Here is a 70,951-nt window from a genome sequence, read left to right on the forward strand (position 1 = left end):
TGTGGCTGCGGCTCTTTGTCGGCCGTGTGCAGCCACCAGGTCAAGGTGCTCTTGCCTGCTGTATGGGTACGACCAGACATGGAAATTGCAAACTCATGACAAAAGAAGACAAAACAAACAAATCAAATGTTTTACTCTCTTTTTGGTTAACTTTATTGAAAATATCCAATTATAATCCAAGATTTAAACTAGGGGCCAAACATCAAAATGTCAATTTCGGGCTGTTCCTGTGCCTTCATGGGCAGCCACAGCCAATTATGTTGGATGAGTTCTTCATGTCCTCTATCCCTTCATCCATAACTGCTTTTTCTTTAGACCTCAGCGTCCCTCCGCCAAACCATCTCCGGCTGGCCTCTCTGGCTTCATCTCCCGAAACACCCACCCGGCCGTGTGCCTCTGGTGAACTCCTTTACTGATCAATGTCCGTCCTGGTCACTCCCAAAAAGAACGTTGACGTCCCAGTGTCTGCAAGCCCCTGTCTCTCCCTCAGCGTGCCACTGCTCCCACTGCTGCTCTTTACCCACCTTTAGATCCCCCTCTGCTTGCTCCCACCACAGATGACAACGTCGTCTGCAAACATCATCAGTCCACGGGGATTCCTGCCTGACCTCATCCGACAGCCTGTCCATCACAAGAGCCGACGGCATTCAGAAAAAAAAGGACGCTTTTAGAAAATTCTACAAACAGACAAACTTGAATTTAGGAAATGACAGACATAAAACAACTTCAGTGCTTCTTTGGTGCGAGTCTGCCCATCACAATGTTGTGCGTCAAGCCGGTGGTTTTCAGAGGCGGCACCTTTAAATAGAACACGGGGAACATTAAAGGGCCTGTGACTCTCTCTGGAGGAATGCGCTTTGCATATATCGACGTTCAATTACAATCCTTAAAGCCCTTCTTTTTGCAGGCAGGTTGAGGGCGGAGGGGGGGAGGGGGTAGGTGAAAATTACACACGCACCCGCAAAGGCGTACACGCCATAGGCACATCGGGAGAGGATTTAGCGAGCCGCTGAAGGGTGTGACAACAGCAAAGCCGGCAGCTTCCTGCGCAGAGCGGAGCAGAGCCGCTTCCACCGACAGTCGGAGCGGCGCAAAGAACATGTTCCGCATCGATCAATATGCAAAGAACGAATGATCCCAACAAATGCAAAGTGCACGGCGAGACTCTGTTCTGTGCATACTTTCATTTCCTCGGCCTTTTGTAGGCTCCCGACCTTTCCCCAACACGCATAAACACACACAAATACGCACAGACCAAGAGCAAATGAAATCCCAGCCCGCCTGCTTTGACTGTCCAGTAATATATTCGGCCACACACCTCTTGTATTTATCAGGCTCCGTGTCTGGCGTCTCCCTAAAGGTAAAAACGCCTCAAAGCGTCCCTGAAGAGGATCAACTGGCCCAGGCATGATGCTCATGGTCTGACTATAGACTCCCGGTTTAACAAGGCAATCCTGTGAGCAACATTGCACAGCATGTGGGGAATGAGAATACTGTTGTTCAAACTGCAGGGGTACTAAAAAGAAAAGTGCAGTGAAACGAAACTGGCAGCCAAACACACAAAGAAGGAAACATTTTTTTGAAAGATATAAAATATATAAACGTTAAAGGTCCCACAATATGCAAAATTAATACATATGCCTCCCCAGTAAGAAGAAACGTCTGTCCTTTACTGATTTTCCTTACTGCAGCATCTCAGAAAGCGATTCTGGATTTCATGCACTTCATGATGCCACAAAGGGAACTGTTACCAAACTGTTAGCTTTTCCAAGTATTTAGACCCGAAGACTGTGAACTGTGCAGTGTTCACCTGGAACAGAGTCTTTGATAAATTAATAAAGATCCAAAAAGCGGGTATAAAACCTCTAAGATGTGAATATTTACTTTCCTACACAAAATGGAATGTATTGTCATTTGTCTGAAGAGAACAGACATCCTCCTCCTCCCCCCCCCTCCTCTCTGTTGGACACACACTCTGGATACTGTTTCTTCTCCAACAGTAGCAGCAGTCAACAGAAGAAAATGTGATATCATTTATTCATTAATTCGGTCTGAAATGGCAGCAGGTAGAAATGGAGCGGCCGTCCGTCCTTAACATCCCAGGAGATTTCAAGCTTGAGCAATCGTGACGGAGATCCAGCCATGGCTGTGTCATTGTCCTGACGTTAGTGGAGGCATTTGTTGGCGGTGGTGGGTATTGTTTGAAGCATGCACAAGTCCACAGGCAGGGTTCTTCATTGCCAGCAGACTCAACATATATCACCCGGTGGATCTTTGCAAAGCGGCCACAATTTTAGCAGGTTTAGCCAGTGCACATCCTCTCTCTTTTTCCACCAGGACTCTCTTCACACAAACACACTCGCGCACACACACACACATACACACAACAACACTCCTCTCTGTCTGCTCTGTAAACTTTCTTCGGGCGGCTTTATAAAAGATGCCAAAAAAAAAAACCAGAACCTGCGTTTTGGGATTTCCTTTATCTTTTTCTCTCCGTGGCACATTTCCTGTTTAACAACAGCTGGGACCAGGCTGCATACAGAAGAGCCTGGTCCTGAACGGCAGAGATCATTAAGTAAACTGAATCCAGCCTGGTTTGTTGAGTTCGGAGGGCCAGAGAGAGACAAAAAATTGTTTTGAAGATTCATTTTATAGCTTCAGGTCGGATGGACAGTGATCTTCACTTTATTTTATTTTGAAGAACAGCACAAAAGCAAAAGTGAAGACCTTCTCACACTGAGACCACGCAGAGGTCTGATTTTAATTATCCTGAATGTTTCCTTGAATACATCAGTGTTACGTGTACGTGTCTTGCAAGAGTGATGTGTTGTCAGAGTGTGCCGTGTGTGAGTGGGTGTGTCCATGTGTCTGTGTGGAGTGTGCTGCGTGTGCTGTGTCTAATTGCAGGATCAACATCACCTGGAGAGAGCTTGGAGTATAAAAGGAGGCAGGCTCTGCAACTCACTCTCTGTCTCCAACCCGGCCCAGCAACAGCTTGAGCAGCCAGCAGTGGTTTGCTTAGCGTGCTTTGTTTTGGTGTTTACTTTAGCATTTAGTTTGTCTTGTGAATGCCCAGTGGTGAGCTGCTTAGTTTACTTTTGGACTTGTGTTTGTTATGAGCAGCCGTCCTTACAGGTGAAGCATTGTTTTGCTTTCATTAAGGTATTTACCTTGTTCTTGGTTTTTGCCAGAATCACCTTGTGTTGTTTTAGCCTTATTAAAAAAATATACTTTATTTGTATATACCTGCCACGCTCTATTTCTTTCTATAACCCGTTCTTAATTTACTGTCAGTCCTGGTTACCCTTAGCCAGTCCAGGACATAACAATCAGTGAAACTAAATAAGTTACCACAAATTAGATTAATCAGTAAATTGGAATAAGCTCAAAGCTTTGTTGCGGCACACTCTTGGCAAATGACTTGATTTACTAGTTTATTTCTTATAATGTTGTTCTGTTTGTGTATTCTGATGAAGTCCAACAGAAACATGGGGCCAGGTGTTGATCCAGGTGCTGTTTCTGAGCAAACAGTGTGTGTCCTTAAGGAACCTCTCTGGGTTCGCTGTGATTGGTCGCATCCCCCAACAGATGAAAAGGCATCAAGTCGGCGTGGCCGGGGGAAAGTGGGGCAAGTGGTTAGGTAAGTGTCCAACCAAAAGTTATGCAAGCGTCATCGATCGAGTAGGGCAAACAGACAGCGAAAACCACTTAGGCGGCCTGAAGTGTGTTCTGTTGACTTGATGTTCCCATCTGGGGAACCTTGTCTCCCGTCCAGACTCTAATGATTTAGAGAGCAAATGATCTGCGATGGAGAGCGGAGACACACGTCTTCGCTCGGCCTTGGCTGCACAATAGGTTGAAAAAAAAAAATGAAGGAGGGACCAGACTCTTTTTTTTTTTTTTTTTTTTTACGAATACTCAAACAAAGTTCAATTCAAATGCATATGTAATTACAAAAAAAAAAAAAAAAAAAAGAATTTGCATGTGGGTCAACCCGCAAAACGTGGAGACTTTCCTCTCCGTCCCAGTCGTTCTGAAAGCACTCCAGATGATGTCATGGGCTGGAGCACCCCAGGCATTATTTAGTCTGCTGTGGAACCCACTGCACTGGGTCATCTGTCTCAAAAGAAAATACTCTCGCACTTGGACAAAAGCTGTGCCATCATTTGCTTTAAAACAAGACATATTTACAGATCAAAACCGAAAAGCATTCGCAGTTCAGCCGACACTTCAAAGAACTGCACAATGCTTTACGGGAAGTACACACACACACGTACACACACACACACACACCAAAAAAAACAAAAAAACACCAGAGGAAAGGTTTTCCTGAGTAAACCGCACTGGAAAACCAAAGTGATCCGCAGACAGGACAGACAAGCAGAACCTGACCTAATCTGGGAAAAATGCTGCTTACGTCCCAGAGGAGGAATGGCAAGGTTACACAATTTCAGGTCATCTTGAAGGAAATTACTGCAATAAATTACAGCACGGTAATCTCACTCTGTCTAATTGTTTCGCTTTGGTTTTGTTTTTCCTAGAGGGGGAAGAAGAAGAAGAAGAAGGAGGAGGAAAAAAAAAAATCGTTCCCACTTTTGCGGACGTACCCTCCACCGTTCCGCTCAGAGTACACGCATTAATCAAAGCCATCCTCCAACTTTAAGTGGATGCCTTCTCAGCATTAAACTTCCTGGAATCTACACGTGGCTCCGATACAGAGGGAGAGGTGGAAAAACAGAGTCACGAAGTGTTCTCAGTGTAACGTTGTGCTATAGGGGGCGACGTCTACGGCTCGAGACGCAATTGTGAATCGCGGTGGTTTCGTAGTTGCTGCGTAAGCGGCTCTGTTCAGAAGTGGCTCGGCCTGATCTTCAGTCAATCACGTGACGTGCGTAGCACAAACACCAGCTCCGGCCGGGACACTGGGGTGGCACTCGGCGGTGTGAGCACTTCTCACACCTGCCGTGTTGCACTTTACATTCCTAGATTTCATCTGGCAAGGATTCACTTGTTAAACAAAACATTGCCATTTTCTCAGGAGCTGTACATGTCTCGTCTTCCAGGCGAATGCAGCTTTTCCGGTCATATTTGCTGCAATTCTGACCACAAGGAGCAACAATTATTTGCTACTGCGATGCTGCACAATGACATTTCTCAACGTAACTTCTTTGTGGCTCACCAGCAGCAGAATAAAGAAACCTTTAGCACCGCAACCCCAAGAACCGGGGTGCACATTTAGCCAGCACCATGACACTCCTCCTGTGTATACAAGCAAAAGGCCTCGCAGACAGCATCTTATTCCATCCCTCTCTTACAGAGACACATATTGTCAGTAGCACCAGACTTACAGATGTTGCACTTTTGAGCACAGCGATGCAAAAGACAGCAACGTGATTGTCCTCAGAAAGCGCAGCAGGCACGAGAGGTCCCTTCCTGCAAGCGTCTCCACATAAACACAACATACTGTACGTCAGGGTGACATTAAACAGCTCAGCTCTGCTCGGCGGAGGGAAACATACACTTGTGCAGACTGCGGAAGCTTAACGGTCCAGATTGTCATGTGTGATATTTGGCACTGTGGACAGAATCTTACTTGATGTGTTTGTTTTGGCTCTACAAAGAGAAAGGAAAAAATAAAAAAAAACGGTAAACAAGTTGCCTCCGTGCGCTGCATTTGCATGAGACATATGCTCAGGCAGACGCCGTCGCGCACCTGAAGCGACGGCGATGCGACGACGCGCCGAGGCCTGGGGCCTCTTTCTCATGCAGGTCCAAGCGAGGGTCTTTGGGTTATTGGAATGTCATTTCTTTTTTCTTTTTTCCTTTTTTTTGGGAGGAGGATCAGATTTCCAATAGCTCCTGCCCTTGACCCCCTCCCTTCCCCTGCACCACCTCATCCCCCCCTAGTAAATGAAAAGGGTCGCCATGGTGAAAGAGAGCCTTCCGCTGCAGGCAGGAGGGCTGGAGGCTCGGCTGCGTCCAATCCAGCCAAAAATACTAAACAATGCGTCGCACCGTGATCAGCTTTTTGACATAGAACAGCAGCGGTGGCGGCGGGATTCATCATCTTTCTGTGCGTGCGTGCCGGGAAGGCTGTCGGCAACAGCCAGCAAGCTTGTTGCTTCATTTTTCAGTTTGGAGCGAGAGCGAAATGAGAGCTGGAGTCGGTAAATGGAGAGTCTCTCGCCTTTCATACGTTGTGATTTTTTTTTTTTTCCCTTGGCTGCTTTTTTCTTAAAAAAAAAAGAAGAAAAAAAGAAAATACACATAAAACACACATAAAACACTCTCATAGCACCTCTATTCTCCCGCTGACCCTGCGTGTTTTTCAAAACCAAGCCTGTTGTGGAGTGCGGCGGGGACAATTTGGAGGCACGGCTGTCGGGGGATTCCTCCCCTCGGAAATTCATCCAATGTATGTTTCCTATTCGGAGAGGTCACCGTCTCTGTTGTGCTTGTTTTCAGTTGAGAGCGAGAGAGAGAGAGAGAGAGAGAGAGAGAGAGAGAGAGAGAGAGAGAGAGATGGGATTTGCAGACAGAGGGAATGAATGACATAACCCGATCAATCAGGGTCAGCAGGTTCAACCTGCTCGGGGCTGTTGTCATTTAGATCTTGTTTAAAAAATGCTCCTCTGTTATTTTTTTTATTTTTTATTTTTTTCAGTACTACTCCCTACTCATGTCTGCAAACTGATGGTACGCACATATTTAATCTTCATCATGCCAAACGATACAGGGATAAAGGCAGATTGAGAGGGTTGAATGATTTCAGGCCGGTGGTTTCTGACTCAGAAGTTGCAGCTGCGTCTGTGGGCTCGGCGCAGCACTGCGGGCGATGCTGCTCAGCTTGATGAATTGCTTCCTTTTAGCCTCTGATGTCGGTCCTTGGCCAGTGGTTCCGCTTCACCCTGACCTTGGCGCGCCATTCAACACTGGCGAACTGGGATGTCCGCTTCTTGAAGACGAGCGCTGGTTGGTCGGACTCGGCAGGATCCTGAGGCTCTTCCAACTCGAGCACATTTCTCTCGAGAACTATTTCTTTGTCTTTTCGCTCGGGCCGCATTCCAAAAAACCAGAGAACACCGACTAAAATTACAGCCGTGAAACAGCACTTCTGTCAGCAGCGAGCCATGTGGCTCCGCTCATACATCCCCAATAAGACCGATGGGGTCAAGTGTACCAAAACAATCGAATGAGGCTTTGGATTTCCAGGCACGTTAAAGTGGGAGGAGGCCCTGCTGTAGGCCCAGCGCTCACTGCACGGATTATATGTCCCATCTGGTCTGAGAACGCCGCTGGGTCCGTCAGGAGGGGCTGGAAAGTGTTCCTGAGTGTGGAAGAACCAGGACTGGCCTCTCGCCAGCGCACTTCCTTTCCCAAAAATTCAAAGAAAACACAGAATTTTGTTCGCTTTCAAAACGAAATTCGAGCAGAATATTTCCTTTTCAAAAAGCATTCAAACAGTTTCACCAATTAAGAGACGTGTATACAGTACGAACTCTGTGTACTACCAGTCTCAATTGTTGCTAGTATTTCTTTCCATTTTGAGATGTGTAATTTTGGCATCCTACCTCATGCCTTTATGTAAAAACCAACCTATGGTGCATTTTAATATTGTACTTTAAATAATATGTTCTTCCTCTAATCTTCTTGGCCCTCGTTGATCCCTTTTTAACCCAATATGGACAAAGTGGTTCATTCAGACTGATGACACAATAAATTGTGGGCTCTTTTTTTTCCCTCAAACTGAGGATTTTTTTGCTTTTGTTTTGGTAAATAGAAATTAGCGCAACAGGATCAACGTCTACCCACGGCAAACGCGCACGCACACACACACACACACACACACACACACACACACACACACACACACACACACACACACACACACACACACACACACACACACACACACACACACACACACTATTTCCCCGGCTCTCTTTGGAACATTTCATTGCGGTTCATCGACCTCTGGCCTGCTAAGAGGATGACGGGAGGTATTAGAGGGGAGGAGAGAAATACCTGGACGGAGCAGATGACTGGAACAACACCAATCACATTGGAGAAAGTAAAACCTCGGCCAAATGAATTAGGATGGATTTGTATAAAGCAATCTGGCAAGGGGTGAGGAGGGTCAGGGGGTCGGTCGGTCGCACGCGCATACACACGCACATGCATGCACGGGTTGGAGTAGGTTTGTGAAAACACTCAGCGCTCAAAGCAACACCCTGCACCGCTGCTGAGCTCTTTCCAGCGAGCGTCAGTCTCGAGGATTTTCAGAGAGAAGATTTGGACTCTTCTTGTCTCTCAGCCAGAGCAGCTGGACTGCAGCTGGATCGCTCCGTCCCTTTGATTTTACCCGTTCTGTCTCTCCGTGTGATTTCATGCAGTACTTTTATAGACATATTTATTGGTAAGGAGCCTCTGTTTTGCTGTGCACAGGGTCCCCTGTAGCAGCTCACAGGCCGCTACTGAACAGCAAACTGTTCCATCCCGGGGCCAGGTCGGTGGTGTGGAGTCTGGCTTCTCTCCAGGTTATTCCGGCTTCCGGGCCACTGTCTGGAAACGTGCACGTTAGGCTAACTGGAAACTCTAAATCGTCAGTTGGTGTGAGTTCAACTGGTTGAAAGCATGGATGTATTGTAAGAACTGGATACCGGACTGGCAATATGGTGGTGCGACGATTTTTCCCAGTGGCCACTCAAGGTACTGCAGCACAAAAAGTCGTATGGGCCAAAAAAGCATTGTTTCCATAGACCGCAATGCTAAAATAAACGCTTTTACAATGGCTGACAGGATGACAATTCACAGCAAATCTTTCTATTGTAAATTTTTAGTTATGGTCTTTTACTCATTCAAAAAAAATGATAAAGGCCAGGAAATCCCCAGAAAAGCATTTATTCCCAGTGTGATGTCACAACGTCGTACATGCTTCTGTGTCTCGGCTCGTTCCTATTGGCTGTATCCTGACGCGTCTGTAAGTGACGTTCTCCAGTATCGTTCTTATTGGCCAAATAGATCGTGTTAGTTACAAAGGCATGATGGGAAGAGACACTACTGCGCGTGCTCTATGGGCACATTAATGCGGAAGTCATCTTTGAAGAACATTTTTTCACCGTATGGCTGTTTGTCTCTATAAGACAGGGGTCCCCAAACTACGGCCCACGGGCCACATCCGGCCCGCTGCGTGTCTCTATCCGGGCCGCGTGAAGGCAGTGGAAACCCCAAATGCCAGGACGTTAGCGCTATTTCCAACCAGCACCAGAGAAGTGACGATTGAAAATAGATGGATGAATATTCCAATGTCACCCACTCTTAAAAGGCAACATACTAAGAAAAACATCACTTCAGAATAATGCTGATACGCTTTCTAGAAGTACTGTAAATACATTCAGTCAGTAAATTCCTGGCTCAGAAAGTGCGTGCTAAAACGTACAAAGTTGAAAGTATCTCCCAGGTAACCGACAACACCCCCAGTCAGGAGCGGATATCAATGAGAACTGAATGATACAGAAGCAGGATGATTAAATACAACTCTCACACAGCTGTACAGCAGAAAATAAGGAAACCTCGAGGAAAACTTAAACATCTAAAAATAACTTTAAAAGGCAATTTGATCAATATAGCCGGATTCAGACCTGCAAATTAACAATGTGGCAATATCGCAACGCTGACCTTTTCAAAATGCTGGTTGCAGAAACTCATGAATGAGGCTGAGCTCATTAATCTCACAATGCACAGCAGCGTAAAGAACCGCAGAGAAGCCGCTCAGCCTTTTTTCTTTTTTCCCAGCTGCTTCCGCAGCACAACGGGAAGGTTGCCTGAACAAAACAAAATCCTTCAACAGCTGAAACCAGGCAGATCTGAGGAGAGCTTGTGTGAGACAGCCTGACTCCAGCCAGTGTTTTTCTCCTGCTTCTCCTCTCCCCGCATGTTTGGGCATCGCAGTGTGGATTTGATGTATGTGAGCAGCCTGACATCCGGGGCGCAGATGTCACATTCATCGCCGCAGCTGTAAATTTTTCTCTGCCTTTAACGAAAATCTCATTTCAAAGCGTCAAAGTCGACATGTATGACAAATGAGATTTCTGACAGACAGGAAGTCGTACGGGAGCAAAATCCCGAGGACATAAATTTACAGTCCAGAAAACCGCACATTTGCTCCCCGACACATTCTCCTCCCAAACATTGACAACAAACCAGGCTCTAAATAACCAGACTTGTTGGTTAAACTGCTGGTTAGATTCTCATTCATATATTTGAACCTACCCCCTGGCAAAAACTCTTCTTTTTCAAGTGGAACCTAATGACTTAAAAAAACTAAACTCCTCTGAGACGATTGCACTGGAATGTGACAATCCTGTAATTTACAGGTATTCTTTTCCCCCACTTTGATCAACATTTATCTTTAGAACTATACAGTGAGATAAGAAGATAAGAAGGTATTCTGCTCCTTTGCTCCACACAGTTCCCACCAGTGGACATCACATCACAGCTCACCTCTTGCCAAGTGAGCTTGAGCTCCACATTCCTTTCATCATTCCCAAACTTAAAGGGTCCTCGCCTTCCACCCCCCCATCCCCCTCCCCCCTCCTCAGGATTCCTGATACTGCTCCCCTGGCTACTACCAAATGCATTAACTGGCTCATAAAGACATACTTTTGCTTTCTGACTGCCAGCTTTATAGAATTTAGGAACTGCAGTAAAAGACAAAGTTTGAGTGTTTTAGCAGAGAGGATCCCCATCAGTCATTATAGACAAGTGACTGCGTGAGTGAGTTTGGGGCCAGAGAAGAAAATCCTCAGTGGAATAAAATAAAATCTGAGTCTGACACCTGAGATGTGCTAAAATAAATACTATGAATAATATTGCTCACTAGGGTGATTATAAAGAAACTCACAACACAAACACCTAATGACGCATCAACTACTCTGTTAAAATGAATATATTCTTTATGCAAACAGACACCTAGCAAATGCGCATGTACAAACAATTGGCTGCTAAGTTAAATCTAAAAAAATGAATGAAAAATTGCCTTCAAACAGTGCAATTATTGATACTGCTGAAAAGCTGTAAGAACAGTGAATCCTGGTGCATAGCTGAAGAAATGGAAATTGAGCTAAAAACACAATTTTTAGCAATTTCTTTACTAAAACACACACACACACAGGCTATATACAGTTACAGACACGCCCAGACTGTACGAAAAAAAAAAAAAAAAAAAAAAAAAAAAACTTCAAGCAAAGAGTGGTGAGGTCTGGTCACTGGCCGACACCAAGCACACTTGTTGAATTAAAGAGGGGGAGCGGTGAGAACGTTTCTCCCCCTCTAATTAATAACTGTCTCTGTTATTATCAAAGCCACACTCGTCTTTTACGGGGAGGAGACAGGAAGTCCACCCACTCCACCTCATAAAAGTGAAACAAAAAAAAAAAAACCTAAGAGGGTGGCAAAGGAGAGGTACGGCATTTTCAGAGAAAAGTAAAAGGCTTTTAAGTGAAAGAACTGGAATAAGTTTCAGTGCCGCGTTGCTGTTCTGACACTTGCTTTTTATCAGTTTCACGAGGCATCAAAGCGACTGCGGCCGCCGCTCGCGTTATTCCACGACACTTGTACGCGCGTGTGCGTCGCAGGGATTACCGGGGGACTGGGGGTCGAATGAGAACACTGATGCTGCTCTCACAGAGGGCCTCTGAAGTCGCCTTCCACTCCATCAAGTCAGTGTGTGGTTGCCCGGCAACCGAGGGTCCGGTGTTCCAGAGCGGCGCTGTCTGTTCCCGGCCAACGATTCGCCAGGCGAGAGGGAAGACGGGCGGAGGTGAGGATGAGAGGAGGAAGTGCACAAATTGGCAAAATGGGAGAGGCGGCCTCGAGGGGTCCGGATCGATGGCTGAGGAAACAGCCAGTCAGTCAGTCAGTCAGTCAGTCTGTCTGTCTGTCTGTCCGTCTCCACCACCATCCTCCTCCCTGAACTATCTCGTCCTCCTTCGTCTCCCTGACCTTGGTCCTTCAACATCGACATCGCGTCCATCTTGTAAGGACCGTGCATGAATTCCTTTCATTGTCTTGCGTCACGCTGTTGTCGTTTTGCCGGCAATCGTTAAGTTCTTCCTGGTAGCTGTTCTGTTCTGAAGAGGATGACTTCATGAGGTGTACAAATATTGGGAAGGGGGATTAATCATTTTAGAATTTCTCAAACAAAAAAAACATTTATTTTTTTTTCTATACTATCTCTCAAGTCTTGGCCTGTGAGGGAATTTGGCCCCTCACACGGGCCGTGGATTTATTATTATTATTAGTTTTTAATTTCTCCGCCTGGACTTCACTGGCGCCCCTCACACAATATATTACAGGAAATAAAATTGAGATAGCTTCAGGGGGAAAAAAAGCCTCCTCCAAAAACTTTGCATCTATCTGGAAAGGAACAAAAACAAGGTGGACTTTGAAACATGTGGTGTTGTCACAATCTGTGATAACAATACATTGAAGTTATATTAGTGATTATAATAAGGGCTTATTCCCAGAACTGCACACATTTGCTGAGAAAAGAAGCAAGGGTAACACTTTATAAGTACACACTATTAAGCATTAGTTAATCTATAGATTAAATCCTGTTTCTGGCATGGATACTCATTGGTATGTAGTTTATAAACACAGTTAGATGTTTTATAAAAACTCACAAATTTATTTTCCAATAAATGTTCTGTTCTTCGTTTATAAACTAAATGCTAATGAGTATTCATGTCAGAAACATGATTTATAAATGATGCATTCAAGGTTTATTATTGCTTAACTAATGCTTAATAGAGAGTACTTATTATAAAGTCTTATCAAAGCAAGCTAAAGAAGTTGAAAAAAGATTTTCATTACTTCTGTGACGCTCACTCACATGCGACAGACCCTACTGATCGGGAGGGGGGGGCGGGGACACGAGACATCTGGCAACCCAGTTACGACCGCAGAATGACGAGTGATTATTATTATTTAAGACGTTTATTTGGACGTATAATTTTCCCCAATCCAAGCAAGGGTTCAATAGTTCTCTCCAATAGTTACGGCAATGAAAAGCTTTGGACAGCATCAGGCTGCCTTCTCGATCGCAGCCACAGATGTCATGACAAAGTCACTCAAAATTCCAAAGCAAAGGGCCACAGTGAACATACGAGCGCCGAGCTCTCTGATGCACTTTTACTACGTTTGTATCGGGTCAGCTCGTCGGGTCAGCCTCCGCTTGGTTCTTTTAAGACGCTCCATGCCTCCTTTTACCTGGGAAGCCCGGCCTGGCTGGGGCCCGACTGAGGAGGCTCGCTGCTGCCGCTTCTACCCGCATTGTATTCCCATCAGCAACCAGGCACCGTTAATGGCTTTCAGCCAGTCCTCCTACATTTCACCACAACAGTCTGTTGCAACAAGTGCATTTATTCCAGTGCTACAGGAAACAGTGTTTCCGTCTCCCAATCACAAGACAAAGACTACGAATGAAAAGTGGAAAACTACAGAAAATATGCATACGCACAATCAAATTAACTCATCTAAATGATTCAAGTCAGTAAGGAGTCAACTGCTGTGTACTGAAATTCAATCATAGTTCGTAGTAATCGTAGTTGTGATGTCACGCTGTGTTTTTTAAACGGCTAAAAGAACATAACTGAAAAATCTACAATAAAAAGATTTGATATGAAGTCGTCCTGTCAGCCGTTTTAAAGGTGTTTATTTTTGTATTGCGCTCTATGGGGGAAATGCTTTTTGGGCAAATGGGATTTTTTTTTTTGCTGCAGTGCCTCGATTGGCCACTGGGGAAGAATCGGCGCGCCACCATATTGCCAGTCCGGTATCTAGTTCTTATAATACATCCATGCTTTGTACCGGTTTAGTATGTCACGTATGAATGCGCACCACTACAGTTGGGCGTCTTTGACCATCATAAGCCAATCAAAGTGACTCTGGAGGAGACCGAGTCCACGCGGCGCCGGCGTCTGCACATCTGCGGCACTCGGCGAAACGCCGGCTTTCCTGTTTGGTAAGCATTAAAACAAACATTATGAATGGATCGTATTAACTTAAAGGGCTGCTTAGTTTTGTTGTGTGTTTTTTCGCCTCCCCTCTGGAGCCTGAAGTTAATGGATCCTGACAGAACAAATTGTGTTGTTAAAGTGAGTGCGCCTGGAGTCCAGTTCAAAGCAAACACTGAACGCACAGTGAAGCGGCGCCTGGAGTGTACCTGGTCTTTGTGCCAAATTCAGCCAGGGATCACGACACACACACACACACACACACACACACACACACACACGCACACACACGCACACACACGCACGCACACGCACGCACACGCGCAGATCCACAAAGCACACAGTGTACTGAGCACTGGCTTTTGTTCGGAGCCCCCACCCCCTCACCGCCGCACCCCCTCCCCCTTCCCCTGGCCTTTCTCTTATCCTTAACTTAATTATATCCGTCTTCATCCATATTTCTCCTCCCTTTCACTGCAGTGCTGGCGTTCTCGCCGCCACTAATGACAAGGTGTGAGCTCCGCAGAGTCCCCCGGCCAGCGAGCTCGCCTCACATATGTTCTATATCATCTCCTGAGCACTTCCATATGGAAACGTGCCACCATGCCAGGACCCGACACAAGCGCAGTTCCTCTAGCTGCAGCGGGAGGTGGAGAAGGACCACAAGGAGGAGAAGAGAGGCGAGAGAACAAACAGCGAGAGAGGATCCGAGGGCGAGCGGAGAGGAGGAAAACAGGAAGGGGTGAAGATCTATGGAGAGGAATGCAGAGAGAGAGAGAGAGAGAGGGAGAGAGAGAGAGAGAGAGAGAGAGAAAGAAGGGCCAATTAAAACCCAAACAGGGAGCCTGGAGGTGGAAAAAGAATTCATACTGGACCAGGTCTGCTGAGACTCAGACGGTCACAAGACAACAGGATCATTTGTTCCACCGATATTGATTGATACTGTATCAAGCTGTAACATCTTTATGGTTTACAAATTGCAAATAAAGAAAGATTTTTTTTTTTTTTCTAAATTCTGACGTTCACAAAAATAAGCATCTTAATTTGGACAGTTAACGCCAGGAATATAGAATATGCGGCATTATATTGTTTTATTGATTTAAATAAATTCATTCAAATTTAATTTATTTGTCTGTTTTTTCTCCAGCAAAGCAGGACTTTTTCAGAACACGCAGGCATCATTTAACAGACTGAGCTTCCACAGGTCTAGTTGACGTGCACGCGTGCTTGTGAAGGTCGTGAGAATGCCGCCACGCCACCAATCAGCTCGTCATTGCCCTGACAACGTAGAGCATTTAACGGAGCATGTTACCTGGATGATGCGTGGAGGAGGAGAGAAAAAAAAACGCGACACATAAGTGAAGCAACATCTAGCGACGCAGCCGGGTTAACAGAGGGAGACGAGAGAGAGAGAGAAAAAACACACACACACACACACACACCGCGGCCGAGAACAGCCAGTAAGTGTTTGTACGGATAAGTGTGATGTTCAGAGCGCGGCTCTGGGGGATACCAACTTAATATAGCTTTAGCCTGAGTTAGCATTTTCTCCACGGGGTGACATATGGTATGGAGTGCCGAGGAGGGCGAGCTCTTCAGAACTGTGTTCACTGGAGGCATGTATTTCAGTGCAGACAAACCGCGCGTAGAAAGAATCTACAGGAAGAATTGAAACGACATGAAACCGGTTCCCTTTGTATGTCAAAGGAATAGTTTACCCAAAAACGATACCCAATTTCTGTGGACACTTTTTGCGATATACTTCTATATCGATGCGTCTGAAAAAAACACCTCGTGAGAGTGTAAAAACCTTTTAGTGACATTTGAGAGGTTTTTCCAAGTTCACGGTGTTTCCATTACTAGTTTTTTTTTATTGCGAGATTTAGGTTTTCGCAATTTTAGGGGTCATGGAAACGCAGCTAATGAGACCATTCTGGAGTTTTTCTATCAATGAATACAGCGGGGCCCTGCGATGAACTGGCGACTTGTCCAGGGTGTCACCTGCCTTCGCCCTAAGACTGCTGGGATAGGCTCCAGCCGACCCCCGTGACCCTGAATAGGAATAAGCGGGTATCGAAGATGAATGAATGAATGAATGAATACAGTGGCGATACCAACAATAGATAAATAAAAGACAACAAGTCTCTTTTACTCTTTACTGTCGCACCAGTGACTGGAAAATGCAGCGGTCCAATTTGATTGTGAAACAATGATATCAACACCAAGTTTTTACACAAAATACCCATGGAGCTGCAGGCGCAAGATCAGTGAGATCGTCAAACAAGCACATTTCCTTTATTTCTTCCTTCTTATTGTAGCATTTAAATTACTTTACATAACTGTTATTTTCCAAGGAAGCCTGTACACTGCAAATTCCTGGAGCATGTGAGCATAAACAGCTGTGCTGCTTCGCGTCGTTCTGTCCGGCAAGAGTGGATACTTTGACTAAAAACAGGGTATTAGCATCACGGTTTGGAGGGCAGGGGATTAGACGGCAAAGTTTTTCACTCACTTGACGCCAGGCGAGCAGTGAGGGAGCTTGTTTCTTGCCTCAGGTTGCAATTTGCAAAAACCCCTGATCATGAAAATCCAGCTTGACGACATGGAGTAGGAAACATCAACAGTGCCCGAATGGGAATATAGGCTGCAATATAATTTTTGGTGAACTATATATAAAAAAAAAAAAAAAAACATTATCATTCAGTTCAATAGCAGCTACAAAGAGAAAAGTAAGCCACTTGAGTTTCATGACCTGTCAATTCCTGCAGACACAGCTGTGTTGTGTTGTGGTGCAAACCAACATTGTTTCATCATGTCATGTGACCGTCTTCCACATTTAGAAGCTGCCTGGCCTGCTGGTTTGCACCGTTGATCTATTTATGTTGTTTATGAGGTTACTGGGGAAGTGAATCAGTGGACCGCATCGGTGATATCAACATACATGATGTTTCAATTCGTCTCTCCCTCCAAGTTCTTCAATCATTATCCAAAACAGGTCCAATTAGTGACTTGCACAGTTTCCAAAACTCTGGGGAAGAATGAGAAGTGCACTGCAGGAGCAAAGAAATCTGTTCCACACGTCTTCAATGATGAAGAAGATGTTATCGCTGAAATATGAACAAAATTACACAACAGCTTTTTATGGGGGAGGGAAATGTCTCTTTTTTTTCATACACTGTAAATCCTGGGCAACAAAGGCAGCATTCCCTCTTCCTGGACAGCAGAACAGTTACACAACAGCAGCCAACGTTTCCGAGGTGTTTTCGGCTGCTCTGGCCCGTGGCCACAGGTGACGTCTACTCTCCTGCTATGGCTGATGAAATGTCATTAAACTACAACAGGAAATATGTTATTACAGAGGAATTCGTAAACTTCCACATGCTCTGCGTGGGAGAAATCTCCACCTGTCTGAGCTCCTTTGGCAGGAGCTCGGCGGTATTGTGAGCTCGCCTTTCGCTCCGTGTTTGAAAGTTCTCACCCACGGGGATCTTTAACGATCCGGAATATGAATTTGGTTCCAAGGACAGCGTCGTCGGCAACCAGAAACAAACAACAGCTGTAAACATTTATGTAATGACTTGAAATGCCTCGGATGCGGCCAAACTCTGCGACTAAAAATAAACCCGGCAGGCAGTCAGTGTGGGTAGTCCCTTTTGCTTAAGGTACTGATTTCTGTCTCGATGCAGGAGCCGACGAGCTTTAATGGGATTCTGGACGTTACCTACCAAAGCCCGACACCCACACGTCTGCGAGGGACAGTCGGCGAGCCGACGCCAGAGATGTGATCCTCCCCGCGCTCCCCGAGATGAAAACAGCGCAGCCGCCAAACGCTCGCAGAGAGAGAGAGGGGGAGAGCGAGAGATGCTGTGTTTTCATTATCCACTCACAAAACTGATGAAAACACACTTTGAAGACACCCTCTTTTCCCCTGTCTTACATGAGCTGATGCCCGCTTCCACTCTAAAATGCCACATGTCATCAAACGCCGTCTGCAACGCTCGTGTCGTTTACGGAGGTTCGTTAATGATTCGTGGCTGGAGTGAAGTCAGGATGGTCTGCCCTCTTGATCTCTCTGCCACGTACTTGAGTGTGTGTGTGTGTGTGTGTGTGTGCATGTGTGTTTGCCTCTACTCTTCAAACGCAGTGCACATGTTCTGGCATTAAAAAAAAAAAAGAAGAAAGAGGAAAAAAAGAAAAACATAGAGAACCGTAGCATGGTCTGCAGATGTGCCCGACTCCCGGCGTGGCCCCGACACCCAAACAGCACCGAGTTTAGACTCAAATCCCTGGAAATGTCTGCGCACCGGGACAGACAGAGCGTGCTCCAGTCGGAGCAGAAGAAGAAAAAGAAGAAGAAGAAGAAGAAGGAGAAGTGTGTGTGTGTGTGGAAGGATGAGACCGAGGCTGATAAAAGGGGCCCGGTGGACATATGATCCGAGGAAGTCTCATTTGCAAACATACCTGTCCTTGAGTCCTCTGTTCCATTGCCACCGGTTTCCATGGCAACCCGGGTAAAGCAGTGAGCTTGCGTGCATGTGTGTGTGAGAGTGTGTGTGAGTGCGTGTGTGTTTGCAAGGAAAGGATAAGAAAGTATGCAGGTTAAAAAAAAAAAAAAAGTGAACCCCTCTAACGACGTTCACTTCATTTTTAGCACCTGGTTGTTCACATTAGAAATATGAGCATGGAGGAATTCTCACCTACAAATGGAGGCTTTAGGAAGATGAGAAGCTGTGAAGTTGGAAGTGGGAGAAATTGGAGCTACAGGTGGGAGCGAGAGAAGCAGCTTGGCATGGGCCGGAGCAGTTCTCCTTCCTTGACGCCAAAGTCAAAGATCAAGTACATAAGCGCGGGGCTCCTGCAGCCCGTGATCAGCAGCAGCAATGGCCATGATGTATTTACAAGTGGCAGACAGAAAGCTCCCCGTGAATATTTCATGGAGGCCCTGTTTGAAATTTTCAACATTCTCAAATTGCTTCATGATTTTATTAATGGGGCCGAGGGAGGCGTCAGGAATGGCTGATTCCTCGGGGAGACGACCTCCACGGGCGCTCTGAAACTGTTCTTCACACAGGTGTACACGGGCTGATCATCAAGCTACACTCGTGCCACTGCAAAACGGAATATGTGGACCGGCCTATTGTGTATTTTAGCCACATCAACGTGTGACGGTTCCTCCACGAGGCCTTCACTCCTTCCCAACGCCACCGTCGCATCACAGATCCAGCTGCATACAGTCTAAATGGAAAGGACACCTTCATTTGTATTTAGGAATCTTTTTGTGTGTTTTAAGATGATACATTTTCTTACCATTTTAAAATCACATTTGTTAATCAGTTTAGGAATTCTTCTGTTTATGAACATAATAATGAGTTTTGTCAATAAAATTCCTCGATCCCTGCTTTTAATTGGACTATTGCTTTGTCAATCATACAAAAATGCTTTATTTCAATTTCTGTGACCCTCGTGGTCATCCAGATCCTCTGGCCACTTCATCACATTGTTCAAATATTTGAGCCTCTCTGTAAATAGCCAATCTCAAACAGTGATGTGAGATTATCTCAAGCCGCCAAAACCACAGACAGAGTGGTTCAGACCTACGGCAGCAGGGCTCGTCTGGGAAAAGCTTCCTGATCCTTGACTCATGACGATAATATTCTTCCCTAAAAAAAAATATTTCCACAGGCGGGATCTAAGAAATTAGCCTTAAGCTCCACCCGGCGCTAAAGAAACTGGAACATCAGGTCGGAGGGAGGCCTGTACGGGAGAAGGGCGACGCCCATCTCGTTCACCTTTCTGCCTGCATTTGATTTACAGGTGTAAAGCCGCCGCGGCTCAGCTGAACGTCTCTGTTAAAAGCCTCGGGGCCGCGGCTGCGCAGTAATTTATGAAGTGAGTTGCCACGTTTTATAAGGCGCACATGCCAAGTTTGGCTTTTACCTCCAAAGAGACATCGAGCCTGAACTGTCCGCGATCAAACACTGGAATGGGAGACGGTCATGTGACGTACTCGCTAACTGCGAACAAACTGCAGTTCAGGAGTTTTCGCAGGAAGTGTTTCTTTGCATCACGTACAGTGGCATTACTGAGTCCATCCAACAACATGTGAGATGTGTTTCCTACCGTCTTGTTAAAATATCACGTTGACATCATGCCCACAGGCTGAGCACCGTGAGGGCGGAGCTAATGATGGGCTACAGAATCTTCACTTTTCCCTCTTTTCTCTAATTATCCGACTCGCTCCACAATTGCCCCCGTCTCTCTGTCTCTCACGCTCCATAGCTTTATTTTTTATTTTCCCCTCTCCTCGTCCCCTCACTGTGTGTGTGCCAGGGAAAAGACAGGACAGAGCGAGCGGCGCTCTGACAGGACCAGGAGGTCCACACGACGCATCAGTCAGCCCTGACAGACATTTGTTCCGAGCGAGGCAACACTATTAGAGCGCTCAGAGCTGTCCATCATCGCCAGCTCGGACACTGTGGCTCTCTTTCAACTTTTACGTTGTAAGGGGGGGGGGTCAGAGGAACAGAGCAAGCCGTCCCATTTGTTCCTTGGCATTTTCAGCTCGGCAGCAGCGGCGGCGGCGGCGGCAGGGAAGCTGCGAGGGGCCGAGCGTTAACAAGTCTGAGAGCGAGCGCGGGGGTCAAACTCATAGACTGGCTGCCGACAACAAACACTGCGGAGCCACCCGACACAGCTCGAGTAGACGGAGGGGTTAGCGTGCAGAGGCGACCCCCCCCCCACCCCACGTTTGGTCCTGTACCAGGCGAGCCGGTTCAAAGGCTGCGGAGGCTTACACAACGGACATTTACCTCCGCTCGGCTGTCCGTCGCTGCGTTACACAAGCAGCTATGTGGCCCCTTGCTGGAGGGGGACGGGGGGGGGAGTGGTTGGGAGGGTGGCGGGGCTCCTCCGCCAGCCGTGGGCCTTAAATTGCAGGTGTTCCTTCCTCCCCGACCGTCCGCAATGATAGGACACTCTCCCCGAGAGCTGTGTTTTTAACTCAGGAAGGGGGAAAAAAGTACACAAAAAGCTGAGGAGAAACACGTCGACTCCAAGCCGCTCATTACCGGCCGGAGCAACATCTGACTCGGGAGACGCAGGACGCAGTGGGGAATGACTGAGGAGCATCAGTTCCTGAGGAGGAGGAGGAGGAGGAGGAGGAGGAGGAAGAGGAGGAGGAAGAAAAGGGGGTGGGGGAGGAGGAGGAAGAAAAGGAGAGGAGGAGGAGGAAGAAAAGGGGGTGGGGAGAGAGGAGGAGGAGGAGGAAAAGGGGGTGGGGGGAGAGGAGGAGGAGGAGGAGGAAAAGGGGGTGGGGGGGGAGACACGTGTCCATCTGTGTTGCAAGCTCAAGTTTCTAAGAATTCAGCGCGTGCGCGCCAACAGCTGCACTGCACTGTCAGTTTGACTAATGCACGGCACGAGGCTTACGGACCTGCTGGAAGCAAAATAAAAACAACGTCAGAGGCGGGGACGAAAGGAGCGCCAAGACAGTCGGCGGGTCGATAGCGGCCACATATCTGCCGCAGAAGCCTCTTTGACTCGGGTCTCATGACAACGACGGCGTCACGTGATCGCCGTCAGAGGACACAATGGCTCTTTCCCAGAAATCTCAGAGGCTCACACGCCAGCTGCATCTCTATTTCTCTTTCACCTCGGCTCTTCTTTCCCCTCGCATCGCTCACAATAGCCGCCTCTTTCTACCTCTCTCTCCCTCCCTCCCTCCCTCCCTCCGTCTCTCTCACTCCCTCTCAGACAATTATTTCTCAATCCCCTCCTGACGTTGCTGGCGCAGACGCTTCCTTAATCATTTCCTGGAGGAGCGGTCCGTCAGTCAGAGTGATGATGAGTGCGATGTAAAAATAAAACAACTAAAAAATGCCAGTAACCTTTCGATCTGCTGAAACACGAAACAAAGTCTCCACCCTACCTTTCTCTTTTCTTTTTTTTTGCTTGCTTCGCCCTGGATCTTAAGATTAGCTTCCGACCACACGATTACTGATTGGCAGAGCTCAAGAGGAAACACTACTCATTTATTTTCTACAAGGCAAGATGTCACGGCATGCTCAGGGCTCTGTGAAGGACCTGACGCATCGTCAAGCCACGCATTTAACAGGCACCACAGATACATTTCAAGTTACAAAAAGGGGGATCTAATAGTCAACAATCGTGTGACTAAACAGAATGACACAGCGACAACCCTAAACAGCTCGTTAAAGGCTGATTCAGCGTGTTGTGCGCGCAACATAAACAGCGCGAGCGCTGGAGTGCCGGCACTCTGACACGCTCTCGTTCACGCGGCGCTCGCCTTGAGATTTTCCCCCCGCAGGCCTAATGAGCGAGATAAGAAGCCGTACATGACAAAGCAACAAAGGCTGCATAATGAAATGAACAAGTGAGAGGGGGGGACCGACCACAGAGGCAGCTGTCAGCGTCTCTCCAATAGTGATCGATATTAAGAGACTACACACACACACACACACACACACACACACACACACACACACACACACACACACACACACACACACACACACAGACACACACACAGGAACACGTTGAAGGTCTTCCTGAAACCCGCCCAGCTCAGCTGTCTCTTTAAGTCCTTGTCAAATCTGTCATCAAATCACTGGCCCAGAGTCGCTCTCCTCGGTCCATGCAGATTCAGTTGCTCACCGAATTGATCTGTGGTTGCTTCCTGCCAGGATAAGTAATCAGACCAACACTGGTGTCAGGGAATATGTCAGCTGCCAGTGCCACAAGGCTTATGCACAGATGCGCATCACGCTGGCAGAGAGACTGCAAGCGAGCCTCCTTGCTCGGCGAGCGCGAGGAAATGCTACATTAACTTCGCAATCAGTTTGAGCGTTTCCGACGCAAGTCTGATGAGTAAATGACTGTGACTAAACTTTCAATATGCTCATGTTTAAACAATTATTCAGGATAAAAGATAGGTTTTAACCCTCAGTTTCATTCAAAGGCTGGCTGTCCTTGGCGGGTTGAGTGGGGAACAGCTTGATATTTTGGAGGTTTCAGCCAGAATGTGCAAGCTCCTCACAAAAAAAGGCATCTTTGAAGGCTTCCCTGCTTCCAAGTCACTGCACCACCATGCCGCATTTGGTCTAAAACCAGCTTCTCAGAAAATATGCAAACGCGTTACTCTTAAAAACACACACACACACACACACACACACACACACACACACACAGAACAAAAAGTCTTCAAAAGTCAATCAATCATTAGAGCACCTGTCTTGTCACATAACACATAAAACAGTCCGGTCAAATGTTTAGTGGAAAATACAAAAATAAACACTACTGCATATTCTTCCGTCTTTCTTTCCACTCCAACGTCTTAGACCCCGACAGCCAAGATAAGAAATATCTTGTATATCTTCAGCCATCACCAGACTGTTTTTCTCCTGTCAAGTCTCGCTGACCCATCCAGCGCACTCTGCACCCGGCACGCACTGTTTTGAAAACGTGTCAGCCGAACTTCCAAACTATTCCCGCAACATCAGTACTGCACATGTGTGCGTTCGGCTGCATCTGGCCCGAATCGTTGCTCCGGCTTTCACTGAACAAGCTCTCCATATTCTCCCGAGTGCAAAGTGATCAGTTAGTGTTTTGCTGCTCTCAGGGAAGACAGGAGTGACTCTCAGAGATGTGTAGATAGGACATGCTTACCTGATGACGTGTGGGTAAGATCTTTGGAGCTGGAAACCACCTTAACCACAAAAATTCTAAGAATAGTCAGTATGTTATTAGATAAACTGAGGCACTCAAAGACAAAAACAAAGAGAAGGTGTTTTTCAGTGGAAGGACGGCGCTGTTGAACTGTAATGCGCACCAATTACAGCTGGGTGTGAGTTTGTTATTATTTGGCAGTTAGGACTGGGGACTCTGCTGCTTGAACCAGTGACACTCTGAACTTTTGAACCAGAGGCCTGGATGGATAACTGTCCTCAGAGCACGGGGATCTGGAAAACTGTAATTTGGGCTGATTTAAAAACATTCCCGGGGTCTGTTTGTGCATGTTAAGTGAGCTGCCAAAAAGTTGCAAAAGACTCCGGGCCCTATCAAACGAGCAATTTCATCGTCGAGACTCGGCCCAAAAATGCCACAGAGCCCCGACAAAGTGATCGCAAACACACCTATGTATCTGCAAGGCACTTATTTAGATAGGTGTTCAGACAAGCCGGCGGCTACATGTATCCGAAAGCACAAATTCCCCTATATTGTGTCCTGTAGCAAAACGAACCTTGAGGAAAACAGCTCGGAACGCTTTGGAAAGCCAACCAGTCATTACCACAATCATCCCGATGGCTTTCACAGTATAATTAGCTGAAACAGGCAGCACTGGAACTATAAATACCAGAGACTAAACAACAGTAAATAAGGGGGACGGCCACAACCAACAGACTCTCATATCAGGCTTCAGTTCTTTCCCACAGACTCTGACAGCAGCTTTATCAACAGACTCTTCTGCAGCGCATCTTGAACGCACGGTTACAACACGAGCACCCGAGGAGCAGACCCTCCATCAAGGTCGATGCTCCTCACGCCGTCAACTTCTGCTCGTTCTGGCTTTTGTTCCGAGTCATTTTCTATCAATCTCTCCCCACCCTGCTTTGAACAGAGCATGCATGCACGCATACGCAAAGAACACCAGTGTCTGAGCAATGTCAAAGGAATCCTTGCAAGTCCTTACCGTAGTGTGAACCTAATAATCAGCCTTTACATCAATTTGTTTTGGGTTTGACCATACAGTGTCATTACCTTTAATTCATTTCATTTCCAACTTTTTTATTATTTTTTTTATTCATTTAATTTTATATCAGCTTGTCATTTTAGTCTTGTTGCAACCAACTTTGGCAGTCCCTGCTGGTCAAACAATAGAATGCAGATTTTTGGGACTTCCACGTTGGCCTACTTTTTGGAAGCACCGTCCACCTTTGCATAACAGTCAGTGGTCTGTGCATAGGGAAGCCCAATACATTTTAATTTCTGATATATATTCTTTTGTTTTAAGACTGTATTGTCCTATTTTTTTGTTTTGTTTTGTTTTGTTATTGACGCACAGTAATTGTCACGTTATTAAAAAATACACGCTTCCATGGGTGACGTCAGGTACACTGCAGCACCCGGAACTCCGTTAAGCGCTTAAAACTGCCGTTTACGTTTAACTGTTTAATTGGTTTAATTTGGACTAATTACAGTAATAGTATGGTTTTGAGTTTTTTCTCCTTAAAAAAAATATATATATATATTATGCAAAAGAAATAATTGGCTCGTTAATGGCCTGCACTCACACACAAAACAACGCCTCAGGTGTTGGACTGGCAACCTGTCAGACAGACACGGCCGTCTGAAAGCGGGGCTGAAATTAATGTACTCACGGAGTTGACTGGCAGCGCTCGTAGTCCACACAGGATTAACATTCAAATAACAGGAGTGGCGGGTCGTTAAAAGTCCGCCAAAAATCCAGACTGCAGGGATTCCATCAATGTTTTCGTCCATTAATTTCTGGTCACGTGATCGACGAGAGCCCTGCTATTGGCTGGCGTCGGCACCGCGAGGCATTCACCGCTGATAATTAAATTAAATTAATTAAATGAACTACTTTTGGTGCTGTTAAATTAGCTCAATGAAAACCTAAACGATATGAATAAGAAATTTCACAATTGTGTCTGCTTTGTATAGAGTTATTATGACATGACTCTACCTGCATGGTTGAGATGATAACTACGTTTCGTGTTTTTGTCAGACGCTGATTTATTAGAATGAGCTCATTGTTTCTGTGTAGAGCACAACCACACAAGTGGCACTTTTATTTATTTACTCACTCTGTTAGCTTCCCGTTAGCGCACCATAAGCAGCTCGTTAGGCTTTTTAAAACTTATATTAATAGTAAGTAAGTCATCAAATAGCTTTATTTCATCAATTTTTGCATTTTTTTAAAAGATAAATTTCAATAAAGAGCTAAATACCAATGAGTTTCAAAGACAGATATTTTGTTGAACAAGCTTCTGTTCATTTTCAATTGACATTTAGCCACGTTTTCTACTTATACAATGATATATAATTTTTTTCTCAGATGGGCTGGGTCACCAAAACACTCCATCCATCTGCTCCTGCTCTGGCTCCTCTGTTGAATTTGAGAACCCATTGTGGCAGACAAGTCAAAAAGTTTGCCCACCCCTGCGTTAGCCACTTCTGAGACATAAGTGGTTCTTGACGCAAGTGCTGAGGCCTCTCTTTTCAAAATGAATGCCGCGCGCGACTCAAATAAACAGGGGCCGTCACACTTTCCTGACTCCTAGTTTTGGCAGCGGCTTTGTGACTCAGAGATGCTGATGCGCTGGCCTCCAGTGACAAGCAACTGCTGTCCAGCCAGGATAACAATTAGCGCAGGCAGCTCCGGAGACAGGGAGACGGGGAGGGGGAGACGAGAGGTCGCGACCCCTCCGCTAGGCGCTGCGCTCTGTCGCGGGGATTATTGACAGCGGTGCCGAGAAACTGTCACGCCGTGGCGAGCCGAGCTCGGAGCCGCCTTTCCCCTCTAATTTCAGGGTATCCGTGGAGACAATTAGGGCCGCGCGTTCCCACTCCCACAACAGGTACCTTAATCCCACCGGGCGGAACAGGAATCTGTAGCGCATTGATCTACTTTAGTCTGTCTGGGTCTCACAGCACCGACAACTTTGGATCATTGAACACACACACACGCGCACGCACACACACTGAGAAGAAGAAGCCTTCATCACTTGCCAAAATATATATATATGTAAGATTCCACGACTAATTGCAGCCTCACCGCAATCTGTGGCTTCATTGGCATGCTGGCAAATTATTGCGAGTTTGACCTCTAACAGTGCGACCACAAATCAGCACATTACTGGACTGTTGAAGAAGGGGGGAGGTGATGTAAGTTTTTTTTTCTTCCTTTCTTTCTTTAAAAAGAGCTGTGGATTCCTGGCATGACTTCACAGGAACACAGCCCTGTTTTTCTGTGTGTGTGTGTGTGTGTGTGTGTGTGTGTGTGTGTGTGTGTGTGCTAGTGATGGATAATACATGTTGGCGCTGTAGGGATTCTTCATGTGTGCGTTTGCGAGCAGGTGTGCTTGTTGAGCCGCTGCATCTTCCATTAGCTCTGTGCATCTGCTGTTCCTTTTATGTCATCACTTTACAAGGAACACAAAGCAGATCTCACCTGCTTTCTTCTCCAAATAAAAAAAAAACAGCCTTACAGACAACCATTTTATTCCCCCATGTTACTCACTTCAAAGTTTAGGCCAAGACACGAAAAAAAATTTAATCAGCAAATAGTTTCCAGATATCCTTATTAATTCAACTCTTTTACGTTGTTCAATTCATCACAGTAATGAGATTGATTTTTTTTTTTTTTTCTTCTGCTGGATGATAACAAGGATCCAGGGCGAGAAACAATAGCACCTGGTTGTAGAATCCAGCAGGACAGAAATATTTAGATCCCCGTCGGCGGCTCAAAGCGTAAATTTCGCAAAATGCCATGCGGCAAAGCAGGCAGGCCTGCAAACAAGGGTTTGGATGTGTCTGGCTCGTGCAGACACTTTACAATGTCTTTCATGGCCAGTGACATAAACAGGATCCTGTTCCATATTTGGATCATAAAAAACAACAAATGGAAAGTGTTGGATGAATGTGTGTGTAAAGAAAAAGAACAGGGCGTGGCATTTAAAAAAAAACTTTTTTTTTTAAAGACTTTTCTTCTCCTTCTTTTCATGTGAATGTGACACTGTGTGCCACAAGAAGGCGGCAGCTGACTAGTTTAGTCTGATGGCTTTGGCCTCAGTTCACCCCAGACTGCAGGTGACTTCACTTAGCAAGTCACATCTGGATAGCGTCCCACCTGGATACAGATGGAAAGCCTTACAGCACATTTGTGGTTGAGAGCTGTTAAAGTTACCCAGAATTTTTTTTTTTTTGTTATACTCCAGTTGTGTGTGTGTGTGTGTGTGTGTGTGTGTGTGTGTGTTAGTGTGTGTGTGTGTGTGTGTGTTTATGGAATGTCAATAAGCGCTGCACTTGTTTATTGCAACAGTGCAATTGAACCATTTTTTCTTCTTCTTTCGATGTAGGTTGCAGATTCTTTGCTGCTTCTGTGCTGTATCTCATATTATCGAATTTGAGGGCGACGCACTGAATGGATTCCCTCAGCACAATGGCGGTGGCCTTCACTTCAACGAGCTATGTCACGTGTCGTGGAGAAGGTAAGGAACAGGAGCAAAATGTCAGCCTGTGATAACCTGGCCTAAACAGCTGACACAAGTGAGAGAGAAAGAAGGGGGGAGGGGGGGTGACAAAGACTGATGCTGCTCAGCAGCCCCACAGCACGGTCCATGAATTTTTAAGGGTGTGGTCATCGCTGCAAGACTTTATCAGAGCATTTTATTAGCGTGACCGTCATGCCAGTGCAGCTCGAGCTATAATTCTAGTTGAGACAAGCCAGAGGTCTCCACCAGCCCGCTTTTTATCTTGGGAAAAAAACAGCAGAGCAAAAGAAGCAAGCGGATAGTTGAGTTGATAAGGACATAAAGAAGGAAGACAGTCAGTTTTGGATTCCCGAAATTCCGTTAATAAAGTCGAAGTAGACAGGCAACTGGCGAAAACGGAAGTACTCCACTAGGCTTGTGCGCAAAGCCTTTCGGCTTTATTCTCGACATTTCGACTTTACCAACTACGATGACTTTAATCTCGAAATTTAGATGTTGATCGCAAAATGTTGACTTTATTCTCAAAGTTTCAATCAATTTCATTTTACTTTATTCTGGAAATGGAAACTTGAGGAAAAAATTCTTAATATTTTTTTTCCCCTTCTTGTGGCCCTAGTTCTCTTCTCTTCCCCTGTAATAGCCCCAAACCCCACCTCCTCAGTTCAGTTTACCAGCCCTAATAAAACACACGCACAGACAAACAGAAACTCACGCACACACACACACACACACACACACACACACACATGCTCTTTTTACAGAAAGGCCTGCTCAGGTGGCATTCCTTTCACAATAAAAAAGCATTTGCCAGCGCTCCCAAATGGTTCCCATTGTTTTCTTTTCGGTGTCAAAGTCAGGATTGACCTGTAGGATGACGTTCGCAAATAATTTGTGGGGGGATTTTAGGTGAAAGCCCAGGCTCTGTTGTCAGGCCTGGCTGCTCTTACATCAGATAACACACACACACACACACACACACACACACACAAAAACACACACACGTTTTTATGTGCTCAGACTTGATGACTTGAATCTACAACTGTGGAAGCCAGGGAAGTATTCTCAGAGTGTTGGCAGAACATCACACAGGCAAATGGCCCGATAGTCATGTGTGTGTGCACACAACACTCGTGGGTTGGAGTAGGGATGGGGGAGGGGGGTTGAAAAGAAGAAGAAGGTTGATCGGGGTGAGGGAGGATGTAGAAAAGGAAGAAAACAAGCGGAGACGGAGGGAGTCTACATCTGCAAAGAGGCTCAGGCGACGCGCTGCCACGTCAACACAAGACAGATTGTCGGCCAAGCGGCTGAAGCTAAACGGAGTCTGTCTTGTTTTTCTCTCCCTGCGCTAACAACTCCCTCATTCGAGCTGACGCCCGCGGCCAACTCAGATCTGAGAGACTCTTCCGAGAAGGGAATTCCATTTAAACCAACAAACAGTTCACAACCTTGACAGGAACACCGTGGACAGATCTGATATTCTCCCTCGCAATTTCAATTTCTGTCTTAATTTAATTTAAATTTGAAAGTATTTAACTAGATCACACCCACCACAGATATAGGCTCCGTTTTTCACATCTGTTAGGTGAGAACTTTTTGTCACAGTTTATCAGAGGGTGAAAAGACCCTGATACACACTGACACACACCTTGAGGCACCTCACACCCAATGCATGAGGTGCTATAAGGCCCAGTGAGTAACTTTTACAGGGATCTGATTTCAGAAAATAGAAACCACATATGTACTCACATAGTTCAATAAAGTCCCCAACAGAAGTGTGATGTTTTCATTTGCTCATAAGAAGAATTTTATATTTACATAAATGGTGGGTCCACTCATGAGGAGATGGCCACATTGTGGCGCCACCTAACCACAGTAGCTCAGAAGGTGGATGTAGTTTGGGCGTGGTGACTTGAGCCCTGACATCCCAGCTGGTATTTGATACAAGAACAAGTGGGACATGAGAAAAAATGGACTAATTAATGGTGGGCTTTCACAGATGGAATTCGCTAATGAGGTTAATAGATTTGCAATTTGCAAAGGGATGCCGAAGTCACATGATTTCTGCAGGATGAGTCATAGTCTTCAAATTCATCCATAATCAGTTCATTTTTCCCCCCGCAGATGAAGCTAAACGGACAATACAGCCAAGAGCATAATGATCTACCTGATAAATAAATGTGTCATTTCTTTGCACTACACTTTCTCACCACCAGATGCTGCCAGAGCACACACATTGGGTCTTTAAGCCGAAGAAGCCCTACTTTTGGAAATGATTTTGTTGGGAAAAACATTTCCAGTCTCCTCATGGGAGGGTTCGCCAGGTTTGTTTCCCATCCACCCTGCTGTCAATTCCAAGGACAAAGCCACAGAACTTTGGCTGCCAGGGGTCCACGGCAGCCTATCGGTTTGAAGAAAACAGCAATCAATGTGAACAGTCGACAAACATGAGCAAGTCGAGTCCAGGTCAGTGAGTAGCACATTGATTAAAGGCTTGTTGTGTAACACTCCTCGCAGCACTACGTGTTGCTTCATGGCAGGCCGAGCATGATGAAGAGAGACAAGAGCGTGTTGGGCTGTCTGTCAGAGCCGACTCGGGTCTGAGACCACAGGGAGAGACAGTTTTCATTATATATGAAGCCTCCTGTTGCCTGCGCAGCCAATAAAGACGTTTAGTTACAAAGTCAACCCTCCGGGTTAATACTCTGCAGCACATTTGTCAAATATTAAAAGGTCTATACAAAAGTTTGCTGTTTAATTCAGGCAAAAAGCCCTTGATAGATGAATTTTTCAAATTGAGCTATTTGATTGCACTTGGATTATTCCGGGGGAAATTTTTTTTTTTATATTGCCTCACAACAGTGAGATCCACCACAAACTCCCAAAGCTCAAGGTGACATTTTGATTTTGTTTGTCTCAACAGTTCAAAAGGAAGGAAGGTGTCTAATTAGAGTTGGGGATAAAAGAAACACGTCCTAAATGTCAAGACATTCACACTTCATACCGTAAGTTATCAAGTAAATAACTTGAACAGGCTTCATATATTTCAGTCAGTCTTGCCTGGTGAGTGATGAGTGAGATCTCCTTCATATGCTTGTCTAAATATCTATTTAGATCACCGAAGAAACAGCAGATTAATCCACACAGCGTTATATCTTAAATGTGATGTTTCTATTTCCTAGTCGCCGTTACTTCACTTGAATATTTCGTGGACTTGTTCGGACTTCCAGCAGCAGGGGCGCGGACGGCTTTCAAAGTCTCCTACGGTGATCATCTGGCGCCGCCATGTGTCTGTAGACGATATTGCTTAAAACCGCATGAGAGACGTAAACCACGAGGTCCTGGATTCTGAACCGATTAGTGAGATCATCTTTTGGGTAAGAATTTACAAAACAACCTCTGATGGTATTCAACAGTTTAGAGATAAATTGAATTCAACCGTTGATGCTACAGTGAAATTTTGGTTAGGAGTTTAGTATCCCTACGTTTTTGAGTTTTTTTTTTCTCTCCATATTTCCAAGCCATATTTCTTTTAAAACGTCTCCATAAAAGATACTTCATTTTGTTTTCAAAGGATTACGCACTTGTTGCCCATGCTACTTGCTCTATTTCATTGTGGCAGAACATGCAGTAGTATAAATAAAGGAAAATCGAGCTGTTATGTTGTGTTATTGATAGTTTAAAAATATTTAAACTGAAGGGAAATTAAAATAGGGATTAAAAGGGACAGGGAGCAAGAAAAAGGATGCCATCTAAGGACAACAGATACAGGACTTATGTCCAAGATCCATTGCAAAGAAAAAGAGGTGACGCAGCTTGAAACAGATAATACAGATTTTATTTTGAACCAGAAGTAGGAAAATACATAGGTAGGTGTAAAGGAAACAAGCAGAACCTGTAGTCAAACTGAAAAAAAGAAAAAAAAAATATAATCAAAGAACAAATCTAGTTCCCAAGAGGATCGAGAGGACGGCTAAAGGGGTACAACAGAAAGCATTGTTTACCATTCAGTTCATTTTGAAAACAGTATGTGTTGATTTGAAAACAGCTGCCTTGATTTCTTATCTGGGTTAAATGGACATTCTACAACATTGTGCAAGTGTTTCTTCATTACGTTGTTGTTGTTTTTGCTGGTATTTCATGAATGGTAAACAATAGTTGGTCCAGTGCATTAACACAGTGACACAGATCAATTTATGTACTCAGCTGACTACAGATAGACAATCCTGATCATTGAACAACTACCACTAGATCAGCAGGGTGGAGGAGGGGGGGCCGGGGGTGATGCGCAAATATACAAGATGGATGATAAAAGAGGAAGTAGTGAGCAAGAAAAATTAGAAACGAACAGAGTGTTGGGGGTGGGGGGTTAACAAGTCGTTCTTAAAAAGCAGAGGATGGCGAGTGATGACGGAGGGGAAACACGGCCACAGTTTGAGAGATGACAGCTACATTTAAGATAAAATATTGTGTCTGAATGTTTCGGGGATTATTGCCAAGTGGTGCGTGTGTTTTTAAATAGATTTTTTTTTTTTGGAAAAGGGTGCATTTAAAATGGGGGGTGGTGGTGGTGGGAGGGCGGATGTTGATGAGGTTCAAGGAAAAAAGGGACAGCGGTGCATCGCTTTCCTTGCAGCCCTACCAGTTCACGGAGACTATGAATCGACACGAGTGCATGAATCAAATGGGGGAACCAAGAACTAGAGAACCGAACTGAACGTAGCTTTGGTGTGCACCATTACAAAGATGCAGCCCCAGGTGGGGGTGGGGGATAAAAAAAAATCCACTCTAGAGCTAAGAAGCAAAAAAAAAGTCAACCAAAGTGATCGGCTCGCAAAAGCTTTATAGGGTGACACCACCAGGCTCGAGTGACTCGGGCTGAACAACGAAAAGGCCTTTTTTTTGTCGAGCTCGAGTTGGTGACCATAACAACAGCGTAACAGATTTGAACCACTGTGATGCACGACAACAGAGTGAAATGGACTAGTGGCGCCCGTCGCAGGGCCGGTGGTCGGGCACGAGCGCTCTCCGGGGCTGGTGCCATGCAACATCCAAAAAGAAAGAAAGAGTAAAGCTAAACACAACAAAATGCAAATTCCCTGTGCTCAGAGCTGGACAGGTAGCATGGCTGCAGGTCACTCCGCTCCCCTCTCACTCCTTCACTTTCACAAGGCTACATGAGAAACATTCAACTCCTCTACTCGAGCCATCGAGACGACAACCTCGTCGTCCTCTATACGCGGGACAGTCACTCGAGGGCTGGGGAAGAGAGGGTGGGAAATAATATATATACTGTATATATAGAGCGAGAGAAGATAAAAACAATGTAGCAAACGTAACACCATCATAGAATTCATGATTTACACATCAATAGCACGGTTCAATATCTTTTTTTAGAAAGGAAACATGAGATACATCTTTTATTCACACTTTACAAAAAAAAAAAAAAAAAGAAGCTAGTATTTAAATCTACAACAATACTAATGCCATTCAGGTAAGGGAAGAAAAAAAAAACAACAACCCAAAAACAATCTAGACACATAGGCTTTCATTGGAAACCAAAGCTTTTAAAAACAGCGGGAAGAGGGAAAGGGGACAAGAGACCTTCCTATTTCATTGCTTCCCTCTTTTTTTTTTTTTTTTTTTAAAAAAAAAGTAATTTCTACATCGACTTCAATGAGACGCTTTAATTGCCAAAATTGAGGAATCGGGAGTGGAGGGTGGGGGGCAGGGGCGGGGTTTAATCGGTTTAAGTGCTCGTCATCTGTGAAGGCAGGGAATATTAATCTCACTGCTATAATTGGACACGTGGTTGTTTTAGGGGGGGAACAAATCTGGTCGATGCAAACACAGGTGCGCTTTGAAAGGGGGGGGGGGTAGCTGAGCTCAGTACGCACCCTCCTCTTCCTACTAAGGGAGGGGCTTCCGCCACTGCTGACATGGAGGGCCGAGGAACTTTTTAAAAAGGCATGGCTTAAAGGGGGAGGAGCTTAAGGGGAAGTTTAAAATCTTGGCCGGAAAGGGGAGGGGCTACGGTCATCTTGGGGGGGGGGGGGGGTCTGTACTTCCTGGGGTAAGTGACAAACTGGAAGTGCAGGTTGGATGATGGAGGTAAGATATCCTAGTCGTGTTGGTTGGAGGAGGGACTGTGGGAGGGGTTCAGTGGACAAAGCATACCTGATTACTGGAGAGCTCAATGAACAGAAAGGATATACACATCATTTGAACATTGTCACAGCTCATAAAAAAAAAAAAGGAAAGCAATGTCAACAGCAATGACAACGGAAAAAAAAAAACAACCTAATAATAAAAGGACATAAAATCTTCACAAATGTCTCGACAGTATTTAAAAATAAGAGAAAAGGTTGTTCAAGCGTTCGTCATGTTGAAATAGTGCAAGACGACAACTGCTACAGTGAGGCACAATGTTCCGTTGCACACGTGTGGGTGACGCGACGCGACCGGCCGACCGACCGCCACACTGTTGAGCGCGCGTGTCCGCATTTGAGTGAGTGTGTGTGAGTGTGTGTGTGTGAGTGAGAGAGATTTCTGAATAGATGCGGAGTCGCTGGTGGTCTGCGACTCACCTGCGATGGTCCGTTTGCTTGTACTGATGGCAGCAGTGTGGATCGATGGCTTCGTTAATGGGCAAAGGAGCGACAGGCAAGACGTTTAACTCGGTGTCTATTTACAATCGCAGCAATGTGCCGAAAAAGGGAGGGTGGGGGTGAGAAAAAATAGCAAATAATAAATCGAATTGACAGAGGGGGATTCGTTGCGGGGAGATTGGAGACAAAAATCAAACAATACTGACACATTAATTACAGTTTCTTAAAGGAGTGCAAAGTCGTGACGGCGAATGCCTTGAACAACCTCTTCTTACGTCTTTTGTACAAGCTGGTAATATCAATTCATCTCAACATCAACTGGATAAAAATTTAGCCATAGTTTACAATACAATCTTTTTCAAATCTGATCATAATTTACTCTGAGTACAAAAAAACGCCAGAAAACAGGTATTTTGTGGTTCATATACAATCATGTAAAGACTGAGTCTAGGATTTCTATTCTGTACAAACACTTGTGAAAAAAAAAAATAACCCACTGCTTTTGTTTATGGAACATTATTACTAGGGGGGAAAAAAGTCACTACTGGCCTCAGAAACAGTGCTACAGATCTGCCTGCAAGTTACCTGCGTTTTTTTTTTTTTTTCTCGTGTTACTGGTGTGCGCGAGCGTGTGAGCTGTTGCATGTGCGGAGTTGAGACGGCAACCCCAGACAGGGAGAGGAATGCTGGTTTTACTCGCTGCTAGCAACCATGACTCGCTCTCTCTGCCGAAAAGCAATTGAGACAAAAGAAAAGGTTTGTGAAAGCCCCTCGTCGCTTTGCCCGTCAGCCTGAACCCCTCGCCCCTCGGCCAAAAGAATTAAAACAAAGAAAAACCAGGGTGGTGTGAGGGCCTCACGAACTCCCGAGACACGAGACGAGCCGGACGACGACTTTCCACGCTGCGATGTAACAGTCTGCGTTCAAGATGGTAGCTGCTCTCGGTTTTGTTTTGTTTTTTTACCTCATCCGAGACTGATTTCGTTAACGACCGTCGCGTGAAACCCGGCAGATGTGGTACTTGGACGCCTGCTTTTTTTTAAATCATGGTTGAGGCATCTGTGTGGGTTTTTTTTTTTGACGCATCCGGGGTGGGAGGGGTGTCGACGGGTGGAGACGATGTTGTAGCACCACGCGCGAGGCCTGGACCGCACGCTAACGGCCTCAGCACCACAGAATGACAGCAGGAAGTCTCGACCCCTCGGTACCGGCGGCCCTACGACGTCCGTGGCCCGGCTTTCTCTCGGCTCCGCGTGTCAGGAGAGGGTTCTGGGGCGGGGCCGAGACCGACTAGTCTGCCGTCTTTGCTGGTTTCAAGATTTCTCTTCTTATTGTTTTAAACAGGACAGACAGACAGACAGCCGGGACGGCAGCTCGAGAAGTCGCCCCCTCCGTACGCACGCTTGCACGACTCCTTCCCTGCTCTTTAAAAAACAAACAAACCCAAGAACAAACAGCGCCCCCTTGTGACACATCTGAACGAGCTACCATCCGTCCCCTCTGATATATGAAGGACCAAAGCAATGTGTGTGTGGGTGGGTTTGAGAGGTGGGGGGTGGGGGGAGGGGGGAAGAGGGTAATAACAACAGGATCTAAAACACAAAATCTGATATATACCAACAGGACTGAATCAAGCAGTTAAAAAAGGAACCAAAAAGGAGAAAGAAATAAAGAAAAATATAGAATATCTATAACATTATACGAAATCCCTGTCAGCCAGACCTCACTGTACGAATATTATACAGGTTGTTGCCCCGCCCACGACCTCCTCCTACTCTGTGGCGGAGGGAAGAGGGAGGGAGGAGGCGGGGGGTGGGGGTGGGTTTTAGGGGTCGGACAGGAAGAGGCTGTGGGTCGCAGCTCCCCCCCGCCCCGCGCCCCGGTTCCCGCCGCCGCCGCCCCCTGGTGGTGGTGCGGCAGGGACTCACTACCTGCGTGAAGGCATGTGGAGCCCATTGATCTGGGGGGGCACGTTGAGGAGCAGCTCCAGCTGGGCGAGGAGGGAGAAGTGGTCGGAGGGGATGTGGGGGTGCGGGCAGCCGGAGACATTGTTCTCAACGAGCCAGTGGTGGTCCAGCGGGCCCAGGATGCCCAGCACGTTCAGCTGCGGCCTCGAGTAGAAAATATAGTCAATGACACCCTGGAGGAGAGAAAGAGGAGGAGGAGGAGGAGGAGGGAGTCAGTTTCAGCGAACGATGCGAGGTAGCATTTCTCTTTGCCGTGGCCGACACAAATCACCTTGAAGTCGAAGGTGTAGTTGGTGTAAGGCATCACGCCGTTCTCGTAGGCGCTCTTCAGCTTGAAGCCGTGGGTGATCATGCCGTTGGAGTTGCTGTTCTTGCCGTTGCAGTTGAATTTGGTCAGACTGTCGCTGTACCGCAGCTCCTTGAAGTCCTTGTGGGTGCAGTCGACGCCGCCGGAGCTGAGGTACTCCACCACACCTGGAGGGAGGGGGCGGGTGGGGGCGCAGAGAGGTGAGGGCACAGCTCAGGTCAAGCCAACAACAACAACAACAACAGGACAAGATGAGTGCGTTCCAAGTGCTTCTCCAAGCAGCTTGCGCAGGGATTACTGTTAATTTAACACAGTGACGTAACGACCGGCGGACACACGAGTGAACAGACGATTCTGGCGCAGGTTGGAGACGGTTGTGCGTCAACGCTGCGCTGGCGGTGCAAATTACCGATTAATTCATTAATCGCTAGCTGGTCGACTTCATCGATCGATTAGCGATTAATGGATTAGCTGCGAGTATCTAAATGAGAACCTAAATGTCACAATGAAAAATGTTTAAGGAACACATTATTCACCCCTTAAGTAATGTTGAGGATCCAATGTGACCCATATTTACATTAGAGAACAGTAAAAACCCCCTAAACATTTATCCTTAAAAAATAAAAAAATATATATATACACGAGTATATTATGACCATCGCAGTATCTCCAGGTAAACTGCTCTTTCCTGCCAATACGCTGTTATGATATTAAGATATTAACTACCAATGTAAAAAATGTTAAATTAATTGCGACTAATTTAATTTAATCGATTCAATTCTTAATCGACAATTAATCGATACATTATTAACATCCCTGGCAGGCAGCTTGCAGCACACGCAGTTATCTTGAATCTCCTCCTAAAGGTCTGATTTAGTTCCAACATCTTGTTTTGGTTTGAACAGTCAGTCAAGTCTTGCATGACCACATTAAACATGTTTCTAAGCTACGTTTGTAAGATTTAGGAATGGATGATTTCAAATCAGAGACTCCTCTTGCTTTGAAACCTTTGTCTTTTTCACGATGCATGAATACGCACGTTGCCAATGCTAAAATGCACTGGTGCAAAAATGAACAGGAGGAATTATGCAAATCAATCTCTAAAAGCTGTGTTTGGGTTCAATTTGTGACCCACGCAGCCATGACGGAGACTAAATATAACCAGGAGGGCGAATGAAACACATGATTCAGGCCTTATTTACCAGAGTCGGGCAGAGAGTTGAGGTCAGCGCACAACACCACCGGAATGGCATTGGTTTCCCCAGAGACGGAGGACAGCTTGAGGCTGCGTGTGGCCTTGTCCACAATGTTCTTCACCTCCGACAGGAACATCATGGTCTGGACGAGCTTCACATCAGAGTACTCTGGGTCCCAGTGCATGTGGGCGTTGGCCATGAGGAGCAGCTGCTTCTCCATGCCGTGAAGCGACTTTCCGGCTAAAGGGGTGGGGGGTGGGGGGTGGGGGGTGGAGAAGACGCAAAACACGAAGCGCGGACGACGTTCAAAGTCAGAGCAGGAGCGGAAGGAGCGGCCGATCTCGGCGTGTTGGGTTTGGAACGGCGTGTACTCACAGGAGGCCTCCATCATCTCTTTTCGCACCTCCAGCAGGACGGCGACGCCGATGTTGTCCTTGGTCATCACGCGGTTCAGCATGGCCTCGGAGCCTTCGGAGTTCGCCATGGCCAGCTGGTTGAACTCCACCGTGTGCTTCTGCACCGCACTGAACCTACACAGACACACACAGGAAGGGGGGGTTGGGGGGGAGCTTTAGTGTGGCTTCAGAAAGCAGCAGCAGCAGCAGCAGCAGCAGCAGCAATAGGTTTCAGGCAGGGATGCAAATGATCGATTAATTCATTAGTAAGCAGCAATTTTCCCTGAGAACCTAAATTTCACAATGAGATGTGCAAGGAAGACATTATTTGAAGGCTAAACAATGTTGAGGGTCCAATGTGACCCATTTTTACATTAGAGAACAGCAAAAACACCCTCAACATTTAACCTGACTTTAAGTTGACTTCTAATGGGTCACATTTCATTTTTTTCTTTTTAAAGAATTTGTTTAAAAGTAACTTGTTCTAGGTATTTTATGACCATCACAGTATTTACAGGTGAAATTTTCTTTCCTGCCACTACACTGTTATGATATCAACTTTTTTAATTTGATCGATTAAATTCTTAATCGTCAATTAATCAATAATCGATTAATTCTTAACATCCCTAGTGTCAGGGTAACTATTATCTCAATTTTTTTTCTTCACCTGAATTTATATTGTACAGCTGAAATAGGGCCAAAAAGCTGACCAAATGTGCAAAATCTGAGGGAAATAGACATGGTTACACGAAACGGGAAGATATAGTGCTTGTCCCTAAGAGTAACCGTCACTGACATTTCCACAGGTCTTTGTAGACTTTGCTTTGTGGCATGTTTCTTTGCGTAGTTTTTCCATTAATCTAAATGGCTCACCGAATGATGCCCATGCAGAAAACATACAGTACTTTGCATCAGTGGGGGTTTTTAACCTTTCATACTCAATATGCTGAATCCCGCACCTAATCTCATACTGAACCATAAAGTCGACCTTTGACAAGTCTCACAAGACACCAACATAATGGATAAACATTGTGCCGGTGCCCTTACCAAGCAAATTACCACTCGCCCAAAGATAATCCCCAACGCAGACATGGGGAATTGCAAAATGTCAGCCAATACACAAACCTCTCGCCCCACAATGAGTTATTATTATTATTTCAGTGCAGCCTGCAACTAAGGAAGCAATTTCAATCCAGGGCTACCAAGAACGACGCTGAGCCAACGTCCTGCTTGGTCCAATTACTGCACACAACCCAGAGCCTCCCATGGAGGAGGACCTTCTCCAGATCAGAGGATTTCATCTGCTCACAGCGCAGCACTCCACTGCACTTCAGGGTTAATGTTGCTCGGGGTCACCGGTTTCATTAACAAACTGAACCAGCACATACCTGAGTGAGCAGCACAGCGGGAGACCTCGCAGGAAACTGCATCATCCACACGCTCACTCTTTGCCATCTCAGCTCATTAGAGAATGTGAGGCTGGTTTATTCACAGGAAAACTGCCCTTTTGGATACCAACCGACTACAACTACAACCGTTTTGTAATCTGTGTGTTAATGCAAAGGAAATATCCTTCCTCATTTTTGTCTTTAGTGCCTCAGCATAGCCACCACATTAGACCAGATGATCCTTTAATCGACAGACTGGACAAACACCGTCCAAGCAATAATCTGTTACAGTATTTGATCAAATTTTAAAATGACCATCTCAGAGTCACTCTGTGCTGGTGTGATCTGGATGCATGTCTGTGTCTCTTCTAGTAGTTGGACTCTGCTCCTTATCAGTTGACAAAGTTATGGACTGGACCTGCAGATTTTTATGCACGGTCAATGTTTACAAAAACAAAACCCAATGCTACAAAAGACGTCTGCATGGTCAGACGACTTTGGGAAAAAAAAAATAGAAATATATATTGAACTGAGACACACACGTAATTATAACCACATTGATCACTTGGGGTGAAACCTGTGCAGATTTACTTCCACTACAGAGTCGGAGGCCTTGATTTCTTACTTTTCTGTCTTGAAGAAAACTGCGCATCCATCCACGTGTTTGCGGTCCGACTCGGACATGGTCCTGGCCCGGGACTTGGGACTGAAGAAGCCGTCATATCCCTGCTCCTTCAGCTCAGGTAAGAAGAAGTTGTAATACTGCTCCGTCTCCACTTCCTGAAACCAACCAAAACATGCGGTCAACGTGTTAACGACATAACAACAATGACACATTTTCACTTCCATACTGTTTGGAATCGCGTTTGTCTGACTGCAACTGTTATAAAAGTCACATTGTCACATGAGGAGGTTGGGAATCAAATTAATATTGCAGGTGTATGTGTATGTGCTGACCAGGGGGTTGAATGACATCAATGTGGATGAGAAGCAGCTGGCACCCACATAAAATGTGGGAAACAAAATGGGGATTTCCAAAGTCCACTTTGGAGCCACTTCTGTCTCCGAGCCAACAGGTGAAACAACTTATGTTGTATTGATAGAAACATGCTAGTAGCTAGCAACCGGCTCACTTTATTTGTGTGTTGTCCATAATCAATAAAAGAACAAACAAAAAAAAATAAATAAACGATGAAAAAGTGCACATCGCCACCTACAGCAGAACAGTCGGTTAATAATGAAAACAAATCAATTCACCTTTTATGTTTGTGCACTGGGACAAGGACAACAATACACCTTGTGCCAGTTTACCAGTCGTCATGCAAAAAGCAATGCATCAGCAGTCCTGCCTTACCTGTAGACTGATGATGTCAGCGTTGCAGCCCATAATTTCCTGCATGATGTTCTTTTTCCTGTACTCCCAATTCAGGGCCCAAGAGGGACAGTAGCCGTACAGCTGCCGCGTGGCGTATTTGTCACACAGCACATTGTAGCACATGACGGAGAAGAGCGCTAAAGGGAGACAGGGAGAGCGTCAGAACTCTTCCAGGTTTGGGATTTTCTTGGCACTACACTTTTAAGGGTGTGAGGAAAAAAGCAATATTCTATAAAATGTTCTACTTTATGCCGTATCTTTTTTTTTTTGTTGTTATTTAATCATTTGGATGAAGCATGTTGAGTTCCCATTTTATTCAAACAGGCTCAGGGCCTCAGAGAAAATAAAACAAAACACAAGCTAGTGTGTTTACTTTGGAAAAACACAAATTATTAATGCACAATAAGTACTTGCTTCTAGTGTGTGAAGTCCACAAGCTACTCACCTGAGGGCCAATTTCTGTCTGGTTCCTGAAGCGAGATCCAGGACCTCGCTGGGGGCTGCTCTGTTGGTACTGAGCAGAGGAGCAAAGAATGACACAAACAAACTTCACAATTAAGACAACAACCTGAAGCACCAGCAAACCGGTTACACACTATTACAGGTGGTAACCCGAAGCCATAATTGGCAGAGAGGAGCGAGACTCACAGCGTTTGATCGCACCGGCCAGATTGTCTAGCAAGTAGTTGAGCAGTCTTCGCGTGCCATCAGGTTCCTGGTAGAGGCTCATAATTTCTTGTGCAAGTGGGTTTCCTGGTGAAGGAAGGGGAGCAACATGGAGTGAGTCATGGCGGAGGCAACAATGGGATTTCGAGGCTGGAATGGCTACAAAACACATTGATGAGCCACTCACCTTTCAACCCCAGTGTTTGTAACTGAAACAGTTTCCCCAATTCAAATGGCAGAACCCGCAACTGGTTGTTATTTAAAAGCAGCTCCCTGTGGAGGACATTAACCATCTTAATAGCATTTGGGGAAAAAACATGATCTACTTCCTGGCAATGCAAATGAACATATATAATCTGTGAAAGTCAGACCAAAATGTGCCTGTCTGCTGTTGAAAATTCACGAGGCAAAGACTGAAGTCACCCACCTGAGAGAAACCATGTTGCCGAGCTCGGCCGGCAGGCTCCTGATCTTATTGGATGAGAGATCCAAGTACACTAGGTTGTGTAGTTTGGCAATGTCTGGCGGGATGCGTGACAATGAGTTGTCGCTGATGTGCAGGGCAGTGAGGTGGGTCAGAGACCACAGGGCTGTGCTGAGACTCTTTACTCGGCCTGCGGTGGGACAAAGGAAAAACAAAACGTACAAAAAAAAAACATGCAAATAGATTCCGAGGTTGAGATGTGATCCATTTAAATATAGAGAGGTGTCAATATGTAAAGCAAGGGTACAGAAGAACTGGACCCAGAACAGGAAGCGGTAGGGGAAAGGACATTGTGTTTTCTTGCAATGACTCCCCACTAAATGCAAAAATACAACACAACTGATGGCCGGAAGATTTAATCACGCACAGAAGTGCCTGCTACTCCTTGGTCTGGTGGAATTGGCCAATTAATACAACACTACAACAGAGCACAACGTCGTAGGACTCCAACCAGCAGGGAAATTTCATTTCAAGTCTTTGCCTTACAACGAATTGATTCCCCACATACAAACGAAGAAGCAAACACCAAGTGTAGAAGCGCCACTGACCGCTGATTTCCAGCTCAGCCCAGTATGACTTCTTCCCGTTGGCTGCCTCCTCGGTGGACATAATTGTGTACATCCGCCTGGGATCCGGCGGGTCATATTTTTCCTTGGGCATTCCTATAACACTGGAGAGAAAAGTTTGCCTCAGGGTGATGGTCATTTACAAGGCCAACTGTCACCCAGAAGGCTTTCACTTTGAACTGCTAACAGTCAATTACTCATATGATCAATAAAAAAAACGGCTTTTCGTTTGAGCAGTTATCTGCTATGGAACGCGTGGAGTTGCATCAGGACTCAACATGTTGAACGGTGGTCTCATATGGTCCCGCTGACAACAAAGGCCGTTTTGAAGGCGACAATTTGGCACCTGGGCGCTTTGAAGAGCATTTATTAGTACGTATGGACCCTTTGAGTTACACGTTTTAACCAGATTACGAATTTAGTTAGATATAAATACCTCGACATACAGTGACATGTGCGCTCGCGGCTCAACTAAGCGACACGTGTATGAAACCGACTTAAACCGGGAGGCGACCAGAACAACTCTTCCAATTAACGTATGGTCCGACGTGGGCATCCGAATGATTTCAGTAAAGAATGTTTTCAATGAAGGCAATTATTTAGAATGTAGTTGACGTTGAAACTGCTTTGAGAATCAACAACAATTGAGAATTATTTCAGCCTGACTGGGCTCTGTAACGTCACGACGAAACGCGATCGAGTTCTAAACTTTGCCAATTTCAAGTTCACAAAAATAGCTTCGACATTGACCGCCTCATTGTCTCTCGCTGTTTAGCCTCGCTTAGCCTCAATAAGTAGCTACCCATGCACACTTTTAAGATGCTAACTCGCTAACGCTAGCCCGTTCGCTGACTAAACAAGGTGGGAGACAGTAATGCGGGTAAAGTGGTACAAACCAATTCACAAACGGTGCCGCCCGTGATTACAAAACAGAAGTTACTGTGTGAAAGCAACGCGCTGTATAAAAAACAGGTACTGTGCAATAGTTGTTTACATAATAGCAAAGCTCCATCTGGCGCATTACCAGCTAGGCCGTGAAGCATCGCACTTCGTTAGCTTCCAATAGCAAAGCCCCGAGTGGCAGCAGCGAGCACGCTCGCGGAGATAAACAGTGGAGAACGCGCTGACAACGCTCCGCAACGGTCCCTCCGCGAGGAAACAAGACTTATTTAGCCTAGCTAGTTAGCTTACTAGCTCAAAGCTAATAGATCTAAATTATTCGGAGCTGGACCGACTTCCTGCTCAAACGAGGTCACACCGCGGGGCTGGTGGCGTCGTTTTCAACTCGCGACTGGCATTTAGACGGAGACGTGTTGAGGCTGTGAGGTGAGCGGTGCCAATATTACCTGCAAGAGCATACCAAATCGCGAGGACGACTGCGTGCTCCCCCTTTGTTTTCTAGCTACTTCTCTGCCGTTTCCGCTGCTGCTGCTGCTGTATCATGGCGACTGTGGGGATCTTTTTTTTTCTCCTCTGCCGATAACAGCGCGCACTCCTATTGGTCAGCGCGTTCGTCGTCCAACCAGCTGTTGGAGCAGAGTAAATAAATCCTCAAGTAATTAGCGGTTCTCCGTGACACGGATAGGTTTCGATATGCAGTGGTGGGGATGAGATGCGACTGGTTTTTAAAAACATATGCATTTATTACTATCAGCGATTGATATTCAAGACGGATGTTTTTTTTTTTTTAATGATGTTTTTTGAATGCAAAGTGGACGCTAATTGTTAAGTGATGACATCCTCCGTGCGCTGACATCACGATGAGCTTTAATCAAAACGACAGAAATGGTTCGAGACAGAATCCTGAGCCATGACTGACAGATGGCGCGGGGCTATAATATTCAGAGACATCAACTGAGAACAAACACAGCATGACGGCATGCTATGCAGACTGAACACGTATGAAGTATGGATATGAAACGAACTGAATTATTTATTCAATCATACTAATATAGTAATGTACTGGGTCAGCATACTTGAATGAAGACGCATCATGAGAAAATGTTTGACAAAGACGGAGGTTTTTTTCTTTTGTTTGAGAAAATAGTTGTTTACTTTGTTGTGGAACATTGCTCTCTAAACAAGTTTCAGGATCTCCTCCCCTGCCTTCGCCCTAAGACAGCTGGGATAGGCTCCAGCACAACTTTGTTGTGGAACATGAATTGCTATTTTAACAAGTTTCAGGATTTTTTCCCCCTTTTAAACAGAAAGGCAAATGCAAATTATATACATATATGTATATATATATTTATAAAAAATACTTTAATGTACAATAAAAACAACAAAAAACAAAAAGACAAATGTATTTTAACACTGGCAGATTTCCAGCAGGTAGTCCTGCAGGTTACCAAAAGCCTCTTCCACATGGGGAGGCAACATTTGGCCCACGTCGGCTCTGCTCCGAGACAGGAAAGCCTCCCCGGCTTCACGGACAGCGGACCTGGACACCAAATCATCCCCTCTGTAGGTGCCCACGCTGCCTCTTTGTTCAAAAGTGGAGCCGCTCAGGAAGCCTGGAATTGGTAAAAGTCAGCAGGAGTCAGTGGCACAAGAGCACAAATGCTGTGATTTTGTGTTTCGCGACCAAAGCTGAATTGGGGGCCCCACCTTTCATTGCTTTCTTGTATCTGAGTAGCAACATCCAGAGGAGCTGGACCAACTCTTCCCACCGCTTCCACCTCTCAGTCCCATCCTAATGAGCAATACCCCATTAACAATGCAAAATGACATCAACTAGTGGCTTTTATGTAGAAAGATTCTCCAATAGGAAATGGGAGAGCACTAATATCGGCTCTAAGTTGTTTTTGCGTTTTGCATTAGGCGGCAGCACCTGGTCCTCGGAACTACTTTAGTTTAAAAAGTGGTTGCTGTAATATGAATTTGGTACCACAGCCCAATGGCGTCAAGAGACCTTTGGGCCGCTTTGCTCAGACAACTCACGCCCACATTGAGGTGGTACTCAACTGTAAGAGAAAACGACTGAATTCCAGTAAAGTTTAGTTGAGCAAGTTATGAAAAAAAAACACACCCCTAATAGTTTGATGTTGATGCTGCTGCCTGCTTTAGAATTTTCTGCAGGGTCACTGAAGGAAACATGACAGAGGTGTCATGTTGTCCGCTTACCTTGGAATCTAAAGCCAGGGTGCAGTTGGTCATGAAGTAAAGCAGGAGATCGAGCGACATGGGCAGGGATGTTTTCAGCGGACAGGCGTAGTCCAGCAAGTGTATCACCAGCTTGTACGTCAGCACGGTGCTCCCCAGGCTCTCCAGCAGCAACATCCTGGAGGGTCAGAGGCCAGCGGGTCGGTGGCGGCTTTGAAAACTGCAACTGGTGATATTGCATTTCCCTGCAAATGACTGCGTTGCAAACATGTCTGGCGTTGACGACGACGCATGCTTATCTGTTCCCGTACATACACTCAAATATTTGGAGGATGCTTATCTTAACTGTACTGTGTCGCTTGGATTTACTGTACTGGCCATTCTGCACATGACAGCAGTTCAGGGCATTCTTTGTCTTTGTTTTTTGTTGTTTAACCCGTCACGACTGCAGCTTCCTGTTTGATGCTGAACTCTCCTTTGAACGCCGGCAAGCAGCGACAGTACAATCAACCGATGTCTCTCTCCGGCGGCTTTTTTTCCCCTTCTTTCTCGTGACTCTACCTGTGCGCTCGTGGGATTGCAGTGCCAACGAGCATGTGGAAGAGTTCCTGGGACACTTTGGTAGCGTGCAGAGTCGGACAGCGATCTACCTCCAGCGCCAGCGACAGCATCCTCTGGAAGACAGACACTATTCTGCAGGAGGACGGAAATGAAGCAACAGAGATACACACAGATGTTTTTCAGGAGTTGGCCGACGGGGATTTATCAATGATTCTTTTGAGTGAAAAAAATGAATGAACCTCATTTGTTCTTCCATCTCTCTGGCCGCTCCTGGTCTCTCCGCTTGCTCCGTCGATTTTGAAATGGCGGTGAACAGCCACGTGAGAACATCCCTGACAAACGCACACGTTTAACACAAGCTAGTTAAGATCACTGGCTGAATTCATTTTATTTTTGGCCTTTTTTTTTTTTTTTGAGAAAGTAAAAATCTGCCACCAAGCTTGAGATATCAGCAACTGCTTTAGCAAACGAACCTGACGTGAGAGAACTGATGATTACACGAGAGTGTTGCCTTAGCGATGGACTGGGCAAAAGCAGAACTTTTGACATGGAAATCGTCCTCCAAAGTCTGCACAACGTACTCCAGGAACATGCCCACGACTGAGCTCTTCAGTTTCTTTTTACCGTCCTGTGAAAAACAAGTAAGTTCAGTTGCATTAAAATGTACCACATCATGCAAAACTCAACCGGTGTCCCAATCCTGTCAAAGATCATCATTTACTCCCCCCCCCCCTTGTTCCAGGTTTCAGAAAATGCTAGAGAAAAAAAAAATCTAGAAAATGCAATATCCAGAACAATTTCTTCTAATATTTTGGGGTGGGGGATTTAAACAATAAGAATACATATTGTGTTCTTATGTGGCTTCAGTGTCAGTTAAAAACATGTGACATGTATCAATTAATACAATTTTATTTGTAGAGATGCAACACACCCACGAAACAAGAACAACCCTTAACAAGAAAAATAAAAAAGTGGTGACGAATGTGAATGATTCCTCCATCTCCCCTGCAGTGTACCTGATTAGCCATAACTGTGTTCAACAACTCCCAATCCCATGGAACTGTGGCTTTATCGACAAAATGGTATCTGCAATTAAAAAAAAAAAAGAGGGAAAGGAGTGGAACAAAATAAATAAATATATTAAACATGTTAAGATCTGTCCTGTTGCTGTTCTAGTGGCTCCCTCACCTCTGTGTCCTGATTAGCAGCTTAAAAGCCTGCACACACAGATGATAGGGGCAGTGTGGGTCGAGCAGGATGCCTCGCACCAGGTGGGCGCTGATATCTGTTGGCGGGTAGAAACCGGGCTGTAGCAGGTCAGATAAGAGCTCCAGTGTTCCCTCTGTGCAGTTCTCATCAATAGTGATGTAAACCAGACTCAGGCTCTGTTTGGGGAGCACAACTGCAGTTGCCTGGTCTTCATCCTGCCAATGCATCTGGAGAAACAGGGAGGCAGAAATACCAACAAAAAAAAAAAAAACTATGAATTTTCAGACTCACATATAACCAGGTGAAAAAATATACAACGGAATAAATCCATTCACCTCTCTTAGCAGTGATTGAGCCTGTCCAGACATGAGTTTACTGAGTGCAGCTGGACACACAAAGGCAGTGTCCTCTGGACTGGCTGACCTGGGGTCGCTCTCAAATCTGGACTCTTCGCCGTTTTGTTCGTCATAGCTGGCGTCTTGCCAGAAAAAGTATGACGGCTCTTCCAAATCCACATCGCTTCCGTGAGTCGACGATCCGTGAGTGGACGATCCCTGATCCGTGTCCTTGATGTCAGAGGCCGACAGCTGAGGCTGTACAGCGGCGTCACAGCGCGAGGGGTCAGAGAGGTTTGAGGAGTAGTCAGCCAGAACCTTCTCGGGCTGCCACTCGGAGTTAGCGTCAGGTCGAGCGTGTCCAGAGTGTGGTGTCCGCTTGGGTTGGCCTGTGACGCGGAGAGACGCAGAATCTGCTTGTTCCGTTTCCAGTTGTTCTGGTGAACAGAAGTCGTTGCTTGCTGACCGGTCTCCAGCAGCAGACGGGGACGACGTTCGAAGCAGGCTTCTGTTTTTGGAAGAGCCGTGATGTGGTGGGACCTTCAGGCCCTGAGACAGTTGGGCATAGAAAATTCCTCCTGCAAGCTCCCAATTTCCCTGGAGCCACCCGCTGACCTGAGACTCAGTCACCTGACCAGACTCAACCTGTGAAGAGTCAATAGGAGGACCGTTTGATGCTACCGTTGTTTTGTGACCGTCTTGTGACAAAGTTTGCGCTCGACCTGTGAGTGGAGGCAACGAAAATCCCAATGAGCTCAGTTCTGTTTCAGGCCTTTCAAGAAAAGGCGGCTGGCTCAGTCTGACAGTGGTTGCATGAACTGGTGTGACTGTTTGAGGGTCAGTTTCTGAATGACTCTCAGTCAAGTGAACCACAGGTCTGGAAAACAAATTGAGTCTTTTCAAGATATTCAGTTCCGGAGAGATGCATCTTGTATCTTCAATCTTGACAGACATCTAGGAGAATGAAAATGAAAAAAAAAAAAGTCGGTCAACAAATGTCTTTGACTTTGAGGTCTCTGTAGATGCGTTATCCTCCTTAGACATGTGACGTCATTTTAGTAAGTATGGGATGTTCAATTACAACAAAAACATTGATCGACCAAACAAAGTTTAAATCGATAAGTCTCATTCGTAATGTACGTCGTTACAACTCCTATTTATTACAGACAATAACCCACAGTTATGAGGTAGTTTTTTTTGTTTTTTTTTCATCCTTCAGAACAGAAAGACGGTAAACTCGTTCTGAGTGGGGGGAGGGGGGTCCTCCGGGGGGGCGCTGTTACGTCATCTCAGAGTTCTTTTACGTGAATGTAACGTAAAACGAGTGGAGCTCGCCGCCGGCCAGTTTCCTGTGGTCCCCCGCCGTGGAAGCACCTGCAGCGGGTCGCTTGATTGCTGCGCGCGCACACACACAGGGTCACGCGGCAGTTTCGTCAACTTACCTTGGCGAGGTTGACGACGCGAGCGTCAACCTCAACCTTGACGGCGGACAGCGGCGGCAGATCGGCTTTGGTCATGACGGGGCTGTTGGAGCCGATTATTTCCACATCCGAGTCGCTGGTGTCGGAACTCAGAACGATTGTATCATCCATCCCTGCGGCCGTGTTTTACCAAGAGTGCACGGGCAGTTCCGCGGTGAATTTCCGGCGACGAGCCGCTGTGACTCATCACAGTGCCATTAGCCGAGAGATACATTGATAGCTAGATAGCTAGCTGGCTGGCTGGCTCGCTAGACAAACACAGGACTATATTAGCACTGAACTATCTTCTCTGACGAGGTAGACCAAGTGCAGGTTGTGATTTGTTTTGCCATGGTATACACCACAACCTGCCATCCATAGATCCGCCATATCCGAGCGCATGGAACAAGCTAATGTTGTGGCATCAGGAGTAAACAAAGCAGGACGTCAACGTCTCCATGCAGCGGAAGGCTCGTCTGCACTGAGAATGAGCCCTAATTTACACCAAAAGCGTCTGCGGCGCTGCTTGGAAACCGCTCCGTACGTTTCCGAGATGGGCGTCTCGCGCGGCTGCTCGATCGGTTCACGCGAGGATTGCGAGATCGCGCGACAACGCAGGTAGTTTCGCATGTGTTCAACGAAAACGAGAGTGAAACAAAACACATTTGCCCGTCACAACTGTGTCTTGCTCTGTGTAAAAAAGAAGAAACTATAATAAACTGAACTTATGGAATCATAAAAAATGCAGGTATTTAAAGTATACGTGCATATTTATTTATTTTTTTGCAAAATTTCAGATTTAAAGTGAAATCTGCTTTATTATTTGACAGCCGAGCTGAACAGTGTTGAAGCTGATACGTCACGTTGACGTTTCACAGTAAAATACAGCACATAGAATTACAAAATCCAGCACATTGTACATTATAATGAAAATCAACCGGATTCTACCTGCTGCTATTGACGCGGTGGCTCCGCGTGAAGCGTGAAAAAAAGAAATAAATAGACAGCCACGTTCTTAGGGGTCAATTGGTGGGTGAACGTTCAAACAGATTAAGTAGTAACACGCACCGTAAGCAAACGAAAAATAACGTACTTTGCTCCAGGCTCGTTAAGAGCAGTTCATGCGCAACGTGTCCAAATGTAGTACACAGTCTAAAACGGCAGGTGGCAACATAGGCCGAGTAGGTTTTATTTTCATTTTTACGTCGTTAAGGTGGGATTTCGAATGGAAATCAGATTCTGGCAGACATTCACTCTTTGCCACGAAAGTCCGAGGAGCAGTGGAGCCATCCACCGTGTACCATGGCGGTTGGTCCTCGGGGCGAATTTGTTTTTGTATCACCATGCAATCTTAGCTGCCACCACTGGAGAGCGCTCAAGCTGTGCAGCTGAATTTAAAACTGAGTTCAGCTGTTAGGAAGCGCTTCCGTGCAGCTGCGCATCGTGGCAGGTATTAAAATGATCGTTTCTTCCTTAGAAACATTTCTGAAAAGAAAAAAAAAACCCACAGAATTATTCACTTCTGAGTGGATCCTGGCTCAAAATCGTATTTTTTTTTGTGTGTGTTGTTCTGTTTTGCCCTACCCCCACCACCCCCCATTTAATTCCCCTTTGAGCTTTTGTATTTCACATAAAGGCAGGTACTTTAATTTTATGTCTTTTTCTTGTTGGCAATTGACTGTGCGCTGCGGCTCTGTGATAAGGAATGGGACTTGTCATTCAAACTGCAGCCTCGATGTTCACTGTGTTTTCCTTCTGCCTCCCCAGGGAGACGTTTACGATACCCTGTGGAGCCAGTGAACCGAACAACTGAAACTGCCTGTGTTGTACTAACAATCTAGTTCTAATATAAAAACAAAAGGACAAGGCTCTCTCTCTCTCTCTCTCTCTCTCACACACACACACACACACACACACACACACACACACACACACACACGGTACTGAAATACAAATACAAAACACAATTTCTGTTGTCTCGTATCTATACAAGCCATTGTATCTTGTGTCTATACAAGACAACACTACTGTTATTCGTAATGTTTTCTATCTATGGTAGCATTGGACGGGCAGGATGGAACGAGTCACATGAGACGTACAAGCGTGAACACTTGCAGCACTGAAAGGAAAATTCAGCGAAAAGTTGCAGACATAAGGTAGAATTTAGGTCATGCGTGCTGCATGTTCGTTCAAGGTTCAACGCTTTGACGCATTTCTACATATTTTGTCTCTGAATGCCAAAAAAAAAAAAAAAAAAGTGTGAACAATTGCAGTTTTATCCCGAGACATACCGCTGCTCCAGCTGCCAACATGGGAGCCATTGTTCAGCAGCATGCCTGAGCAGAAAACAGGCAGATAGCAGTAAGTAGGTGAGCCGCCAGAGAGAAGGGCAGCCTCAGCGAGGACGCAGTGTGAGCGGAGGGGATGAAGTGAGATCTGTGTCAAGTGACGTCAGACAAGTTTCACTGAGTGCAGAAATGTCGGCGTTGGCAAATCAGTGCAGCAGCTGTACAGAACGCTGCCCTATCTGGCCCGACAGGAAAATGAAAGGCCGCAAGAATTAGAAAGCAACCCATTGAGTAGAATCCCTGCAAACGTGTCATTAATTCTGAGTCAGCGAGGAGGAAGAATATATGGCGACATGTTTGATTTTAGTCCTGATAGAGACAAATAAAATAAAAGTGTTTTTGCCTGTGCCCTTTAAAAAACATAAAAACTGCACCACCAATGGAGAAGTTGTGAAATCCATACAGTCCATACACGGTGGCAGATTAGTAAGGAAGATGATCAAGAGAGCCGTCAGATGTGTGACATTCCATAAATAGAGGTTCAGTTCTATAGACGCCGGCTGAGTGTTAATTTCCATCTTGTCAGAGTCCGAGATGTCTTCCACTGGACCCTCAGAGTCAGTAATCTCCTGGTTGCCGTAGTGTCAAATGATTAAAAAAAAATGATTAAATAAATCTACATTTGATGGTGTGCGCTTGCTGGAGTCTGTGGGAGTCCACATTTCTTCAAGTGGAGGTTCAACTTCACACTTCCTTTACGGATCCTTCAGTCGCTCTCCTTTCAGAGCAGAATTCACACTGAGGTTGTCGAGGACGCACCTCAGGGGAGGCCGGTACGCCAACGTATGCAGAATCTGGATTTCAATTATTCAGTTATCAGAATTAATATTAGTATTGGTGTGAAATCACATGAAATAATCATGTGCCTATGGAGCCCTTACAATGAGATCATCATTTATTAATCGCATGCAATGTGTAATTTATTCTCAACGTGTTTTACTACTGCTGCTTTTTAATGGTGAATCACCCAGTGGTGGTGACGGTGCCAGTTGCTAGATTGCCAGTCAGATATAAATTATGCATGCGATGGGTGACTGCTTCTGCGTTCTGGTGCGGTAATGGGACGTGGCCTGCGCAGAGCGGGCCAAGCTGCCCTCCTCTTCCACCGAAAGGCCCCGCCAGATGGAACCTTCGGCCGGCTGGGCTGTGAGCTCCCAGTCATAGAAAAATAACCAAATGAAGAAGATAATGATGGAGGAGAAGATGAGTCCCAAAAAAAGAAAAAGAGCAGCTTGTGACGGCCGTCGCCACCTGAGAAGCGGAGAGGAGGAGAGGAGGAGGTGAAGAAAGGAGGGGATGAGAAACACGCAGGAATTGCCGTCGGAATTTTGGCGGAAGCGGCGCCCCGTCACGGCTCCTGTTCTGCTGTCCGCATCCGTGTCACGCACTCCGGCTGTTGGGGACACGCCTGCCACACCTGATGAGCTCCACTGCCACTGCTGTGCCACTCATTTTCAGATTTGCCACCCTCAGGCTGCAGGGGTTCATTCGACTGGCAAAGCATGATGTGTTCACGGACAGAGGAGCGAGCGAGCGGGCGGGCTGGGAACGGAGCGCGGCCCGATGACTCACCCTTCAATCTGTGACCCCCAGACGCTGATGAGTGTCTCATTAGTGTCCCCGGGAGACGCGAATAAACGGCGGCCGGCTGCGAAAAGGCTCGACAGTTCGTCAGAGCGTTGAGTTGTAATGCATGTTTTTGGGTGACGTAAAGACACTTTGGCGTTTGCCCCTTCGCTCGAACTCCACACGTCCCTCTGCGTCGCTAGCGTTTATAAACACTGAACTGTTCATTTTGTTATGAATCTAAAAAAAAACAAAACACCCAAAGCAATCTGTTTACATGTTTAGCAAACATGTATGTACACTACCAGTCAAATTAGGCTAGCGATATGTAATTATGCAGCAAAGAAAAACATGTTAAATAACTCTAAATATGCTCCTTGTGAAAAGTGGCTATTTTGAAGAATTTAAATATAAAGCGTGTTTGAGTTATTTTACAGTTATTTTATTTATTATTAGTTATTTTAGAGCAACACGTGTGTAAAAGTGAAATCTGCTACAAAACAGTGTGTGTTTGTGTTGGGTGGTGGTGGTGGTGGTGGCAGTGGGGCCATTCGATCTGTATATTTTTGTATTTTTCATTCTTTTGTGACTGACAGACATCCTGAGATGACCTCCACTACTTCCAGTGAGGACACACTGAAATTTGGATGGTCGGCTGCACACATATTCGCCCTTGCAGCACAGATGGACCCCCAATATTACTGTCAGCGAAACAGCTCCCTGTGAAAAACGGTCAAAGTCAGCGGCGGTGAAGAGCCGTGTCATTCCACCTCTGACCGCCAAAATCCCATCGGTTTATCCTTGAGTGCATTAAATGGAGAAATTTCCTACAAACAATCCCGGCAAATACACAAACACACACACACACACACACACACACACACATACACACACACAAAATCCCGCCCCCAGCCACAGTTTACACACACAAACAGACCACAAGCGCAAAAATGTTCGCGTCAAAGTAGAGACTGAAACACCATGAATTAGTCCTCTTTCATTTTGTCCTGTGTGAAGCTGTGCAACACCTGACAGGCATTGTGTGCTCTTAAAAAAATGTGACCCCCTCCTCCTCTACCCCTCTTCAACTTGTTATTTTCTGGGGAGAATAAAGAGGCACAATTATACTCTGCAGGCTGACGGTGAAATAACAGGGAACCGGGCCAAAGTAAAACATTTAGACGAATGCTTTAATGAGCACTTGGCCTGGCAGCGGGATGCAGAGGCATGTAATGAATGCTAAAAGGTCACATTAAAGACAAGTGCTACCCACGAGGACGCACGCCAAAAAAAACCCAAAAAAACTAATTTGCGATGGCAAATACATTCCAGCGGCGTCCCCCGGTTTCATCCGCGAGGATCATCGGCCAATTTGCCGTCACCTATTATAAGTGTTGCCTTACTTCTCAGACGCACGGTGGCTGCGGAGCCTCTTTGAGGTGATGCTGGCAGGTCATCAAGGCTAAGAGCTCGCCATTATCTCCTCTCTGATGGGACTCGGCTTTATATGCGCGGGCGGGACGCCTTGTCCAGCTTGATGCTGGAGATAACGCCAGCATGTGTATCAAAGGGCTCATTTGCAACAAGTCTGGCCGCGGTGTCGGTCTGGCGAGACGACAGCACCCACCAACAGCCATTAGAGGCCGTCTGGACGGTTGCCGCTCAGGGTCACTCCGATCCGCACAGGTGCGCCGCACTTATTTTCAGCTGCAGTGTTTCTCTCCGGCTCGCACGGGATTTCGGATGGCAAAGTTCCCAGTATTACAACAACAACAACAACAACAACAACAACAACAACACACTCGGCTCAGCTCAGTCTCCTTCCCCCTTTCTGCCCAATTAGCAAGAACTATACGCAAAGATTGAAAATGCAGCCTTAATTTATGTGCATACGTTAATGGCAAGAAGCAAATGCAGGATAATTGCGCCGGATACGCAGCGCAGACCTCCATTTGAATGTGCTACTTGTCCTGTAGGTTCATTTATGTTAACACACTGCTGTAATACAATAACAGATATTTTTCAATTATTCATTACAATTTTCAGTGAATATGTTTTTCTGTAATGGCCACATTTATTGCATTTTAAGATCAAACTAAATTTATTATCTTACCAAAACTTCTGTGTTAAGTTGTTGAAAAGAAAGAATACTTTAATTTCCAATCACTGTAACTGAAAATGAACACATTAAAATCCAGACAAAATATTGTATGACAAAATCATACACAATAATAGAATCGCAAAGAATTTTAAAGGGGTCAAAATGGGGTGAACGCTCTTCAATGGCTCTAGGGGGCGCTATTGTGAATCTTCAAAAGAAATTTGTACGAACTCAAATTTTGGGCAAATTCTGACCTGCTTAAAAAAATTGGTGAGCCTTGGTGTCTGGGAAGGGCATCAAAATGAGGTTAAAAAAAAAAGGTGAAAAATTTGTCAACTTTGGCAGGCCGTAAAATGAAAACGATGAGAAATTGAACTGATCGAGCCCATACGGTTCGCATACGTTTTTTTGTCGGGACGGTCGCATCTCTGTCATACTCCAATTTCAAGGCCGTAGCACTTACAGTTTATGGTGCACTCCCTTGTGACCTAGTTTCAAACAAGTCAAATTTGCTCACTTCCGGTTTGGTTTGGCTAATGGGAGTATATTAATAAAAAGTAGGTATGGATGACTTAACACGTGGGTCTTGGTCCCATGTCTCTATGACTTGCGTTGAATATTTTATAGCAGTCTTTGTGTTTTGGCTTATGTAGGTGGCGCTATTGAGCCGATTTGAAAATTTCCTTCAAATGAATACATTTTTTTGCAGGTCTGACCTGCACACAAGTTTCCAAGACTTTTAACATATGGGAAGGGGGTCAAAATGGTGCGGAAAGCCGACTAAGAATAATGATAAAAAGAAACAAAGCAAATACAATAGGGTCTTTCGCCCTTGCGAAAGACCAGTTCGTTTCGAACTGGTCTTCCGCGGGCTCAGTCCCTAATTACATTGAACTAATCACAATGTCTCGTGAGTCAGCAGCAATGTAGACAACAAGTGAATCTGAAAGGTTTTTGGCATACTACAAGGTTTGGAAGTGGGCTGGAAATAAACCCACTGTCTCAGACAAAGCAAGGCTGGATCTGCTTCAAGCCCACACACTCACTTCTTGTCTTTCTGTTTTTTTTTTTATTGCTGTCTATTCGCTCAAAGCCTTTGACAAAAATTGAATTCTGTCACTTTCTGTCACACGAACATGCATTTTTCTTACATACACAACTCACTATCCTGTCATCTGACAACTCATGTGTCTTAAAACTTAATTAAAGCTGCAAGCAGTGTTTGCGGGACAGAGCCGCCGACCACTGCCGTCCCATGCTGATGACCCCCGACCTCTGCCGAGGCCCCCCATGCCCGCCGACATCTGTCGAATTTTGTCAATTTTAAACAACTTGAAATATGTCACTTCCTGTTTGTCGTATCAAAAAATTAGACGAGACAAACGTGTGGGTTTTTATAGCATGAATTTTCGATGTTCCGAGAGGGTGCTATGTGCAGTTTTCTGGTGTTTTTTTTTTATTTTTATTTTTTAATTTTTGTCACTTTTGAAATACATCGATTTTAAAGAGCTATAAAATGAAAACGGTGCAACACTTATGGACCAATCCTTTGATGTTGATCTTCTGGCAGTCTAGTCTGTGTAAAACAAAAGTTTTGAAACTTCCACCATTCATGGTTTTTGAGTTCTGTGATGCTGGATGATTTCAAACAAGTGAAAATAGCTAACTTCCGGTTTTTCAGGGGTCAAAGGTCAGGGGGTCATAATGTAGGTCTCTATCCAAGGAATGCGTGGGTTTTTGTCCGATGTCGTTTCAACCTTCCTAGAGGGCGCTAGAGGCTTTTTAATTTTTGTGGCGGGATTTTGAGGGATTTTTGGTCAATTTTCAAAGTGCATCGACTTTGGAGGGCTGTTACACAAAACATATTTTGTATGGTAATGCGGTCAAATTTGAACGGAAAAGGGCGGCGGAAGAATAAGAATAAACATACGAATAACAATCGAGTCTTCGCCTTGCGAAGACCTGCTCTGATGAGAGCAGGCCTTCGCTGAGGCTCAGTCCCGAATAATGGATTTACATTGACAACTGACTTTGCTTCTCTAGTGCTGTAACATCATCTCGTCTTCGGACAAATAATAGTTGGATCAAAAAAACAATATATTATATGGCTACTTCACAATCTTGGGACATTCCTTCACCTTGATCTGCCTGCAGATGGTTCTCTCCTGCTCATTTCTCTGGTGGAGTCTTTAAAGATGCCGGGCGTCGGTAGAGGACGGGGGTCAATTGCAGGCATTGGCAGAGGTCGGGGTCATCAGGGGTCGCGTCGGCCACGGCGGCTCAGTCCCGCAAACGCTGCTTGCAGCTTTAATTATTATTATTATTATTATTATGCCCTTTTTTGGCGCTATTTTGAACCCCTAAATATTTTTCAGTTGTTTCTACTGACTGGCAAAGGACACATCTGGCAAAGGACACATCTGCCGAAGGACGCATTCTATGAAGGTTGCGGCCTACGACGGACCTGGCCTCCTTGTTATCATTATTATTACTATTATGCCCTTTTTCAGCGCTATTTTGAACCCCTAAACATTTTTCAGCTGTTTCTAGCGACTGGCAAAGGACGCATGTTCTGAAGGATGCATCCTATGAAGGACGCATCCTCCGTTTCTCCTCATTATTATTCTGTTCTTTTCTTGCGGTATTTTGAACCCCTAAACAGTTTTTCAGCTGTATCTACCGCCTGGTGAAGGACGTGGCCTGCAAAGGACGCATCCTCCGAAGGATGCATCCTGCAAAGGATGCGGCTCATTATCATTCTGTTCTTTTTTTTTTGCGCTTAACCCCTAAACATTTCATCCTATGAAGGACGCGGCCTACAAGGGATGCATTCTATGAAGGACGCGGCCTACAAAGGATGCATCCTATGAAGGACGCAGCCTACAAAGGATGCATCCTATGAAGGACGCAGCCTCCGAAGGACGTATCCTCCGTTTCGCCTCATTATTATTGAGTTGTTTTTTTTTTGTGCTATTTTAAACCCCTAAACATTTTTCAGCTGTTTCTAGCGACCGGCAAAGGACGCCTCTTCCAAAGGATGCATCCTATGAAGGACCCATCCTCCATTTCTCTTCATTATTATTCTGTTCTTTTCTTGCACTATTTTGAACCCCTAAACATTTTTCAGCTGTATCTACCGACTGGTGAAGGATGTGGCCTGCGAAGGACGCATCCTCCGAAGGATGCATCCTGCGAAGGACGCATCCTCCGTTTCGCCTCATTATTATTCTGTTCTTTTTTTTTTGCACTATTTTGAACCCGTAAACATTTCATCCTATGAAGGACGCCGCCTACAAAGGATGCATCCTATGAAGGACGCGGCCTACAAAGAATGCATCCTATGAAGTACACAGCCTACAAAGGATGCATCCTATGAAGGACCCATCCTCCATTTCTCCTCATTATTATTCTGTTCTTTTTTCTGTTCTTTTGTTTCTACTGACTGGCGAAGGACGTGGCCTACGAAGGACGCATCCTCCAAAGGACGCATCCTCGGTTTTGCCTCATTATTATTCTGTTCTTTTTTTGCGCTATTTTGAACCCCTAAACATTTCATCCGATGAAGGTTGCGGATTCCAAAGGATGCATCCTACGAATGACGCATCCTCCGAAGGACGCATCCTTCGAAGGACGCGTCCTTTGGAGGATGCGTCCTATGAAGGACCCATCGTACGAAGGACGCATCCTCCGAAGGACCCATCCTACGAAGGGCGCATCCTGCCAAGGACGCATCCTCCGTTTCTCCTCATTATTATTCTGTTCTTTTTTGCGCTATTTTGAACCCCTAAACATTTCATCCTATGAGGGACGCGGCCTACAATGCTATATATATTTCTTTATTTCAGACCCAAGAGATCCATATCATAGAGAGTTGTTACAAACGCTGGTAGGTGCTGGAGGAACATTGGGGCGGATCGCTAAACGCCTCTTCTGAAGATCCTAAAGAAACAAGAATTGTCACATTTTAATGAGAAAAAAATTAAAGAACTGTATGTCTAATAAACTTATTAAATCCACCCGCCTCCAACACATTGGCTATCTGTACATTTGATTTTGGAAATAGATATGCGTTCGCATAATGCGTCAATTGTGACGTTTTCTTGACCTGACAGTCCAGTTAAGACTGGAAAAAAGGCTATTTACTCGGCCATTTCTGAGTCTACGTGAAAGATATTGGTATCATCTTTGAGCTACGGGCTTCAGAAATCTAACTATGTTACTTAATACACTGTGTGAATAATGGCGTAGACGTGGCAGCGAATGAAGCGTCACGAGTTTCAATCGCCACTGACAACGAAGTAAAAGTACAGCTGCGAAATCGGCTTTTACAAATAGGTGGGCGGAAATGCTAAGCACGGGGCCATTTCTGCGTATAAATGAAAGATATTGGTATAATTTTTTAGCTCAGGGCTTCAGGAATCTAACTGCGTCACTTAATCTACTGTGTGAATAACGGTGTAGGCGTGGTCAGTGAAGAAACAGACAGTACATGTTTACACTTTAATTTAAACAAGTTGAAATATCTCTTTTTCTGTTTGTTCAAATTTTTTAGAGCGTACGAAATGTTCTTCTTGAAGAGAGGAACGCATGGGTTTTTGTTGCACGAATTTTCGACGTTCCTTGGGGGCGCTACGGCCATTTAGGTTTTTTTCCTCAAATGTAGGTATTTGAAATCTGGCAAATAAATGCTTCCACCTCTGCCATTTCTGTATCTACAGGAAATAAATTGGAATCATTGTTTAGCAAAATTCTCCAGGAATCTAACAGTATCAAGTTTTACTCGCTCACAATAACGGTGTAGGCGTGACCGGTGAATGAACGGAGAGTCCCATTTGGAGGAGGTGCAAACAAATGGAAATATCTCACTTCCTGTTTGGAATTTTACATTTGTTAGAGTGTACGAAATGTTTGTCTAGAAGATGGGAACGCGTGGGTTTTGGTCCCGGGTCGCTACTACGTTCCTAGGGAAAGTTAGAAAGTTAGAAAGTGTTTTGAAGTGCTTTCTTCCACATCTCGACCTGTCTCGGCCTGCAGGTGGCGCTCTGGAGCACCTGCCCTCTTGTGCTTTTCATCACAGAAAGATTTCATCTGCCTCGACATGTGACCCAAGTTTTGTTGAAAGCAAAGAATTTTAAAGGGGTCAAAATGGGGTGAACGCTCTTCAATGGCTCTAGGGGGCGCTATTGTGAATCTTCAAAAGAAATTTGTACGAACTCAAATTTTGGGCAAGTTCTGACCTGCTTAAAAAAATTGGTGAGCCTTGGTGTCTGGGAAGGGCATCAAAATGAGGTTAAAAAAAAAAGGTGAAAAATTCATCAACTTTGGCAGGCCGTAAAATGAAAACGATGAGAAATTGAACTGATCGAGCCCATACGGTTCGCATACGTTTTTTTGTCGGGACGGTCGCATCTCTGTCATACTCCAATTTCAAGGCCGTAGCACTTACAGTTTATGGTGCACTCCCTTGTGACCTAGTTTCAAACAAGTCAAATTTGCTCACTTCCGGTTTGGTTTGGCTAATGGGAGTATATTAATAAAAAGTAGGTATGGATGACTTAACACGTGGGTCTTGGTCCCATGTCTCTATGACTTGCGTTGAATATTTTATAGTAGTCTTTGTGTTTTGGCTTATGTAGGTGGCGCTATTGAGCCGATTTGAAAATTTCCTTCAAATTAATACATTTTTTTGCAGGTCTGACCTGCACACAAGTTTCCAAGACTTTTAACATATGGGAAGGGGGTCAAAATGGTGCGGAAAGCCGGCTAAGAATAATGATAAAAAGAAACAAAGCAAATACAATAGGGTCTTTCGCCCTTGCGAAAGACCAGTTCGTTTCGAACTGGTCTTCCGCGGGCTCAGTCCCTAATTACATTGAACTAATCACAATGTCTCGTGAGTCAGCAGCAATGTAGACAACAAGTGAATCTGAAAGGTTTTTGGCATACTACAAGGTTTGGAAGTGGGCTGGAAATAAACCCACTGTCTCAGACAAAGCAAGGCTGGATCTGCTTCAAGCCCACACACTCACTTCTTGTCTTTCTTTTTTTTTTTTTATTGCTGTCTATTCGCTCAAAGCCTTTGACAAAAATTGAATTCTGTCATTTTCTGTCACACGAACATGCATTTTTCTTAAGTGATGTTGTTCATTGACGTGGGTTTGGAATAAAGAGAAACCCTGCTTTTAGTTTTCATTTTTTAAAAGCCAAACGTTTTAAAAGGGAAGTTCATCAAAACATAAAAAAGTGTCTTGATATTGTGTGGAAATAATGTGGAAACCTTTTGATTTGGTCACACTGAGCATCATGAGCAGCGTGGGCCAAACAACCCCGATCTCAACCACCGAACATCTCCATCAAAGCTATCGTGACGTCACTGCAAAGTGAGGAAATTTGGATGCATCTTTGAAATTGGAATAGAAACAAGATCTAATGCTAGGCAAACGGGCTAGTGCTAACCCATGCTAATTACATTTTGTGTAAACAAGGCCTTAAAAATGCCATTTTTTAAAACTGCCATGCCTTAAAAAATGCCGTCTACAGAGACGGCATTTTTTGAAACCATTTTTCAGAAATGCTCTCGGAAAAAAAAAAAAAAACGTGTTTACACAAAGCCGTCTTCAAAAATATCCCTGTTTACACGGAGACACCGGAAGGGACTGAAAACGATGTAGTGCCTATGCCAGCCCTGGTGTGGTGCCACAAGCTCACTAACAATGTAGCACCACTGAGATGGCCAAGATCGCTAGTGAAAAGACGGTGTGGATAAACGACAAGTTGAACTTCTGCTTCGAGTTACTTTAGAAAATGATGATAATGATATAATGATAAGTTTGACTGGGAGTCGTGCCAGTAAAAGTTCGCTGACATTTTGGTAGGCTGATCATTAGTGCTGGTCATTAGTAGCAGTAACATGTCTGTTTCCCGACGTTGTAGTTGTGACTGGTCGTCTACACCTCACAGTTGGCTCAGGTTGCAATGCGAGTGATGGGCGTGAGAGCTGTGACATAATTGTTTCCAAAAATGATCGGTTTCTGCGTTTACATGAAGCCTGGCTGGGCGGCGTTTTCAAAAACTCATCCACCCAGGGGGCCGTTTCAGAAAATGTGCAGTTTCGGTCTGTGCGGTTTCAGTGAAAACGGAAGGCCCGAAACGGCAAAAATATTTTTGGGCCCTTAATTTAGTTTATGTTGTAATTTAATAGAAGCTTTTCCCCCCTTTATTTTCTGAAGCATAACCACTATTTCCACATAGATGGAGTCCTTCTACATTCCCGCTGTTGATGGAAGACGATGCTACAAAAGTAAAACTGACTATTGGTTAAAAGAGGCAACATATCATCTTTGTGGGGGTCGTGACCGGAGGGCACTACAACATCCGTCTCGATTAGCCATCATGACTGCCACCGGCTTCGCAGATAACACGAGGTAAAAGGCCGCGTTGAGAAATGTTTGAGCCTCGGAGCCTTTTTTCTTTGTGTACAAAAACACCGTGCATCATTTTGAAAACCACGGCTGTGCCATCGAACGCTGTGGGCAGCAAATCTGAAAGAGCTCCAGTTTGATTGGGACGGAAAAAATAATAATAATAAAAAAAAAAGGTCATCAGTGATGTATTTTGCTTTGGCCAAGTGTACTGACAGCAATAGCAACACTCCACTCGAAGGAGGCGGGAGATGAGAAAAGATGTGCGATTGCTTCACATACACACACATACACACGCACACACGCGCACACACACGCACACAAACACAAAAAAACATGTGAATCACAGCGCGGCAGTGACACATGCGCAAAAGAAGAAAAAAAATGTTCCCCACTCCACAAATAAGCCAAGTTTGACAAAAAAAAAAAAGAAATCCCATGCCAATGCCATAGCTTTTGGAGTAAGTAAAGTATAAGTAATCGCCCTGAATAAAACCCCTCAAGGCAGCCATAGGCTCGGAAAATCACCTCCAACCTAAGATGAGGTTTTCCCACAACACCTCGGGCCATTTATTCCTGGAACATTACATAACGCAGCAGTGGGTTCTGCTCACCACCAGCAGCCTAAACAGCCTCCTGACGAGAACACAACAAGGTGAAAGGATTGAGGCAGGGAGATAAACACGGCCATCAGCCGCTGCTGCCATTTACAGGGACTCTCAGGGCTCAAGGTTGCTTCTGATGGAGGCTGATTGGAAGTGGCAACTTTTCCTGGTTATACCTGGACTGGTGTGTTTCAGCATCATTAAGAAAACATATTAAACAGAAGCGTGAATCATTTGGCCACTAGGTTGTGTAGTTTTCTATTGTAAGTACAGTCATTAGCAAATTTATTGGATTGCTGCCCAAAGTAAGTTTTGCACCACTGATGCCCCAAATTAGCACCAATACACAGAAGCCCTTCAACTGAAATTACATTTTTTTTTAATGATAAAACATAACTATTATTGTTAACTGTAAATGAACAACAAATGTATTGTTTTTTTACGCACATTATTGCTTCATCAAATGATACTTGCATTGCTAACAGAAAAAAAACTAGCATTAGCGATTGAAAGTGACGATTCGTTTGTCTTTTCTCAGAGAAGCCAGGGAAACCCAGACATACAAAGGTGCATTCAAAGGACCACCTAATTGTTTCAGTTTGTTATCATTATACAATTTCAGTGACATTTTTAATTTCAAACCGGCGACATGCAGCAGCCAAGCACTCGGTCTCCTACTCTAAGTGAAACTGGGAACAGAACGTAACATCACCGCTTCAACGTCAAGTGGCGAAGTAAGAGTGTAATATTAAAAAACGGATGTATTGTTTTGCTGTCCCGAAAGATCCAATCTGAGGCCACCAAATTAGCCGGCAGCGTCTCCACTAGCATTGAGTGATGTCCCTTTTCCCGCTAACAGTTTTATATTGACATGGTGTTGACAGCAGGGCTCGCAGTTCTAGAGCCAGAGAGGAAGAGGAGGAGGAGATTTGCATACATTAAATCATCACGAGGCTGCAGGAGGGCAACACATACACACACACACACACACACACACACACACACACACACACAGGCAGTGGGATTCCACTCATTTTTTTTTGACACAGCAAATTTGTTTTTCCTGAAGCCCGATAAGCAGAATTCCGCATATAACATTTGTAAGCAGCGCTTAGAATGTGAGGAAAAAGTGTTTTCTGAGCCAATAATCGCAGCTCTGACATACGGTGCTCAGCAAGTGCATTAAACGTAACGGGCGGATCTAACAAAGTGATTCCGGGGGCAGCGATATTTCTCACTAAAAGCAGCGGTTGAAAACCTCACCTGGCTGGCACAGGCGTAAACTGTCAAGGTTCATGTGTTAATGATTGCCGGGGGGGGATTAGCGGAGGACTGTTTGTGCTGATGAGAGATGAGTGTAGGTGCACTTGAAACTTTCTCCGTTCCCACACACTTAAAAACCCGGCGGTTAATGCATCCGGTAACGGGGAGGGTTCATTTGAGCCCGACGCGCTCACTGGCTCTTGTGTTTCACTCGATGAATAACCCTTTGTTTAGGAAGTTGTTGTTTCGGGAAACAAGGGGCTGGGAAACCCAAGTCTCACAGAAGCAGGAGGGGCTCCTATGTTTAAACCTTCCCTCATTAAGTGCAATGCCCACATCATAACAGGAAGCTGGGTCTTCAGTGACAGGATGCTGGGTATTGTTATATTAATCAGAATTGAATCAGGCTAAGAAGGAAAATGTGAGCATTTACTTTCATTTTTGAGGTATGAACAATTTTTTTCCCCCCAATAATTATTATACTTTAGAATCTAGCCTGCAAACACTCTGGGTGATTAGGTTGTGTGTGTGTTTTGTTTTCCGTGGAAGGTGTGTCTTTTTCTCTTTAACTGGACATATCGAACCACGTTGCTGTTGGGTCTGTACAAGTGTTTGCCTTTTGCGTGAATGAACGATGAGCTCTGAAGGTTCCATTTCATTCTTCACTACATTTTCCCAAACAGCTGTCAGGAGAGCAGTGTAATAATATTGTTAACAGCCGAGCGTAACCATTTCTTGAGGAGGTTTTAATGTTACTTAATTGCCGCCTGAGTTTTTTTTCCGCTCACACATTACCGGAGAGCCCGCTGTGGTTGAATCACTTCATCCACTGCACAAACGTGCAATAACTTCCGCTTGCTGTTAGAAATAATTGTAATTGTTTGTCATTCGCTCCTGTCTCGCTCGGCTTCAACTTAGCCCCTCGCTCCTCCTTACATAATGTGTTTGTGTTGGAGGATGCCGCTTCCTGCAGTCAGCAGGGGGGTTTTGTTTTTTTTTCTCTCTCTCTCTCTCCATTTTTTCCCCCTCTTCTTCTTTCTGCAGGGGCTGATCCCCCAGGGCACGTCTCTGAACCACTGACACACAACGACGGTGAGATGATCTCTGCCGTTTTTTTACGAGCATCTCGGCTGAGATCTCGCTGACGGGGAGAGTTTGGTGAGAAGAGAAAGGAGAGCGAGTGCGGTCCAACATTCCACCTCCACATCCTCCTCCGAGCCCACTTCTGCGCACTGGCTCCCCGCTAGTCAACCACGGATGTTCTTCTCCGAGGCTGCGTCCGTCTCCGAAGGATGCTGTGAAGGATGCTGTGTGCTGTTTCCTTCTAATCTCCTGCTTGTTTGTATTGAACTCACTGGAAGAGTCACATGAACTTGTCTACTGTCTGCTGATGCGTGGTCGTCCCATTTTGCAACCTGTCAATAAGGTAAATAAATAAATAAATAAATAAATGAGTAAATAAATACATTTTAAATGAAAGGTCCGTCAAGCAGGAAATTGAATAGACAATACAGATGCAGACAAACGTGTCAAATGTCTCATGTTAGATTTCTTTGTTCAAAATGAGGCGTAACTGAGCAGTTACTGCGAGCAGCATTTTTTTTTAATTTCAAATCTCTTTTCTCACATTGACCTTTGAAAGCCTGAAGGCCTGTCTTTGTATATGTGTGTGTGTGTGTGTGTGTGTGTGTCTTGTTGTATCATCCCTCGCTGGCAAACACCCTCAGGCGATACGACTGGCTGCTTTACACCGTTCCACGCGTGTTACGTAATGAGTAATCTCCAGCACAAAAGAGACGGGAGCATCTTATGGCAACAGGTGTCACGGGCGCTCTTGTACAGAACACAACCACGTTCCTCCCGCCGAGGAGCCAAGTGGCGAGGAGAAAACAGACAAATGAAAACCTCACATCCGTTATTCCGCCCGCGGATTCCTTCCGTCGCTCTCTGACGATTGAGAGCCTTTCCACTTTGATCGCCGCGTTCGGCTAATGGGTGCATCCCTGCTGGGCCCTTAAAGTTCAGGGGGACCTCGTGCTGCGGTGGCGTTCATTCATCCATCAGTGACTGCTGGAGGTCACCAGACGGGAAGCTCTACAGCGGTGGCCTGCCTCTTAAGCAGAAAACAAGTTTACTGGAAAAATTATGGTGAGCGACGGCTTTATGAAAAAAAATGATGAGGAATCATTAAAATAAACAACACAACTCGAGCCTGATGACCACTAAAGGCATTTTGATTTGAACGGTGATTCAAGTGTTTTCAAAATAAAATCTTATGTTCGCACAAAAACCATGTGTACGGTAAATCTACTGGCACCAGATCCTCCTCTGAAAATATCTGCAGTCCCAATTTCCACAATATTTTCTCCATTTTTATATTTTGGAAAGCTTTTTTTTTTTGACAAATTGTTCAGATTTGGATGCATCCCTCACGTTTAATTGTTGCATCCAGAGATTTTTGGGATGACAAAATGTGAACCAGTTATTGGAAAAATGTCATCGCGTGACTGTTGCATGAACTCACGTGTGAAGCTCCAGGACTCATCAAGAACAGGAATCAAGAATTTTTTCATAGAAATTCTCTCTTTCTCTCTATCTCCTGCTCTCTCTCTCTCTCTCTCTCTCTCTCGCTCTCTCTCTCTCTCTCCCTCTCTCCCCTCTCTCTGACACACACACACACACACACACACACACACACACACACACACACACACACACACACACACACTACTTAAAGTTTAGCAGTGGGCTGGTCCTCGGAGTGATGTCACTTTATTCCTATATGGGCATCCAGTCTGCAGCGGAGTGCATCACCCTCGTGCGCCTCCACAGCGACGCTGTTCGCCAGGAACGGAGAGGATTACGCACAGCAATGTTGAGAATAAAAGAATCAACTCTGGCTCCGGAAATGCTTTTTGCTCACCGATGAAGATTTTTTGCCTTCTTCCTAAAGACCCATTTGGCCGATCCCGCCTCATGTGGGCTGCATTTGGCGCTGGCCGGCACCGTTACGCGCAACGCGCCGTGCGCTCGCGGAGGGCGGCTCGGCGCCACCAGCCCAGGCAGCGCCTCCAAGTCCGCGCCTGAGGGACCACAGCCATGACACGACGGGACACTTCGGGGCTAGAATGGATTTAACGCCGCTAAATGCGTCGGCGGAGAACGTTTCGAAGGACGGCAACGCCACGGACGCGCCGCTCGCGCTGCCGCACACGGGGCTGGTCACCGCGCTCATCATCCTGGTGGTCACCGCCATCGTCTCCGTGACCATTGTCGGTAACGTGCTGGTGATCGTGGCCGTGCTGACCAGCCGGGCTCTGCGCGCGCCCCAGAACCTTTTCCTGGTCTCGCTGGCCTCGGCGGACATCCTGGTGGCCACGCTGGTCATCCCCTTCTCCCTGGCCAACGAGGTGATGGGCTACTGGTACTTTGGGAGTACGTGGTGCGCCTTCTACCTGGCTCTGGACGTGCTGTTCTGCACCTCATCCATCGTGCACCTGTGCGCCATCAGCCTGGACCGCTACTGGTCGGTGACCAAGGCGGTGAGCTACAACCTGAAGCGGACGCCCAAGCGCATCAAGTCCATGATCGCCGTGGTGTGGATCATATCCGCCGTCATCTCCTTCCCGCCGCTGCTCATGACCAAGCACGGCGAGCGCGAGTGCCTGCTGAACGACGAGACCTGGTACATCCTCTCCTCCTGCCTGGTGTCCTTCTTCGCGCCGGGTCTCATCATGATCCTGGTCTACTGCAAGATCTACAAGGTGGCCAAGCAGCGCTCCTCCACCGTGTTCGTGGCCAAGAACGGCCTGGAGAGGCAGCCGTCCCAGTCGGAGACCTGCTTCGTGCGGAAGGATCGCTTCGAGTTGGAGAGCCCGAGCAGCCAGAGCTCCGGCAGCCACCAGCAGAGGCAGGGCGAGCTGGACGACATCGACCTGGAGGAGAGCTGCTGCGCGTCGGACACAAAGCCGCGCAACCACCGCTTCGCCAAGCGCAGGAAGGTGGAGGGCTCGGAGTGCTGCCCGCCGCCGAGCTGCCGCCTGTCCTGGGCTTCGGCCAGAGCCATGCACCTCTACCCGGAGCAGAAGAACCTGCCGGCGCGGCAGCAGCAGCAGCAGCAGCAACAGCAGCAGCAGCACCAGCAGCACCTGGCCGCGGCCAACAAGACCAAGGTGGCCCAGATGCGCGAGAAACGCTTCACCTTCGTGCTGGCGGTGGTCATGGGGGTGTTCGTGCTCTGCTGGTTCCCCTTCTTCTTCACCTACACGCTGCACGCCATCTGCAGGGACAGCTGCTACATTCCCGGCGCACTTTTCAACCTCTTCTTCTGGATCGGTTACTGCAACAGCTCAGTGAATCCCATCATATACACCATTTTCAACAGGGATTTCAGGAAGTCCTTCAAGAAAATCATCTGCAGAACTTCTAAACGGACATAAACACACGCACATGTGTTGTTTTTTTTTAATGTCCCCTCTGTGATTGTGGAATAAGCTACTAAAAGACACTCGACCTGTTTCCAATTCACTTTAAATGTTCTGTCATATTGTGTTGTAACAAACGAGACATTTTAAGTGAGTGAGCATTTTGACTTTGCTGCAAGAGTCTGTTATTATTATTATGATGATGATTATTATTAAATTACGTATTTATGCCAAGCTGGTTATGTAACGTATAGGTCGACGACAACAACATGCACCTTTAAGCCAGAAATCTCTATAGTGGATCAGGCTTTTAAGCTGCGAGATGAGCTGCCTGGAATAAAATTAAAGTCATGAATGCAGCTGGTTCTATGCCGGCGGCTGCTTCACAGTGGGTGTTGTGCTGGGGATGAATAGAAGTGAAAACCTCCGCCGCCTTTAAGATCTGAGCGAATGGATAATCGTCCCGGCCCCCGAGTGTTCCACGGAGAGGATTGGATCAAATCCTACCATTAAATGATTTGAACGGTGGAGACGTTTGGCTTCATTACAGGTAATTAAGATGCGTTTACCTTGGCTCCGATCAGCGACGCCTCCCATCCCCCTTCCAAAAGTTATGTAAGGTTCTGAGCTCACAGATCCTGCAATCTTAGAACTTTCCCTCCAGAACAGGAGGCACGCTCAATATATATATATATATAAAAAATATTACCAAACCTCAGTGTTTTTTTTTATATTTTATCAGCAAAGTTGAAACAAGGTGAGCTCACAATCCCTCCCCACAGGCACAGGTTTCAGCGTCACGGCACGAATCTCAGATTCCAAAATATGCCTTTCATTGTGTTTCGAAAGTCTTTCTTGCCAACAAAATGTTGCTGCGGGGGTGAAAAAAAAAAATAGATGAAGAGCAGTAGGGTTTTTCGACTGACTCAGGCATGACGAAAAGGAAAAGGACGCTTTTGTGACACCAAAATAAAACACACACTCACACACACACAGCATCCTGTTCCCTGAGTCCTAAACGCAGCATCATAGTAAGTCACAGGTAGAGCTGGACTTTCATCTGGCCTCAGATCTCCAATAAGAGAGAGCTCCATTTCCGAGAGCCCTCTGGGCCGCAATCATCTGTCCTCTGTAGCTGCAACGTCTCCACAAAACACGATTTCAGCTATTTTTCCGAACTTCTTTGAAACGTTCCCACATAGTTTGCGGAGTGGCAGAAGCCTTCACATATCCTGGTAGGAGAAATAAAACATAGTATGGGAGTTTAAATTATGTGTGAAAAGGTGCAGATGAGCAGAAAATTGTTAAAATAAAAAAAAGGCCTGTACTTCTCATGG

General features: G+C 45.6%; 3 protein-coding genes and 1 long non-coding RNA gene across 6 annotated transcripts; 2 read left to right on the top strand and 2 right to left on the bottom strand.

Moving 5' to 3' along the window:
- Positions 1-32,083: 32,083 nt before the first annotated feature.
- Positions 32,084-44,720, bottom strand: cnot6a (CCR4-NOT transcription complex, subunit 6a). Of its 2 annotated transcripts, none has more exons than XM_076032967.1 (12): positions 44,566-44,720; positions 43,202-43,323; positions 42,597-42,783; positions 42,357-42,442; positions 42,152-42,256; positions 41,949-42,017; positions 41,483-41,640; positions 40,754-40,908; positions 38,721-38,875; positions 38,352-38,585; positions 37,114-37,316; positions 32,084-37,015 (listed from the first exon to the last, which is right to left on the bottom strand). In XM_076032967.1, the coding sequence occupies exons 2-12, from the start codon at positions 43,311-43,313 to the stop codon at positions 36,803-36,805; spliced, it is 1,677 nt and encodes a 558-aa protein (XP_075889082.1). In that variant the 5' UTR covers positions 43,314-43,323; positions 44,566-44,720; the 3' UTR covers positions 32,084-36,802. The 2 variants fall into 2 exon arrangements, with proteins under 2 accessions (XP_075889082.1, XP_075889083.1); XM_076032968.1 differs by having other exon boundaries at positions 44,580-44,661.
- A 641-nt stretch (positions 44,721-45,361) lies between these two features.
- simc1 (SUMO interacting motifs containing 1) lies at positions 45,362-50,422 on the bottom strand. Of its 2 annotated transcripts, XM_076032964.1 has the most exons (10): positions 49,869-50,420; positions 48,427-49,380; positions 48,071-48,318; positions 47,899-47,968; positions 47,356-47,510; positions 47,122-47,214; positions 46,883-47,014; positions 46,343-46,499; positions 45,827-45,911; positions 45,362-45,732 (listed from the first exon to the last, which is right to left on the bottom strand). In XM_076032964.1, the coding sequence occupies exons 1-10, from the start codon at positions 50,016-50,018 to the stop codon at positions 45,527-45,529; spliced, it is 2,250 nt and encodes a 749-aa protein (XP_075889079.1). In that variant the 5' UTR covers positions 50,019-50,420; the 3' UTR covers positions 45,362-45,526. The 2 variants fall into 2 exon arrangements, with proteins under 2 accessions (XP_075889079.1, XP_075889080.1); XM_076032965.1 differs by lacking the exons at positions 45,362-45,732; positions 45,827-45,911 and having other exon boundaries at positions 46,357-46,547; positions 49,869-50,422.
- Positions 50,423-56,682: 6,260 nt separating this feature from the next.
- LOC142892782 (uncharacterized) lies at positions 56,683-61,771 on the top strand. The gene is made up of 2 exons (XR_012927490.1): positions 56,683-56,777; positions 61,670-61,771. It is a non-coding gene; the product is annotated as an uncharacterized LOC142892782 (long non-coding RNA).
- A 6,176-nt stretch (positions 61,772-67,947) lies between these two features.
- On the top strand, positions 67,948-69,848 carry adra2db (adrenergic, alpha-2D-, receptor b). Its single transcript, XM_076032969.1, has one exon. The coding sequence runs from the start codon at positions 68,319-68,321 to the stop codon at positions 69,627-69,629; it is 1,311 nt and encodes a 436-aa protein (XP_075889084.1). The 5' UTR covers positions 67,948-68,318; the 3' UTR covers positions 69,630-69,848.
- Positions 69,849-70,951: the final 1,103 nt, after the last annotated feature.

This window comes from Nelusetta ayraudi, unplaced genomic scaffold (genome assembly GCF_046127955.1).
Source record: "Nelusetta ayraudi isolate G7.1 ecotype Tasmania unplaced genomic scaffold, CSIRO-AGI_Nayr_v1 ptg000039l, whole genome shotgun sequence".
In the NCBI taxonomy this organism is placed as follows: Eukaryota; Metazoa; Chordata; class Actinopteri; order Tetraodontiformes; family Monacanthidae; genus Nelusetta; species Nelusetta ayraudi.

Bases quoted from the DNA above. Each gene is read 5' to 3' on its own strand.
- cnot6a (XM_076032967.1), bottom strand. From the start codon at position 43,313: ATGCCCAAGGAAAAATATGACCCGCCGGATCCCAGGCGGATGTACACA. The intron at 42,784-43,201 runs GTCAGTGGCGCT...GTCCCACCGCAG, and splicing joins GGCTGAGCTGGAAATCAGCG to GCCGAGTAAAGAGTCTCAGC. The intron at 42,018-42,151 runs GTGAGTCTCGCT...TCCTCTGCTCAG, and splicing joins GGCCGGTGCGATCAAACGCT to TACCAACAGAGCAGCCCCCA.
- simc1 (XM_076032964.1), bottom strand. From the start codon at position 50,018: ATGGATGATACAATCGTTCTGAGTTCCGACACCAGCGACTCGGATGTG. The intron at 47,969-48,070 runs GTGAGGGAGCCA...TTTTAATTGCAG, and splicing joins CTGCTAATCAGGACACAGAG to ATACCATTTTGTCGATAAAG. The intron at 45,912-46,342 runs GTAAGCGGACAA...ATTGCTCATTAG, and splicing joins CCCTGGCTTTAGATTCCAAG to GATGGGACTGAGAGGTGGAA.
- adra2db (XM_076032969.1), top strand. From the start codon at position 68,319: ATGGATTTAACGCCGCTAAATGCGTCGGCGGAGAACGTTTCGAAGGAC.